The following is a 72,089-nucleotide window of genomic DNA, read 5'->3' on the forward strand; positions in this document are numbered from 1 at the left end:
AACAGTTCGTGGAGCGAAAGTCATAACGACATGATAAGAATAACAAAAATAAAAACAAAAACAACAAACCCAAGAATAAATATTGAGTTTTTACCAAAAATTGGGCAAAGCACTATTTAAAACATGTAACGGAAACGGATACCTCGATATCGGAAATTCCGGCCTCTATCTCGCCACTTGCCGTTAAACCCATGTAACTTAAAGTATCGCCCTCTCTCGTCGATGTCGCTCATTTGGTGCATCTCATGCCAGGCGTGCCGTCGTGAGGTTCTTATCTCACGACGAGGTTAACAGCTGGAGTGAAGCTGACACGCTTACCTGCATCCCATTCGATGAATGGGATGTACATACCAGGTAATGGTCAAATTCACGACGTAGAATGCAACAACATAATAACAACAACCGTTCTTTGTCTTATATAACTACTGTAACTTCTGCTTTGATATTGACAAGTTGAATCAACTTAGGTAAAAGGTCATTACAACGGTCACACTATCTAAACATAAATGTATTATTAGGAATGGTTTGTCAACCAGCCTTGTTGGCTATATGTAGGCCCATAAACAGCTCTGATGACCTAGCCAAATACACCAAACATATTTAAACGTGTTTATCCAGCATATGTTTTTTGTGATGATTTCTGGTTGAATTGAATGGTAGGATCCGACATAAACAGTGTATCGTGTGAGGCAGCTACTATCTTTCACAGTCAGTCCCCAAGACATGATTAGACAGTAAGTTCGGTGTGTTATTGCCTCAGGCAGGGTGTGGAAAGGCCTGTGTGATTCCAATAGATTACCCTAGTGTTTTACCCCACCCTTTCCCCCGACCGGGTTACACACACACACACACACACACACACACACACACACACACACACACACACACACACACACACACACACACACACACACACACACACTTTAATGTGTATCTCAAAAACTGTTGTTTACTTACAGGGCTGCATTCAATGTCTTTGAGCGTGATCAGAATGACAGATGAACTTCCTGGCTTCCTGCCAGTCATACGAAGACATCAGGAACACACACTTACCATGGATTACATAGGCATGCAATGACTTTAAAGACACTCCAGATGCTAACAAACTGCCATACCTGTTGGGAGAAATACAACAATGTGCGATCGCAGCAGCAAGATTTGTCACCTGTTGTGATTAGAGAAGGACCTCAAACTCCCCATAAACAGACTCATCCCCCTGGACTCACTCTTTCAACAATAATTGCACTATTGCACCCATCCTCCATATTGTAAATACTGTGTAATTAGAGTATATCTTTAATTTATGATACTGTCATTTTTTAAAATAATATCCCACATTTTACTTTTAATAGTACTTTTATAGTATAATATCTAATATGTATATATTTTGTATGTAACGTTTTATACTTACTATACTTATGCTATATACCTGACATTTTTATTTTATTGTATTGCTTTGGCAATGCAAATGTATATTTCTCATGCCAATAAAGCTTTTTTGAATTGAAATTGAACTGAATTTAATTGAACAGATCTGCGGATATTTTTGTAAAAAATAAAATAAATTATCCAGGTTTATCAGAAAGCTTTTGGGGCTTTAGCCTCGGACCCCCAAGCCTATCGACGCCAATGTTGCATTCTATTGGTTCTCTATGTTCCCAAATAAGTGCATTATTGTGCATATTTCACAGCTGGTGTTTACAAAAGGCCTGAAGCTGTTTCCTAAAGGGATAATAATTCACCTAACACATCAAAATGTATATACACCCCTATCAGATTAAATAACTGGGAACACTATTGTTAACTTTCCTAACTTTCTCAATGTATGATCCTATAAGAACTGCTTTTACAGTATAGGCGCCACCAGTCTTTTACTATTTCTGATTATTATAATATAGTGGGCCACACTAAAAAGAAACGGGCATAATATATTATTGACTGTTTAAACCTGTGCTTCTCGTTTGTCTGCCAAATACGCATTAAACTGTCAAACCCTGAAAGTTGCAGTCAAATTAGCATTTGGCCCAGCATCTTTTGTGCCATAGGCAAGAGCAGCAGAAAGGAGCCCCTCCTTAGGCATACATATACCCCCTTACACACACACACACACACACACACATTACCAGAGTAAGTGCAGATGTTGTTCATTAATACAAGGTACTAATCAATCAGAGCACAGCAAATGGCAACAGTATCATGCATCCTCGAATGATTGAATAGGTATTGAGTTAGCAATTAGTGAAAATGTAATACTCACCATCAGTTGACTCAGCTACCTGCATCTCTCCAAAGTCTCCTCTTTGTACGCATCTAGACTACGTGTGAACTGAATTTAAACTAAAATGTTCTCATTACTTTTCTTTGATACAAGTATTTTAGCGGAGTAAGTGTTTATTCATATGCCAACTGTATTCAGTCTATTCTAAAGACCTGATTGTCTTGTATAATACATATTTTATGCAAAGCAGGCTCTGGTCTTTTATGGTTATCACTAAATCAATAGAAGTTTCTTCTTCTTTAGCCGGAACATCACTTGCTTCCCCATTCTTCTGAATAGACGACTTGTATCCTCCTTCTCGTCTGTGTTGGTGTCAGTGGTGGCACTTTGTTTCCCCACTGATTTAATTTAATCTTGAAGAGAGTCATCATCTCATTCATTGTGTTGGTATCATGCAAGGCTTCTCTGCTGTTTGGTCCTTTTTTTGTATGTTCTAGACCTCTTGTGCCTGTCTTGTGTCTTAGCATTATTCCCCTTTATTGATATAATTCCCCAAATCGTGGCCATGCCAGAAGCTTGGACTAGGTTAACCGTCCCTGTCTAACCTGCCCAATGCATAGGTTTTAAATACCTATAGTATTATAATGGTGTTACTCGTATTTATATATTGGTCTATTCATTATATTTATAAAGGATAATTTTCCTAGTGTTCTTATTATACATTCATGGGGGTGGCTTGCTGCATAATTATTTCTGAATGTTTCTTGTCAAAAGCAAAATAAAAAATATAATTTTATGTTTTGTTTTGCTTGGCTATGGATGGTTGGCACCCTAGGCGATATCCTAAACAGCGTATGCCCGGGCCGGCCCTGTGTCACAACACCCACAATCACAGATGGAAAACTGACACCTACTTAATTTTTACATTAATGTTGATTTGCCAATTCAAGTTCTCTGTCTATTCAGACTTGTTTGTACAGGGCCCCCGGGGTCAGGGGTCAAGCCCTGGCTTAAAACAGTTTGAGAAAGGCTGTTTAGAACTCTTCTTTCCTTAAATCTCTTTATATATATGTCTATCCTCCTACCTTGCATATCTTTTGGCAGCATAGAAGTTGATTATTAACAAATGTGTTACTTAGGCCGGTTCCCATTTTGGTGCTAATCAACATCACATGTTCATACTGTGACTATTCGCAGATAGAGAAATGCCTGCTGCTCTTTACTGTGTGATATGCCTCCCGAAACAGCTCTGAAATTCTTGTTTATTGGAGCATTGAGTGGGAAGGTTGGCCCTCTTTTAAAGGGGCTGGGTGCCATATATTCTTTAGTTTTTTTGCTCCACCAACCTAATGACTTTTCTTTGATAACCTTAATAATGTAAGGTTATGTTGAGCTCAAAGGTAATTCCTTTCCATGTCATTGAACATAATTTACACTCGTTTTGGTCAATTTTGGCAGACGATACTGCAACAAGAGATATTGATATTTGATGTAGGGTTTTCTTATAGGATTAGTCAGGAGTTAAATAACGAGAGCCCTGACAATGATATGATTTGGCAGCAGTATTAGGCAAACATATATCAGGTGTGTCTGCCTACACAAACAAACACATGTAAGTACACACATTTAAACTGTTTAAACAAACTCAAAATTACTACTAAGATATATTTGTACCTGGACCTTATGTTAGACCTCCAAAGTAAATGAAAGCTACACAAATAACAACTTCTGCATGAAGTGTTTTAATGTATATCCAACTTATATGGGTGGTTGCAAAAATTGCACACAGCTTCAAGTTCAAGCTATAAAAGTAATAACCGGTGAGGCCATTATGCATCCACGTGGCAATCTGGCCCAGACGAAAGGCTCTACTGGCATGAGAAAGAAACATCTGCTGTACTGTTATCCTCCCATTTACACAAGCAGACAAGGAGAGAAGATCACGTAGAGTGTTTCTATGTGAGTGAGAAGCAGCAGGGTGGGGCTTCAAAAAGGTAGGTTAAAATCCTTATTAGTTTCTCTCCCTCGCTCTCCAAATATATACAAATGCAGCATTCCCAGTGGAGATTATTATGGTACAACAACAGGGACATGTTCATTAAAGCATCAACAACACCCCCGTCCCCCCTCCCCTCATCTGCTATTTAAAGACCTTGAAAAACAGCAGCTTTCCCAGTTAATGATTCACCACTATGTGGGGAAAGTGTGCACTTACGCTGTTGACTCTTATCACTACAGCTGCCCGCAAAGCTGAGGGTACGTTATCTCTATAGCTGACCTTAATGGGGATGAGGCATGTCATTTTCCTCTTTGTCTGCTGGAGAAAAGATGGCAATTGTGCAGAAATGCTATTCTATTAATTGAGAGCAGATTGCACATTTCCGCTCAGCATGCTTGTGGCTTAAACAGGCTTAAGACAGGGTCTAGTATGGAGGTTGCTTGCCTTGTCAAAAGGTATTTATTAGTTATTTAATAAATGCTAAGCATATATTTCGGTTTCCCTTGTAAAGTATAAAACACAGCTATTGTATTGTGCTCCGGTTTAGATTCTGACACCACCTGTTTTAATACATTTACATGTAATACATTTTAGTAAAAGTTAACTTGCTAATATGAAACCTTTAGGGTTTTGCATTGGAAACGATGTCTCTTTAGTGGTGTCTCCAACATGAACTCCAAGCCGTGGTAACCAGCAGGCTGCCCCTTGTTTGACCCTTCCCTTCAGCATCTGCGTTCTTCTCTCTTCCTCTCATCTAGAGCCTCGCATTGTCTCCCTAGGGAGATGAGCCTCTGCACGGGCACGTCCGCCGACAGCGCCGAGTCCCACCAGCTGTACTCTGGGGACAGGACGCAGGTGGGCCTGTGGTTGATCAGGTAGCGGTTGAGGTAGCTCTCCTCCATGCCCCTGGCCATGAACCCCTTCTCCTGGTCCTCCAGGATGAGCAGAGAGCAGGCCCGGGCCAGGCGGAACACCTCGGCCACCCGCCCCCCGTACAGCTCCGAGGTGTAGTAGAAGTCTCCCTCGTCTTCGTCCACACACGCGGCTGAGCTCTCCTCTATCTCGTAGGGGAAGGCATGCCGGGGCATCCCGTACAGCTCGGGGTGCAGGGTGGCCACCAGCTCCGACAGGATCTCCTCTCTCACTGGTGCCGTGAACTCCTGGTCAACGTCGGCGCAGAAAACATACTCCACCTCGTCACCGACTTCGTCTTTGATGGCGGCGGCGAGCAGGTCCATGCGACGACTGGCCAATCTGTCCCAGCCGGGCATCTCAGCCACAGGGATCAATTTCAGGCTCCTGTCCGGTGCCAGCTTGATGGGGGGCTCCAGGGAGCGGGGGTTATCGCAAAGCACGTAGTATGTGACCCCCCGGCCTGGGAGGAAGTTGACCTCGGCCGACAGGAGGAAGCGGCGAAGGTGCAGGCCGTAACCGCCCACAGCTAACACGAGGAGGCCCGCGCGGACCTCCCTCTGGGAGAATTTTGCCCGGTGTGTTGCTGACTCGCTGCTTTCCCCCCATACCAAAGGGGCTCCCCAGGGGGTCTCCAGGAGAGGCTGTTGTCCTAATAAGGCGCCCGTGTCTGGAGTGTCTGTTTCCCCCTCGACGGCCTGCAGGCCTAGGATAGGTGGGGGGCCGACATTGACGCGGACCGTGGCCTTTGACCTTTGGAAAAGATCTAAAAGGGGTCCAGATATATTTGTATTAGAACACTTTCTCAAATATTCAACATATAATCACAACAAGATTATTAACGCGCAGACAATTTATTCAGCTGGTTTTAATAACATTTTTTAGAGAGCATATGTCAGCGGCCTGTTGTTGTCATGTGTTTGATTCATGTTTTTTTATGGATGATCTGAACATGATGTTCAGGTCACCAGGAGGTGAACATAACATTGTCTTCTGTACTTAGAGTTGTGTCAGAATTTGTATACTCTAAGCTGTGCTACATGCAGGTAAAAGTCCTACCCTGCACCAAATAGTGGTGAAGCACACTCACATATCAGAAGAGACAATAGAAGGCTGTACAGGACCATCCGTGCTTTGCTCACCCTTACTGGCCCTATGGGACACACACACACACACACACACACACACACACACACACACACACACACAGAGAAAAAAATTCACATTCCCGCACACACACGCACAAACACAAGCACACATGCCAGTTGATTGCTGTTGATGACACAAATAAGTAAAATACAAATTGAAAATGGTGGTATTGTTGTCAACAGTGTAAAGGAGGTGTGTGTAGTGTAGTTAGGTTAATCTATGTAGCCCTTTATCACAATTGTACCATGAGAACTTCACGGCATGCATCACCTGTTATTAGCTGTTAAAAAAAACCTTTAATTTGTAAACCAATTAGAGGTACCTCACTTAAGTGCTCCGTGGGTAGACATACGCTAATTATTAACGAGACACATGAATAATTTATTTCGAAAGGTCAAAATAAGGTATAGGCCTACGACACACACGCACACGCGCACACACGCACACACGCACACACACACACACACACACACACACACACACACACACACACACACACACACACACACACACACACACACACACGTAATAAAGTACACAGCTTGATAACGGCCCAATCAAATTATGCCTATGTGTCAAGTTTTCCACACGCCATATTCGACTGAAAGACAACCCACATTTCCTCTCTCTTCTCCACTGAAAGCATCGTTAAGGCCAAAGTAAACCATTGAATGAACACCGATCATTCCAGACGATATATCAATAGAGTAGGCTACAAACCAGTAGAGAGAAAGAGGGAAGAGGCGGAGCGACCGTACTGACCTGAGCGACATTTGCTAAACATGAAGAGTGCCATCCTCTGACTTGTAGGCCTGGTCGATTTCTGAAGTCACACTTCTGCAACTCTCCGTTTGTTCTCCCCGTCTATATTATGTCTTTACTTTGAACGTTACCATGAGTAACTCCGCACCGTCTTCCGCTTGAAGACGCGTCCTTTCTGCTGAAGCATCGCCTCTAGACCATTGCACCAGATGTAGGGAATATGTACAAATGGGATCAGTTAGGCAAGCTGAGGAAAAAACAAAAACTAACGGAAAATGTCCTGTTGGGCTGCTTCTGTAGCGCTATCGATAGTAGAACTATGTATCTCAGTCCATGTGTCTAACAAGGCGAAGACGACATCAAAGTCAGAAGAAAGGTGAAATGTCTTGCAGAAAAGACATGAATTTAACAGGCAGACCATTCACAGACCACACCACTTTGGTACTTTAATGGGGTATACACATTCTAGGGAGAAAGACACGATTGGCATGCTTTTTCCTCTATGGTGCATTTACCATGTTTTCCACTAGGGGAGTGTAGTTCACTTGAAAAGTAGGAATGTTGGATCCTACTTCTATAGCTGGTTGATTATTTTAAAATGTTGAATAAAATTCAAAAATTTGCCAAGAGATATAATTTCAAAACAGCAACCAAAAACTCAAACCCACTCAAGAGGTCACTTTGCAGTTTATTACAATAAATTATTTTTTGTACATCCATACATACATTGCAACGTTTGTCTTGAGTAAACAAATTTGGACAGAAGCATTGATTAAAACTCATAAACAGCACCGGCTACTCTATAGGATGGTTAAATTACAAGGCAAAATGTAAACTATTTTTTCCAAACATCTTCATGGTCACCTTGTTGGCGCAGGGAAAGAGAAACAGGGCAAGTCACCAGGCAGGCAAGTCCCAAACCATTACCAAAACTGTTGTTAAATAGAAATCTGAACGTAAATCAGCAGTAGGATTGGTACTCTGCACACAGGCTTCATCAATTCAGAAGAAAACACTTTGATTGTACTATGGATGAATGAATTGCTATACAACCATGAAAAGATATAGGTGAGGTCATCACAGCATCATTAAGGCGATATGAGAAGATCAAAGTGCTTGAAGGTGTCAATGCAGAGCCCCATACTACCGCGTTGCTGGTCACTTCCACAAAGACTGAACTCTGATCGGTTTTTACTTCATAATACCAAATAAATAAATACCAGACAGTTGACTTGAGCATGTTAATGCTAAGGTGTTGAATTTGTGGCATTGTTTAGCTTGTATGTGAGCAAATACCATATTTTGCATGGTCACCAAAATTGACCGAAGCCTTTTGACAAACCAATGTTTGGCAGTGTTTATTGGTATCAATGAGTGCTAGTCATAATCTCGATACAAATTAACTTGAGAACACTACACTAATATAACATAAAATAAACTGAGCAAGGGTTCATATGGTTGTATATATATATTTTACTCTCATAAATTATGAGGAATCTCTAGAAAAATATTTATTTGAATGCAGCATTGTACTCATACAAAATAAATAAGATTGCACAAGAAGTAGGAGAGTCCTTCCAGTAGTGGTGGACTGAGAAACCTTCCGACTGGTTCTTTCCAACTCATTAGCAGAACACCCAATGACCGATGTTTTTTAAAACGTAATCGAGTGTCATAGTATGTTGGTGCAACGGACGTGTCATATCTGCATGCTCTTATAGTTTCTAAACATTCATAAATATATATTATTCAATACTCCGGAGAAGACAGAACACGTTAAAATCCCTTTATTTGCCTCCCCTGAGAATATGGAGTAAATTAAAAAACGTGTTGTTGGCAATTTACAATTTTGTTTGGAAATGACTCTTAATCTATCATGACCTACAAAGTGAGGTGTGAGCATTATACCAGATAGTTAGGCTTTGTTTGGCAGTATGACATCACCCATGAATTAAACCTCATGATGCCTTGTGTTTCAAGGGAGATGTTTTATCATTTAAAGTGTCCTCCGAAACGAATTACAATCATGGTCTTATGGTAAAAACTAAATGATCCTATGATTGACAAGAAACCTAGATCCTAAAGATGACTTGCTTTCCCCCTCGGCTGTGAAGAGAAGAGAGACCGGACCTCTGAACCACATCACCCTCCTCTATCAGAAGACAAAGGAGGTTCGTTTTTAGCTATCTGTTATCGAAAAGTATATTTGGAGCTATATAAGTTGTAATTGTTGAGGTATACTTAGAGAACATAATATATATATATATATATGATTCAAATCACATGAGGAGAACTGAAAGTGTATGAAACCTTGCTTGGCATGCCTGAATTTGCGGTAATAGTATATCAGAAATACAGCTTTGAGGAAATTATATGAACTGAAAGAATGCCCCCTTTACTTCCCTTAAGCTCCTCTTACTACCCTAGTACTGTCCTCGCTCTCTCTCCTCCCCACTTGTTCTCTCCTACCTTTTTCTTCACGTACATTCATCACTCACTTCCTCTCTGTCTCATCCTCTCCTCTCTCTGTCTCCCCTGTCCTCCCTGTCTCTCCTCTCCTCTCCACCCCCTTCTCTCCCCTACCTTGCCCAGTTCTTCACTGGCTGTCATCGGAGATCATGTCCAGCATGGCCTGCAGCAAGCGGTCATCCCTATGCCGGTACGGCTTGGAGCTGTAGAACCTGTCGCTGTAGTCACTGTAGAGGCTGTCCTCTCGGCCCTGGTACTTGTTGATCCTGTCCAGGGCCTGGTACAGCTGCTGTGGTGGGAGACGGGTGGCTGGTGCTGCTGGTAGGACATTGTCCGGATGCTGTGGCTGCGGCTGCTGCTTCCTGGCTGGGGAGCGGGGCTGGGAGGCTGGGCTCTGCCTGTTGAAGGCCGTCTGCAGGAGACGCAGCAGGGCCAGGGTGGGGGAGTAAGGGGAGGACGCAGTGTCTCTGGAGGACTCGTTTTGGACCAGCTCGGCTACTGCAGAGGCGGGAGCATCTGGGGCCTTCTGTGGAGGGTGAGCCTGAGTGGGCTCCTGAATGACAGACATAATGCGGACAGGATGAGTTTATGATGGACAATGACAATGATGAGTATATTGGTCTCTAATTAAGAACACTGATTCCTCAACTTTTCATTTGCGGATCTCCGTCAAGGGAATATTGTCATTCTTGATTACATATTTATATCAAATAGTCTGTTGTAAAAAAGTATATAATCAGCATTGATGAGGGGTTGATCAGAAGCTCCCAAGCTGGTTTGTAACAAAAAAATGTTGAGAATCTGTCAAAGAATTATTTGCCATTATTTGTTCTGGGAAAGCTTTAGGAGACTTTATTTATTATAATCTTTAATCCGTTACATTTTATTTGGGTGTATCACAAATGAGATTGAGGGAATATGTAGCAGGGTAAAGCAATCATGACTTCCCCGCTATTACCACGTATTGTAGTACTGTGTACATGTATTCTCCTTCTGCTCCTACCACACCCTACCCTAACCCTCACCTCCATCATGGTGTCCATGTGCTCCACCCCGCGGCGGTCGTTCTGCACGGCGTTGTAGGGCACGTACACCCTGGGCGTCTTCATGTGCTCTGGCTTCTCCGACGTCCCGTGGAAGATCAGCTTCCAACTCAGGATCCGACCCTCGTTCTCCATACGGCCGGACTGTAAGAAAAGGCAGACGTCTTGCGGTTATATAGCAGCAGCAATCAAAGAAACCCATGCAACGCTATGCCGAGAAGCCGATTCGACAGGCAAGCCGATTGGCCCCTTCAATAATAGTCATTAGGTTAGCCTTCTTCAAAACACAACCCATGGCACCTATTGCATTCCCAACCATCCCCGGAAGGAGGGATCCCTCTTCTGGGTTCCTTCTCAGTTCCTTGGATTTTGGGGGACTTTTTCCATAAACTCTTTAGGGATTAGGTTTAAGGGGTGTTTTGTCATGTGGCCTTTGACGCATTCTCAGACTGTAAATGGGATCAAGGGTCTTTACGCAGAAAATGTACTTGACTTGACTATAGCCACTGATGGATGGCTGTGGTGAGCAGGGGCGTTACTCACAGTGTCTGTGATCTTCAGGGTCCAGGTCCCTGCGGGGTCCTCTCCCCAGGTGTGGACGGACATGAAGTCCCAGTTCCGGAAGCCGTTGGAGGATGTGTCTCTTTCTCTCTCAGCTAGCAGCACGGTGGTGGTGCCTGGGGGGGAAAAACATTTGTGAAAACGCATGAGAAACACCCACACAAACACAGACGCACAAACACACACACAAACACAGACTCACACACACACACACACACACACACACACACACACACACACACACACACACACACACACACAGACTCACACACACACACACACACACACACACACACACACACACACACACACACACACACACACAAACACACACACACACACACACAAACACACACACACACACACACACAATCATAACTTGTTCACTGGAAAGGCAATGATTCAATGTGGCAGTTATGCAGAAGGCATGAACATGCATGCATGCATGAATGTATGATTGAATATGTGGCAGACTGAACCGAGAGCATCACAATCCGCCAACAAAATCTTGAGACATACCATACATAAATGAATAGCTTAATATGTAACCTTAGTATAATCACATCTCTTAAATGTATCAGAGTTTTACTGATAACTGATTGAACACATGTGCCGTTTCCCTTGTTCACATTGTATTGCAGTTCTAGCACTCTATAAATAAAGTGAGATGGATGGATGGATTGAAGCGCACGTGTGTGTCCTCCTCTGACCTGACGGAGAGGTGAGCGTGATGTGCAGGTCCCCCCTCCTGGTGTACTCGATGCTGGCCTCCACCTGCACGTGTTCCAGGGAGTGGACCGCGTTAGGCTGCCCGCCGCACGCCTTGGTGGGGATCTCTATTGTGATCTCCCCCGCCGCTTTCAGAGCCCTGTGGGGGATATCAAAATAGCAAAGGCACGATGAGTGCCATGACAACCGTCCCACGTCATTGTCATCGTGCCGTGACGCGCGCTTCTCATTCCCCCTCCCAGAGCAGACTCTGCAGATCGTCGCCGCTCTGACCTTGTGCAGTAAAATAAACCGTTTTTGATAGCTCTTTTAAACAAATAAATGAGCAGGATTTTATCCTCTCATATATGTACTTGCACTACGCACTTTTATGATGTTCTGGTTCTTTTTTTTACCAAGACACAATACGACTCTACTGAATCGGAATGTACTTAAATGTAGCCAGTACATTAGCAATAGAGCTCATATTTATTTCCAACAACTCTTGGGAATGTACTTTTTCGTGAGCATTTTGTTTCAGAAAACTCGATTCAACCATATCTTCATTTACATTTCTCCAGCATAGCAAGCAGTAGCACATGTGGACTTTCTGTTCTGTGCAGCCATTCACTTAATAATATAAGGTCATAAATGAATCCCTCTCTCCTCAGCTTGTATAAGGGGTTAAGAAGTGGGTAATATTACTAAACAAATGTAAAAATGTAAATCCTCAGGATTAAATTTAAATAGAGCAATACTGGTAGCAAAGTGAACTGACAGTAGACGGTATCACTTTGACAGAATCTCATAATCCAAATTACACCAAAAAAATAACATAATAGTGTCACTTCAGTGTGGCTGTTCCCTAAATCGTATTGCTGAATGCAGGAACGGTACTTTCAAAGGCAAAGAAGCGAAGCCTTTTCCCTGCATGTGTTTATTAATCCCTAAAGGATCGCAATGCAACATCTGGTGAAAAAAGGGAACAGAGGGATAAACTGGCTATCCTTCTACATCGTTTGATCGTAATTGGCTGCAGTTAACGTTTAACGATCTTACGGGTCATCCTTAAGGTGAAAGAACACATTGGTTGTTTGGTTATTTTCTCAGAGTTCATTCATCAGCTGCCAAGGGCTTATTAATTTTCTCTTGCCATAGATGCACATGAAAACAGATGTGCCATCGGTAACAACAATATGCTTTGATTTGTTGCATTGCAGTATATAAATAGCCCTCTCTATTAGTATATATGAGTATATATGAGTATTCTTAATTTGTTGATCACTGATCGGGCTGCAACTAATGATTACTTTCATGATCTATTAATCGTTAATGGTAAAAGTACATTTTTGCGATAATTCAATTAATAATTAAGTCTAGAACATAATAATAGAAAATGCCAGAGTCCAACATGTTGACTTAAATTTGCTTGCTTTATCGGACAAGCAGCCAAGAATTACTAAACTTAATAACCTAACTTGATAAATGAACTTGATCGTTTGCGACTCATCGATGCAGCCCTCATGGCTGACGAGGTGGACCCCAGCGCGGGGAGGCCTGACATGTACCTGGGCTGGAAGGAGTCGTCTCTGACGATGCACTGCTTCTTCTCAGGGACGTGTTTCCAGGAGGCCGGGTGGGCCAGGTCCACCAGGGCCTTGGCGTTAAGGAGGCCGAAGCCAAAGCGGCTGTTAACCATTAGCCCCGCGCCGTTCCTCTTCCAGCCCGGGTTGTTGGCCAGGGGGTCAAACTCTGAGGTCCACACCACGATGTGCTGCAGGTCCCTCCAGGTCAGCTCCGGGCTGGATAGGAGAGAGACAGGTCATGTCACATTTTAGGGACATAGGGTGAAACAGAACAAACGCTCAAGCGGATATTTTGTGTCTTTTCAGCCAACTACCCTTTTCACCAGCACCAAACATTTTGGGGAGGGAAAAAACGTTCACATTCGATTTAGCCTGCTTAATTTGATGAAGGTGGTATTCCAATTGAATTCATTTAATTAAGGTGGAATTAGTGTTCATTGATGAACCAACATTTTTTCATAAAAATATATATTTTTACATTTCATACCCTCTGCAATCCTTCAAAGTATCCCTAGGGGTACACATAGCAACATTTGAGGAAAACTGATCGGTCTAACAATGAATCACTGTAGATGCTTAGAGTTTAGTTTGATGTTTCTGTGTTACATACTTTTGTTCCAGTGCTAGGGCAAATATCCCAGCAGCCAGTGGGGCAGACGCAGAGGTTCCAGTATGAGTCTCAGTGCACTCATTATGCAAATCAGCACTCGTCTGTCAGCAAACAGAAATAGTAACGCAAAGTTAATAAAACAGCAGTTGACAGCAGTTGAAAATATATCAACACATAATTTAGCCGGTGGAAAAACACCACAATTTGCTGTCAAACACGTTTTATATCAACAGAACAACATACTGCAAGGTAACGTTGTCATCATAGGAAAGATAAAAAGTTAAATAAATAAATAAATGTAATATCCCCCTGATACAACTTCCTAAAATCCACACAAAGACACAAGCAACCAGCGTCATCAATGAAGGGGAGCTTGAGGCATTCTACCCCAAAAATTGCCGTCAAAACTCTGAATTTGTAAAGCAGGTCGGAACTTTCCTTATCATTGGAGTCCTTGAATATTGGTTTGTTATGCCACACATAATAAATAAAGGTATTTCCTTACATGTGCTATAATTGCCCCGGAAATTATAAGACAATGTCCCCAAAACGTATGAAGTCGATGCTAGTGGCACACACATTCAGCATGACCCACAACAAGGCGTGATGGACTCACGATGCGTTGGTCGGTGTAGTCCCCGCTGCTGTAGGCTGTGGCCAGGGTGGAGGAGCACTTCTCAGCGTACCAGGGGGACAGGCCTTGCTGGGAGGCGCTGCTGATAGAGATGGTGTAGATGCTATCGGTGTAGCCGTCACAGTCACAGTTATCTCCTTGCCGACCGCCGTTGCCCGACGCCCACACGAAGATGGAGCCCTTCCCCCCGCGGCCCTGAGTAGCAGAGAGGTGGGCGGGAGGAGGGGGGAAGGAGGAAGGGGGAGGGAGGAAGGGTGAGGGAGGAGGAGGGAGGAGGGAGAGTTAGGGAGAGTTAGAGAAGTGTTTTGGTAGAAACTATTTCTTATCGTAATAAGAAAGATTTAATATGATTTTGTTATCACTAGTCACTATCACTAGTCACTAGTCACTAGTCACTAACACTAGTCAATTAGTCAATGTCACAAGTAATAGTTAACTTAAAATCCTGATAGCAGATGAACTATATAAGGTACAATATGCATCATCATGTAATCATTATGGAAACTTCTGGACAGTGTGAACACATTTGCACTGAGCCAGCAGGTGCCCCTCTGTGTGTGTGTTAAACTAAGCCCTGTATGCTGTACTAGACTATATATACCTTCAAACTCTGATTGAATGTGAATCAAGGCTGCAGTGGTAATGTTCGTGTTGGCTACCTTCAGTATGCCGTACTCAAAGGCCTTCTGTGCCAAGCGGCCTGGCCCCTCCACGGTCTTGCCGTCGTCGTTGGGCCCCCAGCTGGCGCTGTAGATGTCCACGTGGTCCGGGTTGAACCCGATAGAGCTGGCCTCGATGGCGTCCGTCACGATCCCGTCCAGCATGCGGATCCCTGGGTGGGTGAGACAGACACACTCTTAGAGTCCCAATTGTTTTCCACTCATTTAATCTCTACTGAACACAATGAGTATAATATAAAAATAGGTGTTGTCCAAAAGTGGAACAAATTGTATTTAGCCTTCATTGCCCATTTGTTATTAGAGGGGCAGGCATTTATAATCAGTCTATTTTGGGAGCATAATTAAGCTGGTGATTACGGGGCACTGAGAGCCAGATGGCCACTTTGACCCTTCAAATGTCATGTTCCTCGTGTGGAAAACATTGTTTTTCATTGCTCAGATTGTGGTTGATGCAATCAGGGGTCCCTCAGGGTCACTGCCACAATACTTTTGAGCAGTACTCAAAAGGTGTGTGTCTGCCTTCACAGAAACCAAAAACAACAACACTATAAAGAAAGATCTTTCAAAATAAAAGTTACCCTTACCTCCGACTTTGGAGTTGTACGCCACTCCAACACCACATTTATTGTTGTCTGCCTGCATGGCAATCTCCCCAGCGCATCGCGTGCCGTGCCTGGGAACATGATAAATAATTGGCATCGCGTTTGGTTCAACGTGTGCTTCAACTGTATGCTATTGGCCCATGGCGGCCATATTTAATAATAGTTTATCATTGTGTACAGCTAGAGTGAACTGTTGACGTTGGAGTGCAAGCTCCACCAAATAGATTTTGTGTTCATGTTTGAACCCTCCTGTTTCCATTGTATTGTTTTTCCTGTCTTGCTTATTCAAACCTTCACTCTGTTTACTTTACATGTGTCATCGTTGTTTGTGCTGAATGTAAATAAAGGTTGATTGGTCACGTAATTACGCAGCTGAGAAAACTAGCACGCAAGTCTCCATTGCATCTGGCATATTATGAGTCATTAAATAATATTGTGGGGGGTCGATTTGACCAAATCTATTTTCTATTATTTTATTTATTACTTTATTATTTTTCCTTGTTGTTGTCCGATGTATCTTTACATTTTCTTGATTCCACTGTCTTTCGATTGCCATTTAAAAGCATACCTTGAAACTAGAAAGTATTACAATCAACAGATGATGTGATTTACTTTTTACAACAGAAGGACTTTTAACACTTTCACTGTCCTTAAAAAGAGTCAAGAATAAAGAGTCTCTGTGGATCTCTGGTCCTCTATAGGTGACCCTAACGCCTCATACCCACTGTACACGTCCGTCGACGAAAGAGAGTGGGCGTGTCTGACGCACGGGGTAAAACACGCTCTGCGTATAACGTGCGTATAACGCGATCTGATTGGCCAACGGATCCGTCGCTGCCTGAAAAGTTAAACTTTTCTCAACTTTTGGACGCAAGAGACGGAGCCGATTTGACGGACGGACCCACAATGCATTTCGGGAGCGTCCCATGTAAAGTCAATGAGATCCGTCGACGGACGTGTACAGTGGACGTAACACTTCCATATTCTCCATATGGTTGGTTCTCATAGCAAGGATCTCCATCGACGCAGACTCACTTGTTCTCGTTGGTGGAGTCGTACCGCGGGAACGGGTCTGGGTCGTTGTCGTTGAAGTCGTAGCTGGCTGCTGCGTCCTATTGGTCACATATAACATATGGTGCTATTGGTCAACACATAACATATGGTCCTATTGGTCACCACATATGCAAGGTTGGGAGGGGTTGTGTTCCTGGACCGGGCCAAGCTGCTGCCAGTGCCTTTACACCGGGTGAGAGAGATGATAAGACGGCATACAGAAGGAGAGCTCTGTCTCATCGGCTGTTATCAGTGTGGTGAGAATACAGGGCGTTTTCCTCCTGAAGCTAGTCTGGTAGAATTCCTAGAATGTATACATAATTCAGATGTTTTTCTTCTCTCCAAAAAAATTGTCGCCTGGGGAACCAGACGAATCTCTGAGATCATATTTTATTTTACGTTTATTATTTCGACTCATGTTCAGACAGATATCAAGCAGACCTGGCCTGGATCAGCCCCAGCCGTTTATCGGATAGCCACTGATAGGAGACAGGCTAAATATGATGACTTAACAGAGGAGCACCATTGAGGCCTTTTCAAAACAACCAAGATGGCTGCCGCTGATGAGACATATGTTTCATTGCTCTGATTGTTTGTAGGTCTCCGCTTATTGATAACACCCCTTAAAAAACGATAATGACAATATGCATTTGCATATTGGTCTGGCAGTGTCGGGCTGGATAAACTGTACGTATGAGATCAAAGTCCTGTAACGTCATATGTTATACTGCATACAGGATACTGTATTTATGTATTTGTCTCTAATTTGTTGTTGTTTTTTTATATCGGCACTCTTCCGTCCCCTTTGTCTGCCATCACACCTGAATTTCCCTTTGGGGATTATAATTTATTTTAATAACCCCAAATCTACCGGGAATATCACAAATGAGGTGTGTCGGACGTCATCATTTTACATCACTTCCGCTACATCATGCAAATGTGTTCTAAAAATAGATGTGGTTGTTTAGGATTAGCATTCTGCACGGCTGAGAAGTATTTAATTAATTAGTGTTAATTGGAGCGTTTCTTTATTCATGCCGCCCTGTTGTTATCAATCCTTTCCTTCTCTCTCTCTCTCTCTCTCTCTCTCTCTCTTTCTATCTATATATCTATATAGATGGCCATCTCTCTCTCTCTCTCTCTCTCTCTCTCTCTCTCTCTCTCTCTCTCTCTCTCTCTCTCTCTCTCACACTCTCTCCTCTCGCTCTCTCTGTCAATATCCGGCTTGTTTAAGGTGCCATCACCGCCGTTGGGTTGGCGTTGCTATGACATCGGTAAGAGGTGGGGGGGGTTTGGGATGGTGGGGGATGGGGCAGGGTGTGTGTTGGAGAGTGGGTTAGGCAAGACGTGGGAGCCATCTCCATGGAAACGGTGGTGGTCTTACGTAGTTGGGGTGGATGTCCGTGTGGTTCCACTCCAGGCCGTCATCCAGGACGGTGATGACCACGCCCTTCCCCGTGATTCCCTGCCTCCACACGGGGATGACGTGCAGGTCCAGCTTGGGCAGCGAGGAGGACCTCCGCGTGTCTTGCTGTGATGGGGGGAGGGGAGAGGAGACAAGACGGTGCTTTGTTAATGTTGTGACTGGGTGAGTAACAAAGTAATCACACTGTAAAGCTTACAGTGGACATGTGTTTCTTCTGTACTTTTCAGTTTTTTTGCCACACACACACACACACACACACACACACACACACACACACACACACACAAACACACATACACACACACGTGTGTGCGCACACACACACCTTTGTTGTTCAAACCTGCCAGTACTAAACATCTGAACAGGCTCTGTGAGTATCGACCATCACACTTAAGCACGCTGAAAAGCAACAAAGAATCTTTTTATCTCCAGCAGGCAGCAGCAGGCTCTCACCAGCCTGACCAGCCTCCGCTCTCTCAATGACCTTTGGCTGGAGCAGATTAATTAGGAGTTTTTTTCTTTTATCAGCTCTTTGAGGACTCTCCCTGTTTGGAACACTTGTAAGCAAGGGGTCATAAGAGTAACATGTCACCGTCTGCATTGTCTTGAAAACACCCCCTCGGCCTAATGACTCTCTTCTGGGCAGGATGACGCAGAGCCTGTTGATGTGTCATCACCCCAGCTCAGATATACCCTTCTCCCAAGCCCTCCTCATTCTCCCCCATTAATAATCTCTCTCTCTCTCTCTCTCTCTCTCTCTCTCTCTCTCTCTCTCTCTCTCTCTCTGATACGTAAAATCAGATACGACCTAGGATACAAAATAATATTACCAAAAATGTTGCAGAATGTAATAGAATCATCTACAAATACAATATGGTACAAATGTAAACGTGTATACACCTCTTTTAGCTCTCTCTCTCTCTGGTCTGTCCAATGCATCGATGACCCGCTCGTTGTATGTAATGAGTGGTGGGTGCGTTCTAATTGCCTCAGCGGTGGGGGGGAAGAGGAGAGGGCGTAGCACTTGTGCTTCTTCCGCTCAGCTCTGGAGGAGACTGCTCTGGAAGCAGAACCTCCGCTGGCTGTCCGGCTCTCTGCGCATGATGCACAGGCACTGCGGAACGCCACCTCCAGCCATGACTCATCGCTCTGATGTATCATCCACCATCTCTTCGTCTCCCTCGCTGGCTCGCCCCTCCCTCCCTCCCTCTCTCTCTATCTCTCTCTCTCTTACTCTGCCTCTCGTCCTCTCTCTCCTGCTCTCTATCTGTCTCTCTCTCTCTGCCTTCCTCCCTATCTCCATTTCTGTTTATCGCTCTTTGTTTGTCAAAAGGGAAAAATATAATGTGGGATAATAGAATACAGATGCTGAAGGACTTTGATTGTGAGACCACTCTCCTATAATCATAATAGCAATAAACTGGAAAGGATTTCATTGTGTGTGTGTGTGTGTGTGTGTGTGTGTGTGTGTGTGTGTGTGTGTGTGTGTGTGTGTGCGTCTGTGTGTACATAGTTACATCATGACTCGCTAGGACACTGGATGACTTGATACTTGTTGATTTTGATAATGACTCTAAGGTTTACAATAGGTGGCTTCTAGTGGCCAACGTTACCCAGTTGTATAAGCTCTGGCATAGATGCACGCAAACACAAGCATGCACACACACACACACACACACACACACACACACACACACACACACACACACACATTGTTCAAACAGGGGCAAACGGCAGGGGTGGATGTCAGGCTAGTTGTGTGAGTCACTACCTCTGATGACATTATCAGGCAGCCAGGCACTTCTGAGTTCAATAGCACCCACCCCCCTCAGCTCCTCCCTTCACTGACTCTCCTCTGTTCCATGGAAGTCTCATCGGCTTTTCAATGCCTGCCTGCTTCCTCTGTCGTGTCATTCTAACTACTTGGAGTAATACTACCCCCACAAACATACACACACACACACACACGTCCCTTTTCCATTACCTTCCCCCTCACCATTCTATACGTATTTTATTGTGTTTCTTGTCCAAAGCAAAGCATTGATTTTTCACAGCACCTCCAAAGTTAATAACTCTTAATTCTCTGTGTTTAGAGCAACAGTGGTGGGGTTTTGATGTTCAATTGATGCATGTATATATATGTAAGGGATAATGTATAGAACGCCGGTCATTATCGGGAAAATAAGCCCCGACTGGGCAAAGCAGGACACTTCACACGGTGTGTCTTTTTACAATTTAATTATTACCAGCATTTGTAGTATTGATCAGCAGAGAAATAGTCCACCATAGACGTTGATGTTGCTTAGCAACCGAATACACTGGGGTTGATAAATTACCAGACTACTACTACTGCGGAGTGATATGAAAGACATGAAAAAAAAATCCACTTTCCTTGACAGCGGTCATTATATGCTTAGCAACGGTCATTATCGAAAAATAATTCCACCACTGGAAGTCGGGCAGGCTCATGCAAGTGAACGGAGCATTCCACAGCATTGAGAAGAGCCATGTAATAAGTATATATATAAGTATATATTTAATTATTGTATTGTTTAATACTAAAGACTTAGATTGTGTTTTTTCTGACTGGTGTTGCTTCCAGTAGTAGTAGTGTTGTTAGCAGTATTATTAGTTGTGGTAGTAGATGTAGGCCAGTGGTGGTACTTTATAAATCAGATTGAGGATAATGTATTCCTCAGATGAGTCATAGCCAGAATATGCTGTGATGGCCCACTCAGTTTGTTCTGATATATTTAGAACAAAAGGCAGCATCTGCAGTAGTAAACAACTACGACAATAAAATCATTATTATTCCTATTAATTATTTATATATTAACACACACCCATATCGAACGTCACAAACAAACCCACTGAGTGTGATGACGCTCCATCAAATACAAATGCTAAAATGTTTTTACATAGAAATTAATATGGAAACATAAACCAATCCTAATACTATTTCAATTTATAAACTTCAGCCATCAGGTTGGTGATAGGATGGAGGCAGGATCAGTTCCAGGAGTTTCACCAGCTAGTGCTGATTTCAATTACCCTTCTATTAGTAGTTTGTCAATGGCCCTCAGCCCGGATTAACACACAATAGGCACATAATACATTTATAAGTGACAGGTCTGATTAGGACGCACAGTGGAACCAATCCACTGTTGTATTGACTGTGCCCAGCTCCACCTAGCCTAGCCTTGCATCGCCTCACCAGGCTATTCAGGATAAACTGGGTTTTACAACATACTAATGTGTAGCATTGTTCCAGCCTGGCTCAACCCTCTCCATCTCCACTCAGACTCAACCAATTATGTTTTGGACTATTGGATAAAAAAATAAATGGGATCATATATGTGTTTCACAATGCAGACTGTCTGTCTATAAATAGCAGACAAACACACACACACACACACACACACACACACACACACACACACACACACACACACACACACACACACACACACACACACACACACACACACACTCACACGTGTGCAAACACACATATGCACACACACACACACACACACACACACACACACACACACACACTGACACACATTGACACACACAACACAAGCACAAGCACTGTGCTTGATAAATCAGCACAGCTAAATCAAATCATGTTAATGACCCTGTTATCAGTTTTAGTATGTTATACTTTATGTGTGTGTGTGTGTGGGGGGGGGGGGGTGTAAAAAGCAAGTCCAATTAAAGCAGGATTCAATCAAGTATGTATTGAGTCTTGGTTTCATCGTGAGTCATATGCAGTGCACTTCCATGCTGTATATGCAGTGCCCCCCCCCCCCCCTCTCTCTCTCTCTCTCTCTCTCTCTCCCTCTTATCTTATCCAATGGTTATCATGGTGTAGTCCCATCTGACACCAGCAGTGAAACAACCCAGGGGCGTGCGCACTCAGTGCATGTGACAAGCATAGATGCGTGGCCCCCCCGCCAGACCCTGGCAGTCACTTAACATCAAACCCACTGATGTGATCCAGCCGTTCGTCTGGAAACTTATGGGCTGCATTGATGTATTTACCCACTACCTGCTTCATTAAACATTTCAACTAGCGCACCGGCTTCTGGTTCAGACCTTGTCCTACAGGTGTGTATGAAATAGGCAGAGAGAACAGGAGGTAGAGGTGGACGTACCAGGTACCACTGCTGGTTCCACATGGGGTCGTCAAACAGCTTGTCCACGGGGCAGTCCTTGCAGCCCCCGATGGAGGCCCGCTTGTTCCGCCTCTTCTCATACTGCTGTTCAGCCCAGGACACCTAGCGACACACGGCAGGGAGAGGTTACCGCCATGTCGGGGGTCACTTAAGATAAAGTAGGCTGCTGTAACTTCTTTGATTTCACATCTTAAAAACCCACTTTTATAAACTTTTTTTTTTTCACGTGAAATATATATATACTTTTTTGTTTGTTTGTTTAAACACTTAACAATCAGGGTTCAATAATAAACCATTAATAACAATTGTTAATGCAGTAAAAAAGCATTAACTAACAACTAACTAGAATTGTATTAACTGTTAACATATGGTTTAGTAATCATTTACTAATGGTGTTAATGCTAACTAAGGTATTCATTTATACATTATTTAAATAGGTTATTATACTAAAGTATACTAAAGTTATTATTATTATCATTATATTATTAATAATATGATAATAGGGAGTAGGAAGGAGAGCACTCACGCGGTCATCCTCAGAGAGCCTCTTGGTGATGTGGTTGGCACTCCTCCTCATCCTGCTAGGATGGCTTCGGTGTTTGAACAGGAAATGGTTTTCCAGGGCCCCAATCTGAAACCACAGGAAGGAATGGTGAGCGATTATGTTTGTATGGTTTGACGGTGTAAATATTTCGATTACAAAAGTGGATCCTTGTGTGTTTTTGTTCAAATGAATGGATCTAGAATTTAATCATTCAAATGAAGGCGACGGTCCTGGAATCCTTGTTAGATTCAGGAAACATTAACGTGAATGTATTAACATGTGTGTTACCATGGTTCTGGATAGATCTGGGTCTGGGCACCGAAACATATATTCCCTTGTGAACATTACTACTCATAGTTTAGAAAACGGGGCCAATTCACACGGTGCATTTCATAAGCTTCATTGTCTCTCGGCTTAAAGAGCAATTTTGCCTTGAAAATTGTCGCCATGTTTTGTTTTGAAGGAGGAGAGTCCATGACCTTGTTTTCCCTATTGGCTCTTAGAACCCTAGTGATCTGGTGAAAATGAAAAATCTGAAATCTGATATTTCGTCTTGCTCTGTTAGATTTTACAAATCAATGGTGATGTAAGTGCAGTCTGCAGAAGATGGTGTGCCAGATGTCTGGTATCCATACCTGGAAGCAGCTCAGTTAATCATTGACCGTGGTTTTCAGTGCCACAGGTGCATCTGAATTAATCAAGTGGTCTTTTAGCCCGAAGGAAAACCTAGTATGTTTGCATTGGTCTAATACAAACAGTGCTGGGAATTCATTGGGTGAAAAGGACAGGAAATAATAAAATACAAATGCAAAATGTTTGATTATGGGTAAATACGGTGTGTGTGTGTGTGTGTGTGTGTGTGTGTGTGTGTGTGTGTGTGTGTGTGTGTGTGTGTGTGTGTGTGTGTGTGTGTGTGTGTGTGTGTGTGTGTGTGTGTGTGTGTGTGTGCGTACATACTGAGTTATAGATTGATTCAACTAGTTTAGTGTGACTCATAAGCCTACGTCGAGGAAGCCATGCTGAAGGCCAGTCGTGTCGAGTCAATTGGCGTAATTAATGAATCAAAGGAACCTTTAAAGTTATGTAGTGAAACAAGTCTAAATTATGAAATGAAATTGTCAAAATCCTAAATAAACAAGAACACAAATACAGATGGAAGCAGACATGAAATGCATTTTTTTTTCGTTGGACCTTTTGTGAAATGGTTTAATGTATTTTACTGTAATAACAACAACTCAATTGCATGCCAATTTCCATCATCAGACTCTCGATCGTCTCGGCGTCAAGACGACGACATTCGATAAATTACATGTACCTATTCATAAAGAAACACGTGAGACGTTGTCTGTTTTGATCATTGATCCAGACGGTTGGCGGAATTCTAGCCTACCTGTCGGACTAATTCGTAGTCCAGTTCTTTGGCGATCGTGTCGGCGGCACGAAGTCCACCGGGGACCTCCACAGCCCACTCGTTGAGGTACTGTCTGTCTCCGTAGGATAGACCCGCGGACCGGGGGACGATCGTAGCGCACAGCATCGCGAACACACAGCAGCACATCACCGTTGGACGACATCTCATTTCCATCTCCCAAGAAAATATCAGATTAAAGGAAAATGGATCGAATAGCCCAGATGCTCACCAAAAAACAAACAAACACCTAGGCTATGGCACCAAACACTGAACGGAATGTATGATCAAATCCCCTCCTCTGTTTGTTTTTTTGCCAAAGAAAAAAATAACAGTCTACACACAATTATTCCTCAAGACACAACCTGATGTGATGGAGGGAACGTGACACTGCTCGGCGGAGGCTGCTCGCTCCAATAAGGGAAGAGGTGCTTCGGGGAGGGGTCGTATTGGGGGCGGGGGGGCGGGGGGGGGGGGAGCAAAGTGTACACGTCAAAGTCCTTCTGACGTCAGCTTGGCGGAGCCTACACCTGTGTGTGTGTGTGTGTGTGTGTGTGTGTGTGTGTGTGTGTGTGTGTGTGTGTGTGTGTGTGTGTGTGTGTGTGTGTGTGTGTGTGTGTGTGTGTGTGTGCGTGTGTGTGTGTGTGTGTGGTGCTCCAGGGACTTGGAGCGACTAATGATGGGGGAATGAATTTCCGACGGGGGGGGGGGGGGGGGTTAGATGCGATGTATATCGTTGTTTATCCTCATCAAATCATCATCATCATCAACGTAGGCTATATCTTGCATGTAGGATATTCCCGGTTTTGTATGTATTGTCAAATCGACCTCCCTAAAACTATTGAAGCATCACCGGACTGAGAGATGCTTAAGTAGGAAAGCGCGACGACTTAACGGTGTTTGTTCGCCTCTTGAAGCGCGCTCTACTGATGAGGTGCTCGCGCGTCATTCACCTTGAGCTGCACGTGTCAGCTCCGACGCACATCGATCCTTGTGTGGCAGAGAGGAAGGTTACACACACTATGCACACATAACCAAATCAATCCTTCTAGATTCATAGACGTAGGCGACTATGGTGATACGTTTATTTTTTTGTGTTTCAATAATGATTGAGGAAACCTATTTTATGTTAAACCTATCTTACTTACTCACCACGTATTTTCCCCATCCCAATACAATAATTCGATTTCAGGTCGTTTATGCATGCCATAAAATCAGACTACAAATAGTTGTTGATTGGCTGTTTTGAAACGTAACAAGAAACACTTGTGACCATAGAGTTTATATTGGACCCAGCAAGAGTGTCATTTAGTCTTTTATGTCCCTTAAATTGATCCACACAATATTGTTCACCGCTGATTCCAGTAACAGAAGTGCTCCTGGGGAAACTGATCTCACCAGTGTCGAAATGAGTCATGCACTACATCCTTCAGTACGATGCAGGCTATGGGCCTATCCTCATTTAATACATTGAAATGAATAAATATAAAATCATATACATTATAAACAAATACAAATGACCATAAATGAATACAGATCAATATAAACGAATATACCTATACATTCATATACATATATAAATAATAACTAATAATAAGAATGATAATACAAATGATAATGATAGTAATAATGACAAAAATTCAAAAGTGGTTGCTTTGTGAAAAGTCCACTGAAAAACAGATCAGTCTGACGTCTATTGACATGTAATGTTATCATTCCCTTCACTGTATTGATGGAACAATCGGGCACTTTGCTATTAGACAATGGGTCAGTGCACTCTCATTCCATCTGCATGCAGAGTACACAACACGATGTCTGGGAACTATGAGGGCTGCTGGCAGGGGCTGCATGTTGTATAGTCATACACAATGAAGGATGTGGATGCACCTAAACACACACACACACACACACACACACACACACACACACACACACACACACACACACACATATATACACAAACACGCACAAGGCAATAATCTTCACAATCTTCGCAATAAGCCCATCTCTGGAGATGTCTCCAAGAGATTGGCTGGTTAAGATTATTGCCTTCCTCTTCATTACAGGGTTGTCTTTGAGCCAGCCTCTACCAGATAGGTTGGAGAAACAATCCATCTCTTTTGCTCTGCTCATACAGGGATGAACCAACTCAGCCATATATCCTCCTGAGTGAGAGGACTTCCGCGCCAGCAGCCTCATCTGGTTAATAAGCAGAAAGAAAACCATTAGCCTGCTGCTATTGTAATTGGAACCGCACAACATGTAGGGGGGGAGTCTAGAACGCTGGGTGGGTTCACTAAGCTAGTTAGCAAGGGTTATGTAGCATGTCCCTGCCCTGTACTGTCTCAAGGTGTAAAACCCTCAGGCTAAGGCAGCCTCAGGTCTGCAGATATCTCACTATTTGATCAACTTCCCTAGAGCTGAGTGGTAAACCAAACTCCCACTTACATTAATAAATCAGAAGAGCTCAAAATAGGATTCATGATTATCTTTTTATTAGATCTCAGATATCAGATCTCTTGGTACCGGATGTAATCGTTGAAAATAATATAGATATCCAGAGGACCTGGCAAAATGTGAAACCTGGCAAAAAAAACACATCTACCATCAAACAAAGCTACTCCATCCATATGTTGGCTCACATTTATCTCGCAAATCTAAAAGAGGAGGTCCTGCAGCTGATCTTGTTATATATTCAGACAAAGTTGTGCTCCTTTCAAAATGCATGTGTCTCTTTCTGTTTCAAAGTTTTATTTGTCTATTACAGACATGTTTAGTGTCAAACAGCATGTCCAGCACTTACAATGGTGGAAACCCGCTGGACCTTGTCTTGACCCATGGTGTTGAAACTTCAGACCTGGTTGTCTCACTGTAAAAACAATAACTTGAAATTGCTGGTCGTTGCACTGTAAACTGTTGCACTGTAAACTGTTTATTTGAGCTGTTTCAACTAACTTCCAAACGTTTCTGGTTAAAAGTTGATCTTACTCCATAAACTGAGTTGGCAAAATAAACAAATAAGAATTGAATCCTATGGTTCCAACTTCCCATGCGTTAGCGCCCAGAGGTCGTGGAATAGGTGGTTGATTTCATGCATGTTATTTCACTCCTCCCCTGTCTCTCTTAAAGTGCTTGGGCCCGGTTTTGCTGTGGGACAGGAGGTCGGGAGACTGGTGGGCGAGAGGAGTGGTAGTGTGTATGAGAGTGTTGGTTGGAGATAGCTGGTGGTGGTTGAGTTTTTGGTTGTTTCTACTTGTTTTGGATTGATTGTTATTGATTGATTTATTTTGACTGTTTTGATTGTTTCTTTGGTACAGAATCCCATTTAGGTGGGCTTCTGTTTTAAGGGGGGGATGTGACGACCCAGGTGGGTCTTTGACCCCGCCCCTGCTGTGTGTTTGCCTGTGTTGCTCTCCCTACTAATTAGGAGATTGTGGGCAGGTGTGGGTTGGACCGGGACCGCAGTATATAGAGCCTGCCCAGACAGCAGACCTGGCTTCTCCCTCCTCCAGGCATTTGATTTCCTTTGTTCCTTTGTTTGTAACACATGGACTGATCTTCTCATGACCTTTTTGGTTACTTTTATTTACGGTATATACTGACTTGCACAACACTTCTTATTATATTTATTTCAAAATAAATTCTTTATTGTTGTTGAAACAGTGTGGTCTCCCCAGTTTATGTTGCATGCATAGAGCCAGCATGTCACATATGGGATCCTATGAATCCTATGGCATCGTAAGTTTTAAAGCTGTTTATTACCCTCATGGTGAAAAATAAACATGCAAAATGGTTTCAAATGAAAAAGCTGGTTTATTGTCCATTTGTGTAATTGTTAATAGGATTTCCTTTGTGAGAAAAACTCAAAATGGATGTTTTTACACATGAATGATTCAATATAATATTGACTTAGAATTCTTAGTGTGTACAACTAGATTTGTGAAGCTTTCATTGTTATGAAAGACAAGTTATTTGGACCAAAAAAACTTAGTTGTCTCAACTTTGAAATTAGCTGGTACCACTATAAAAATTAAGTTGGCACAACTGTGTGATATTTTCTTCCAAATGTAGAAGTTTGAGTTGACATGAAAACCCAAAAATCCTGTGCAGACAGTTGCCTTTAAATTTCAAGTTGAATTCACTTTTTATTTTTTACAGTGCATACACCTCAGCTTTATCTGACCACTTCTTGCTCACTGTCCAGGTGGTGGTATCCCTTCTGGTTCAGTGAAGACACTCACACCCTGTAGCTGCAGAAAACTAGAACTCGAATGGCGTTCAAGTATTTCATCTTGCATAGCACGACAGCCTGCACATCTGCAAAACCATATTAACTACATCTAGAAACGCCTACTAGTCCAGTGTCATAAAAAAGGTTTGACTGATAGCAATTAAAATAAAAAAGTTCCAATATAAAATAGAAGAGATGAGATGAAAGGCAGTTTTCAAAAAGACAACGTTTATTTGTCTAGAACAACTAAAGAAGGTAATTACAGATACATATATATATATATATATACATATATACATAGCTTAAACAAGGCAGTGGGACAAACAAACATGGATTTTAAACGTTACAACAGAAAGGAAACTTCCCTGCTCACGTTCACACACACACACACACACACACACACACACATGCGCAGACACACTAGTCCAGTCCATTTTAAGCCAAAATGGGGGTCAACCTAGAACCAATTGCAACAGAAGGAAACTCAACTGATTTTTTATCCTCAATATGTCCTAAGTAAGGAAAAAAAAAGCCTGAAGAATCGCATTAGGGGAAAGTTTCGAAAAAGACCCAAATATAGCCTATTCATATGCCTATTCATTCTATTTCTCACGTGAATAGGGTATTACAGTTTTTTTGAAATTGTTTGTTAACATGGGCAAACGGTGCATAATCAAATTGTGCTAATTTGCATAATATAACAATACATTTAAACATTGGGTATAGCCAGGTGAAAATGTTGTGTTGAATCTTGTTGACATCTTACAGTAAAAGACAATAGAGGCAAACAAATGTCATTCATTCATTCAAGGTCCACTCAACTGTCAATCAACTGTCACTAAGCTGTCAGGTAAGAAATGTTGTTTGATCCAGAATTGGCCCATGTTAACCAACAATTTCAAAAAACTTGTAATACATTTTTTGTTTGTCTTGATATAAGTAATCAACTCAGTACTTTTCATGGTGATATCTAAATGTTACTATTTGTACCCTATTCACGTGAGAAAAATAATGAATAAGCGTATGAATAGGCTATATTTGGGTCTTTTTCGAAACGTTCCACTAATGCGATTCTTCAGGATTTTTTTTTCCTTACTCAGGACATATTGAGGATACCAAATCAGTTGAGTTTGCTTCTGTTGCAATTAGTTTGACCTTTTTTCTTAAAATGACTGGACTACACACAATCTGGTCAGTTTGAGAAGATGGGAGTCATTGAGTACCCATTGAGGGTGAGGGACAGCCCTGCTCATCAGGGACACTGATGGTTCTGCTGCTCTTACTCACAAGTTACAAAGAACCAAACGCCTATAAAGAGGACAATCAACCAGACATGGAGAGAAAATCGAGCATCTATAGACAAGAATCAGATATTAGAACAATTGCCTAACATCAGATTATTCTATCCCCCTCCTATGTTATGCCCCCTCGACGGATGGAAATATGAATACATTAACACGGACACTGAGCCAACGTATTGTCAACATTGTATCATTTCAGGTTCACTCTCCATTGTACTGCATATTTGCACATGACATACGTGCCAGTGGTCTGGGGCTGGATCATACGCCCTATGCAGTGTTTCACAGCTTTCCCATCTCGAGAGCCACGCAGGCAGCTCACCGTCGCTAACAACACGCCGTTAGAATGTGGTTGTCCTGCCAACCACTGCCTTTGAACGAGGCAGCCGGTGAGCAGTGGTCGCATTCATGATGTGATGCAATCTCAAGCCCTGTATGCTTATTCACAAGCAGCCCTAACTGAAGGAATCCACAGGTTGATACGGTTAGATGATGGATGACGTTTGCTGCTAAATGAAAGTGTCCAGCAGAGGAACCAATATTTATTTAAGGGCTGTTCAAATACCTCATCCTCATCCTCATGCTCATCCTCATCCGCTTATCCGGGGTCAGCAGGAGGGAGCAGCAGCTCCCTCCAGCAGCAGCTCTCGCGGGAGCAGCAGCTCAAGCAGGGGGCCCCAGACTTCCCTTATTCGGGCCACATTGACCAGCCCTGACGAGGGGATCCCGAGGCATTCTCAGGCCAGTGTTGAGATATAATCTCTCCACCTAGTCCTGGGTCTTCCCCAAGGTCTCCTCCCCTCCCAAGGGAGGCGCCCAGTGGGCATCCTTACCAGATGCCCAAACCACCTCAACTGACTCCTTTCTAAGCACAGGAGCAGCGACTCTAATCCTAATCCTTCTCACCCTATCCCTAAGGGAGACGCCAGCCAACCCTCCTGAGAAAAAACATCTTGGCCGTTTGTACCCGCAATCTCATCCTTTCGGTCATCACCCATCCCTCATGACCATAGATGAGGATAAAAACAAAGATCGACCGGTAGATCGAGAGCTTTGTCTTGGCTCAGCTCTCTTTTCATCACAACGGTGTGGTAAAGCGAATGCAATACCGCCCCTGCTGCTCTGATTCGCCAGCCAATCTCACGCTCTATCGTACCCTCACTCACTAATTTCCTACCCGGAGTAGGCAATCCAACGGTTTCCTGAGTCATGGAGTCATGGCCTAAGATTGAGCGGTGCTGATCCACATCCAAGCCGCTTGGCTGCTAGCCGATCCAGTGAGTGCTGGAGATGCCTGGCCGATGGGCCCCCCTTCAATCTCCCAATTGAAGGGGGGCCCAGAGCTAGGCTCCAAACGAGCCTATCTCTGGGCCCCCCTTCAATCTCCCGATTGAACGAGCCACATCTCTAAACGAGCCACATCGCTTGCCCTGATTGGCTGAAAGAATGCAGGAGGTGTACATTCTCGGCCGTGGTATTTTGTACAGCGGTGACAATTCCACTAGGAGACCGGAGGGGTATTCCATCAAAGTCGCTAACGAAAGCGGTGCTTAGTTGATTAAGCACAGTTAGAACTAGCGCAAACTTCCACGTGAGGCTAAAGCCGTTCCATCAACGCAACTCAGCTGCGCCTTGTTCAGGTTAGATCAGGCCAGGCTGACGTTATCGTCAATTACGCGCGTTCATGAGATATATAACCAGCCCACCCCAGCCCTGGGGTGGGTTCGGGAACACCGAGAAGTTGAATATTGCGGTGACGAGTCCATGGGTTGAATTTGTTATTACCCAGTGTGCTTTGTGGAATGGTCTCAATGTTTTATTGTTTTATTTCATGTGAATAGCCTTTTTTCAGGAAGCAGATGTTCGTCACACAATGTCATTGATGTGAAATATTAATAACTGACCATTCGTCACTCAATATTTGTGACATATTGAGTTGATGATTTACGTAAGTTACGTAAGTTATGTAAGTTGCAAGTTACAACTTGTAAGTTACAAGTTCTTATTTGTGTTACTTGTGGAGACTTATGCTGTTTCACCACGAGTCCATGGGTTGAATTTGTTATTACTCAGTGTGCTTTGTGGAATGGTCTCAATGTTTTATTGTTTTATTTCATGTGAATAGCCTAGGCCTAGTTTACTAGTAGGCCTACTAGTTTACTAGTAGGCCTTTTTTTCAGAAAGCAGATGTTCGTCACACAATGTCATTGATGTGAAATATTAATGGAGGCTATCGGGTGACAGCGGCAGAGGGCTAACCTGCTGTGGGACTCCCAGCATCCTGCTCTTAAAGGTGACATATTATACCACCAGGTGGGAGTGGGATTAGCCCTTACAAGCTGTTTTTTAAAAATCACCCTCTTCGGACGTCACAAGTGGGCGTGTGCACCTAGATGTACGATGGATAGATGAGCAACGTTCGCTACAGTCCACTGGCTGGTAGACTGATCTATCCAGCGCACATCTAGGTGGACATGCCCACTTGTTCAAACGGTTTGCAACGGCTAATCGCACTCACACCTGGTGGTATAACATAACTCTCCCCTGCTCTCTGTCTCTCTCCCCTGCTCACTACGGACAAGGAAAGGTCCTCCGCAGTACTGAGGAAGAGGACCAGGGCAGGACGCCCGCCTACTGCTACAACTGCTCCAGAAAGGGGCATTTTGGCCACGTGAGTCGCCGCTTCAGTCCGCACCGCAGCATCCCCTCCTCTCGCCCCTCCCTCTATCTCTTTACCCTGCTCTCCCTTTCTTCATTTTCTCCAAAGCAAATAATGAATCAAATTTATAATCTAAAGATGAATATTATCAAAAAATATAGCGAGCGTGTGCCCTTTTTGCAAGATCAGTAATAGGTGTGTGTGTGTTGTGTGTGTCTCAGGCATGTACACAGCGTCGAATGTATAATGGGACCTACCCCAGCATGCCCTTCATCAACCACTACGACACTCCTGTCGACTTCAACCAGAGGGAGCACAGGGTGAAGTGGAAGGTCAAAGGTAAGCTCTGTCTCTCTCTTCTCCGCTGACACACAGCACCCTGACCCCACTAGTTTTAGAATGCCACTGAATAACGTTGTGATTTTATTTACTTTTCCCCCCCGTCCAGAACTTGAGGAAGCCGGTCTGGTCGGCACCACACCCAAACCCCCCCGCCGTCCCGGGACCACCGAAGAAGAGGCAGAGGACCAGCCACTACAAGAAGAACCACCACCGGCATCAGGAGAACGCCAACACCCGCCTCTCCTCTGCCAGGGTCCCCACGCCCGGCTCCAGCTCCACCCCCACCCGCTTCGGCGAGGCCGGCCCGGACCAGACCACGCCCTGCCGGCCGGCCGTCGTCTTCAAGACTTTGGGCTGTGTTCCGATATCACATACTATCCGCACTCACTATGCTTAGTTTGAGTAGGTAGGGCGTTCCAATTCAGATTGGGCAAAAAGAAGTGTACCTAAAGGACCCGGATGGTGTACTCAAAACGGTCAAACCGCGAAGTGTGGATCGATGCACACTTTTTGTACTCAACCCATCTTAGCTACGTAGCGGAAAAGGCGGCGCCGGGCTGAGACAACATCTGCACATTTTCCACATAGCCGGAGTTATTTTGTAGCTTTTATAGCTTTTATAGCTACTATGCGTAAAGAGTTCACTGTTCAAAGCGGGATGTTTATTGCGGGGTAGGAGCCACGGCGGCAGTCGCGATCGTAAATTCCGGGTAGTGCACCATGGAGTATTCGATTTGGAACGACACTGACATCTGAAAATCAGCGCACTTAGTCAGTGCGGATAGTGTACTACATACAAGCAGGGCTCTCAAGTTTTGAACTGAGTTCAGAGTGAGATTTTGCCGGCTGGTTACCCTACGTACGGGAAACCCATTTGATTCCTACCTGTTCCACTGTTAAATAGTGACGCAAATTGGTGGGCGCTATCCTGGTAATTTCTAAGGCGGCGGCGCAGACATGTACCCCGCCGACGAGAACCTCTTCACCATCAAACAGAGGAAAGGGAAACGCAAGCAGTAGAGCGACAAGGTTACCGCTACCAGCTGTTGGTTGGTGTTGGTTGCTTAAAGGCTGTTATAAAACGGGTGGCTTAAATCAAGCAATCTGATTGGTTCCCAACTGTTGTATATTGAGCGTATACACACAGCTATGACACCCGTTCAGTTTACAGAGTCCAGTATCACTCCGCGCCTAACTTGAACTGTTGTTTATTTATATATAAAAGCAATAGCATAGTTCACTGAAGCCTAAAAACATGTTGATTGCTGGAGAGGGTGGAAATGTTGTACAGCAATAGGCACACGGTGAGTGAACTGCTCGATAGTAGGCTAAATTGCCGGCGAACCAAGCTACCATCTCTAGCCTGCTCTCTGAAAGACGCTACAGTGTGTTGCATAGCAACCGCCGTACACTTGCAGGCAGTCAGGAGGGACTATTTTTTTGTATTCGTAAAAAAAAAAATGCTTTTCCGACTTTCTCACTTTTTCAAAATTGAGGGTGTCTATGACTTTCATTTCGCCATACTTACGTAACTGTTTTATAAAAGCAATAGATCACTTCAGTCAGTGGTATACGGTCATTATACCACAGTTAAGGGGAGTTGTCCATCCCGACGCGCAGCAGAGGACCGTATACCACTGCCTGTCGTGATCTATTGCTTAATCATAATGTTGGCCATAACTGTAAATGCACACCAGTCAACCACCAGCAAGTCCCAGAGACAGTCTCTTACCATTAAAGACGTTTAAAGTCAAATATAGGCTAGCCTCATCTGATGAAATGAGTGAAATGAGTGAAATGAGTCATCCGACTCATTTCACGGATTCTGTGAGACCAGGTTGCCTTAATTACATCGGTCGCATTTGTGAAAACTAAATGTCAAGGGAAAGAGGCGGTGGTTGATTGGCGGTCATTGCGTGTAATGGTTTATTTGTTTCCCTGTATAATTTCCTTAATTTAGAAGACAGTTTTAAAAAAATAATAATAATAAAAAAAATAATATAAAAAAATATATATATATATATTTAAAAAATTATAATTTTTTAAAGCTTGAGCTGCTGCCCCCGCGACCCGACCCCGGATAAGCGGACGACGATGAGGATGAGGATAATTTTTTTATAAAAAAAAATATTATTAAAAAAAATTAGAAATTAAAAAAAGAATAATAAATAAATAAATTTTGGACATGCTCGCAGGTTTTTTTTAAAACCTGCACGCGCAGGGTTTTTTTTGACAAAAAAATAATTTGAAAAACCTGCGTGCGCAGGTTTTTTTTGGACAAAAAAATAAATAAAAAACCTGCGCGCAGGTCCAAAAAAAAACCTGCGCGTGCAGGTTAATACTCCTTTTAAATTCATATTTTCCTCTTTATTGCAATAAAAAAATTTGTGTCCTTGAGCAGCAGCAGTTCCACCGCACCAGTTTGACCAGTCAGTCACGTGACGACCTGACGGAGCAGCCCAGAATGCGTCCACATCAGGCCTCCTCTGATTGGTCGTCCACCTGCCCATCATCCCAGAGACCGGGGGCTCTGCGAGCCAGGGGGCCCGAAGGCGTCCCTCAGCAGCTGGTCCAGGTTGTGTGTGCACTGGTCCCGGCTGGGGCCCGCCCGCCCGGTGGGAGGGGCTGGAGGTGGGGATGGGGCGGGGCGTAGGGAAGGGGAGTGTGCAGCTGGCTCAGCGTCAGCCAGAAGGCGGCCGGGTCCACCTGGATCAGGTGACGGAACACGCTGGAGGAGGAAGGGGAGGAGTCAGCAGCACGCCGAGACACCTTTTACCTTTGAGTCGGGGTCTCAGTAGGATTTCATGGATCCATGTTTCATCCATCAAGCTCATTTAGCTTGAATCCAACATTTATTGACCCTCACCCTGTGTGTGTGTGTGTGTGTGTGTGTGTGTGTGTGTGTGTGTGTGTGGACTGTAGCGCCGCTTCTACCTTAGACACGCCTCCTGAAGGCTGATTGGTTGTCGACAGCTCAGGTAGGGAAGGCAGGCATCACAGACAGCATCCAGGTCAGCCTCACCTGAACCACAGAGGAATGAAGACACGTGTATTAATACATATGTGTATGGGGGCGGGGCTAGTCTAGTGGGTAGGGCGTCCAAAGGGTCCAGGTTCGATCCCAGGATGATGGCCGCTAAATGTAGGAGGAGGACCCAGAGAGGGAAATGACTAAGAATTAATAATTACATTTAAGAATCTCGTCTGTGAAAGAACACAAAACTCAGCTTGCAGAGTTTCTTTAGAAATGACAAAGTCTTGTTTGACCACTTGGGGGCAGACTTGTACAGCTTGTAAAGTCAGGCTGTTGGAGCAGAACCACAAGCCTAATAGCAGAAAACAAGTCTGCTGTTCTGTTATCTGCTCACCAGATGCCAGAACAGCTTTGAACAGACTCCAATGGACCAAGTTGAGAAATATGAAGTAGTTGAAGCGCCAGATATTAAACCCTACTTTGAAATCATCTTACATTTTATATTAACTTCAAACATTTATTTTAGCATTGGCCTATGACAAGGATATATATTTCAACCATGTATTTGTGTACATTTGGATCGCTTTGAAGTAAGTAGAATAATCTGAACATTGAGGATATGATGCAGCAGACGTACCACTGAAACCCAGTCTCTATAAGCACACGTAGAACCTAATGTGGTTAAAATACCTGTTGTTAATCAAAGTTGCTCTTAAGATTTTGGCATGCTGGCAAACAGAACGCACAGAAAGACCAACAACTCGTAGGGGACGGATAAGATAAACTCTCTGAAAACACTTAAGACCAGAACATGGCTGAGGTGATTTACACAACGCCCAACATGATGACCAAGGTCAGGTATACACAAGGAGAGAGAGAGGGGAGAGGATAGGGGACATTTACGATAGTCTGGAGAGCCTCAGAGATCAACAGCAGGACTCTGTGGGGACAGAGGAGTCCTCCAAGTCTCTGGGAACAGGAAAAAGTCAGCGGCCAGACGCTATGAGTCCTCCTAGGTGTCCGATCAGGACTGTGGTGGTGCTTCTGGCCCTGCAGTCTGTGGTCCTGCTGGCTGGACTGCTTGGGTTGGCAGTGAAATACAAGACCGTCATGGAGAGCGGCAACTCTCTCCAAAGGCTGAAGAATTTAACAGAACAGAGAGACGCACTGCTTTGTACACAGTGCTGTCCAAATGGTTGGGATAAGTTTGGTTGTAAATGTTACTTGTTTTCCAAGGTGTATCTATCCTGGAATAAGAGCAGGGAGTTTTGTGTTTCCCACGGAGCAGATCTGGTGGTGGTGGACAGTAAAGAGGAGATGGACTTCATTAACAGGTACAGCGAGTACATCTGGCTCGGAGCGACAGATGAGGCCGGTGAAGGGATGTGGAGATGGGTTGATGGGATCGTCCTGTCACTGGATAAACCCTCCTGGAGCAGAGGAGGACCTGATGGTGGTGAGGACAGGAACTTTAGTGAGGGTCCGGGAGCAGAACCAATTTAAATGGAGCTGTGAAGCCACAAGCAGGGGTCTTTGTGAACATAATTTAATGAAATGATTGATGAAAACATTTCTTTGTGACTATTTTTTTACATCTTAGGCTCTAAACGAGCCTATCTCTGGGCCCCCTTCAATCTCCCGATTGAAGGGGGGCCCAGAGCCTAGCTCACAGGCCAGTAATGAGATCCTCAGACCACCAAACTTCAACCCCTCCCCACCACGACTTCGCCTCGATATCCTGGCCAGGAGGCGGAGGCCAACACCCACCGGGAACGAAACAGACCTGCAGCCGAGAACGCAGACACAGCTCTCGCTTTGGGAGTACAGAGATTGGATGGCCCTGAGGAGTGACCCCCTCACCCCATATTCCTGCAGCACCTCCCACAGATTCTCCCAGGAGACCCGGTCATATGCCTTCTCCAGATCCACAAAACACATGTAGACTGGATGGGCATACTCCCAGGCTCCCTCCAGGATCCTTGCAAGATTGAAAAGCTGGTCCGTAGTTCCACGTCCGGGGCGGAAACCGCATTGTTCCTCTTCAATCTGAGGTTCGGACTACCTCCTCAGTTGAGGTCAACAGAGTCCCATCCTTACTGTACACAGCTTGGATGGTTCCCCGTTTCCCCCTCCTGAGGTGCCGAATGGTCTTCCAGAAACATTTGGGTGCTGACCGAAAATGCTTCTCTATGGCCTCTCCGAATTTCTCCCACACCCGCTGCTTAGCACCTGACACGGCAGTGGCTGCAGCCCTTTGAGCCTGTCAGTACCCTGCAACTGCCTCAGGAGTCCTCCAGGATAACATATTAGGGTTACTTGCCTTTGAGGAACCTAAGACCTTGAGGCCCATTCCCTGATCCAACTCACCACCAGATGGTGGTCGGTTGACAGCTCTGCCCCTCTCTTCACCCAAGTGTCCAAAACATGTGGCCTCAGATCGGATGACACAATCACGAAATTGATCATTGATCTTCGGCCTAGGGTACTCTGATACCAGGTACACTTATGAGCACCCTTATGTTCAAACATGGTGTTCGTTATGGACAATCCATGACTAGCATAGAATTCCAATAACAAACAACCGTTCGGGTTTAGATCAGGGAGGCTGTTCCTCCCCACCACGCCTCTCCAGGTGTCTCCATCGTTGCCCACGTCCCCTACTGAAGCCCCATATGTAAACGCAACGCATTAGTGGTGGGGTCAACGCATTAGTGGTGGTAGAGAAACCACGCACTGGAAAGCTAAGGGTTTGCCTCGACCCTAGAGACTTAAACAAAGCCATTAAAAGGCCACACTATCCGCTACCAACACTGGAGGATATCACACATAAGCTGTCAGGCGCTAAGTACTTCAGTGTCTTGGATGCGCGTCCAGGGTACTGGGCAATCAAGCTCACCACAGAATCGTCCAAGCTTACTACTTTTAACACGCAAGGAAATCACTTGCCTCTACTGACAACAGCCTGAGTGAAGGAATGGACGTACAGGTACACACCGTGTTCAGCAGCATGCCAGTGAGTGATGATCGATTGTCTGAGATCCGAAAAGAAACAGAAAAGGATGAACAACTCACAGTGCTAAAGAAAATTATTCAAGACGGGTGGCCTGGTGACCGAAAGAACTGCCCTCTCAGCGTGAGAGAGTTTTGGAATCATCATGACAAGCTGTCCGAAATGAATGGAATCTTCTTCAAGGGGGAGAAGATCATCATTCCTACTAAGCTGCGAGGCAGGATGCTAGAGAAAATCCATGCAGGTCACATGGGCATAGAAAAATGCAAACAAAGAGCCTGTGACATCATTTTTTGGCCTGGAATGTCCAACAGCATAGAGACAATGGTGACAAATTGCAGCACATGCCAAGAACACCAACCAGCAAACTCGAGAGAGCCCATGATTCCTCATCGCATCCCTAACAAACCATGGCAGGTTGTGGCAACAGACATCTTGTCACGACTCAAAACGGGAATCAATTGCAGAAAGGATTTATTCACAAACAGTCCAGCGGGCAAGTCAGATCCAGGTACAAGCAGAGTTCATCAACGGGCAGGCAGGCAGACGGAAGCAGACGTACAGGTACAGGCCAGAAATCCAAAACCAATGGGCAGAAGACTTAGTCCAAAACAATATATAATAGTAAACGGTAGATCTCTTTTAAAGAGTTTACGTGGCAGTCAGGAACACACAGGACATAACGTGACGATCTGACAAACTGAACAGAAAGGGCAGTGCTTAAATACTCTCCCAATCAAAACCAAAATGAGAAACAGGTGAACAGAAAATGGAGGGAAACCAACAAAGGCAGGAAGTTGCCCAAATAAGGACATGGGTGTTCAGTCCAGCAGGTAGGGGGAGACAAAAACAAGAGTCCACACGAGAATCCTGACAGTACCCCCTCCTCTACCAACGCCTCCTGGCGTTGACCGTGGAAGGAGCAGGGTGCTGACGGTGAAAGTCTTTGATGAGCGAGGGGTCAACAATGTTCCGGGCAGGGACCCAGCTCCTCTCCTCGGGGCCGTAGCCCTCCCAGTCCACCAGATACTGGTGGCCCCGCCCCCGACGGCGGACGTCGAGCAGGCGGCGAACTGTGTAAACCTCAGACCCATCAACGAGTCTGGGGGGTGGTGGGGGTTTGGGGTCGGGGTTGGGACCCAGACGCCTACACCGGAAGGGCTTGACACGGGACACATGGAAGGTGGGGTGGATGCGGCGGAGGGCAGGAGGGAGATTCAGGCGAATCGCAGAGGGATTGACCACCTTGGAGATGGTGTAGGGGCCGATGAAGCGTGGGTTCAATTTTGGGGAAGTCACCTTCAGAGGAAGGTCACGCGTGGAAAGCCACACCTGCTGCCCCTGGGTGTAGTGGGGAGCCCTGATGCGGCGACGGTCTGCCTGACTCTTCGTTCTGGTCTGTGAGCGAAGAATGGCGGCCCGGGTCCGCCTCCACGTTCTGCGACAGCGTCGGATGAATGTCTGTGCTGAGGGAACCCCCACCTCCTCCTCCTGGGCCGGGAACAATGGAGGCTGGTAGCCGAGGCAGCACTGGAACGGTGACAGACCAGTTGAAGCAGATGGCAAGGAGTTCATGGAGTACTCCACCCATGGCAGCTGAAGGCTCCAGGCTGTAGGGTCCTGTGATGTCAGGCACCGCAACGCTGTCTCCATCTGCTGGTTGGCTCGCTCCGACTGGCCATTTGACTGGGGATGAAAACCTGAGGACAGACTGACCTTGGCACCGAGGAGGTTGCAAAAAGCACGCCAAAAATTAGAGGTGAACTGGGGACCTCTGTCAGAGACCACATCCACTGGGAGCCCGTGTAGCCTGAAGACATGCTGCACGAGTAAGTCCGCTGTCTCTTTGGCAGAGGGTAACTTGGGTAAGGGGACCAAGTGCACGGATTTGGAAAAGCGGTCAACAATAGTGAGGATTGTTGTGTTACCGTGAGAAGGTGGCAACCCAGTGACAAAGTCCAGGGCAATGTGGGACCAGGGTCTCCTGGGTACTGGTAGGGGTTGCAGTAAGCCGGCAGGTGGTTGGTTTGATGGTTTATTCTGGGCACATACAGAACAGGCCTCCACAAACTCACGCACACTCCCCTCCATAGCAGGCCACCAGAAGCGTTGCTTGACTAACGCCGCGGTACGTCTGACACCCGGGTGACAGGCCAGCTTGGATGAGTGACCCCATTGCAGGACCTGGGGACGGACGGATTGTGGTACAAAAAGACGGTTAGGAGGGCAAGCACTGGGGCCGGGCTCACCAGACAGGGCTGTGCGGACCATGGACTCAATATCCCATCTAGCAGCTCCTATGAGGCACTGTGGAGACAGGACGGTGCTAGGCGCAGGAGCAGGATCCGAATCTGGGAACTGACGAGACAGGGCATCCGGTTTACCATTCTTGGACCCTGGTCGGTAGGACAGACAAAAGTTAAAACGGGAGAAAAACAGAGACCAACGAGATTGCCTGGGATTTAAGCGTTTAGCTGAACGGAGATACTCCAGATTCTTATGATCTGTCCAAACTACAAATGGCTCCTTAGCTCCCTCCAGCCAATGACGCCACTCCTCTAGGGCCAACTTTACTGCCAGTAGCTCTCTGTCCCCAATGTCATAATTGCGCTCAGTGGGAGTGAGTTTGTGGGAGTAGAAGGCACAGGGGTGGACCTTCTGATCTGCCCCAGACTTCTGAGACAGAATAGCACCCACCCCGACATCTGAGGCATCCACCTCAACAATAAACTGATGGTCAGGGTCGGGTTGGCTCAAGATCGGAGCCGATGTGAAACGACTCTTCAGGTTGCTGAACGCTGCTTCGGCAGCTGGTGTCCAAGAGAATTTCATCCTGGAGGAGGTTAGAGCGGTTAGGGGAGCAGCCACTGAACCGTAGTTGCGGATGAACCGCCGGTAGAAGTTGGCAAACCCCAGGAATCTTTGTAGCTCCCGCCTAGACGTTGGACGCTCCCAGTCGGTGACTGCTTTCACTTTCGGACCATCCATCTGGATCCCTCCTGCTGTGATGACATACCCCAGGAAGGAAACAGTCTCTTTGTGAAATTCGCATTTCTCCGCTTTAACGAACAGTTGGTTCTCCAAAAGGCGCTGCAGGACACTACGGACATGCTGGGAGTGCTGGGAAACCGACGGAGAAAAAATTAAAATGTCATCTAGGTAAACAAAAACAAACTTGTTAAGCATATCCCTCAGGACATCATTAATCAGACCCTGGAACACAGCTGGGCAGTTGGTGAGACCAAAAGGCATTACTAAATACTCATAGTGACCTGAAGGAGTATTAAATGCAGTCTTCCATTCATCCCCCTCCCTTACTCTGACCAGATGGTAAGCACTGCGGAGATCCAACTTGCTGAAAATCTTGGCCCCCTGCAACAGCTCAAAAGCTGAGGACATCAAAGGCAGAGGGTAGCGGTTCTTCACTGTGATGTTGTTTAGGCCCCTATAGTCTATACAAGGACGCAGAGCGCCGTCCTTCTTCCCTACGAAGAAAAACCCGGCACCAGCAGGCGAGGAAGAGGGGCGGATGATCCCGGCAGCAAGTGATTCACCAATGTATTTGTTCATAGCTACAGTTTCGGGAGGAGACAAGGAATAGAGACGACCCCTAGGAGGTGACGTACTAGGTAGAAGATCGATGGCCAGGTCATAGGGTCGGTGTGGTGGCAGGGAGGTTGCACGGGCTTTACTGAACACGGCCTTGAGATCCAGGTAGTCAGGTGGTACCTCAGACAGATCCATGGAATCATCTGTGGCTGGTGAAACTGCAGACAGGGGGGTATGAGCATTCTTAAGACAGTTATTCAGGCAAAACGGGCTCCAGCCTAGGATGGTGTTATTAGCCCAATCAATATGTGGATTGTGCTTTACCAGCCAGGGCCGGCCGAGGACGATGGGAGCAGTCGGTGAGTCTAACATATGGAACACTAGGTTCTCCTGATGATTGCCAGAAATGAGTAGACTCACCGGGGGCGTGACATGGGTTATCTGGGAGAACCTTACTCCGGTTAGCGCTCTTGCCTCCAGGGATGTCTGCAGCTTGGCTGGGGCGAGGTGTAGCTCAGAAGCCAGAGAGGTGTCCATGAAATTGCCATCAGCTCCCGAGTCAATAAGTGCAGACACGAGGTGGGAATGGGCTCCTGTAATGAGCGTGGCAGGGACAAGGGTACGGACGGTAGAAGAGGGATGAAGAGGAGTGACGCTCACCTGTAATCCCCCCTCTACGGGTGAGCGTTGTCTTTTGCTGGACATTGGGCGGAGTAGTGACCAGGTTTGCCACAATACATGCAAGAATTCTTCTCTGTCTCTCAGTTGGGGACAGATGGGTACGGTCCACTTGCATGGGCTCCGGAACACTGGGGTCAGCTGGCATTGGCAGGGACGGAAGAGGAACCTCCGAGGAGGGTGACCTCCGAGGAGGGCGGAACTCCTGCTCCCTGGCGCGCTGCTTCAGGCGTCTGTCCACTCGGATGGCAAGCTCCACAAGGTCATCGAAGGTGGAAGGTAGTTCACAGGTGGCGATCTCATCCTTGATGGCCTCAGAGAGTCCATTGAGGAAGGCATCATACTGGGCATCTGGATTCCAGCCACTGGTGGTGGCGAGGGTACGGAAGTCTATAGCATAGTCTGAAGCAGTCCTCTTGCCTTGACGGATCTGCAACATCACTCTGGCGGCCTCTCTCCCATGCACCGAGCGATCGAAAACCTTCTTCATCTCTCCTATGAATGCCTGATAGCTGAGACAGACTGGGGAGTTGGAGTCCCAAACCGCAGTTCCCCACTCTCTTGCACGGCCCGTCAAGAGGGTTATGACATATGCAACCCGGGACTGGTCCGATGGAAAGGTGGCGGGCTGCAGCTGGAACACCAGCGAACATTGTGAAAGGAAAGATCTGCAGGTTCCTGGTTCCCCGGCATAAAGTGCAGGAGCTGGTAGTCGGGGCTCTCGGACCGGGTTACCAGATGAGCCGGGTGGGTCGGGCGGTGTTGGCAGTTGAGGCTGGGGTGGTGGCACCAGGGCCAGTTGGACCTGCTGCAGCTGGGTAGCCAAGGCTGTGATGTTGGTTGCAATGGTGTCCAGAGACCTTTCAACTGTCTCAAACTGGACTTGATGTCGACCGAGAAGCTCTCCTTGCCTCTCCAGCACAGCCTTCAACTGATTCAGATCTGCTGATTCCATCTTGGTCAGATCATACTGTCACGACTCAAAACGGGAATCAATTGCAGAAAGGATTTATTCACAAACAGTCCAGCGGGCAAGTCAGATCCAGGTACAAGCAGAGTTCATCAACGGGCAGGCAGGCAGACGGAAGCAGACGTACAGGTACAGGCCAGAAATCCAAAACCAATGGGCAGAAGACTTAGTCCAAAACAATATATAATAGTAAACGGTAGATCTCTTTTAAAGAGTTTACGTGGCAGTCAGGAACACACAGGACATAACGTGACGATCTGACGAACTGAACAGAAAGGGCAGTGCTTAAATACTCTCCCAATCAAAACCAAAATGAGAAACAGGTGAACAGAAAATGGAGGGAAACCAACAAAGGCAGGAAGTTGCCCAAATAAGGACATGGGTGTTCAGTCCAGCAGGTAGGGGGAGACAAAAACAAGAGTCCACACGAGAATCCTGACACATCTTCTCATGGCAAGGTGAGAATTACCTCATTACTGTGGATTACTATAGTAGATTTTTTGAGCTAGACAGACTTACAAGCACCACCTCGGCATCAGTTGCACACAAGTTAAAAGCTGCCTTTGCCAGGCATGGCATCCCGGAGACCGTCGTCTCAGACAATGGCCCCCAATATGCAGCAAAAGAGTTTGAGTCATTTGCTCGGTCTTGGGAATTTGAACACGTCACGTCCAGTCCGCATTACCCCCAGGCTAATGGTCTTGCGGAGAGGACCGTGAAGACAGCAAAAGCACTCATGGAGAAGCCTAAATCAGATGGACAAGACGCCTACCTCGGTCTCCTGGAATATCGCAACACGCCGGTGGACAATTTCAAGTCTCCTTAACAGCTGCTGATGAGTCGCAGACTCAGATCGGTCTTGCAAAGTACCAACAGGCAGCTGCAGCCAGAGGTCGTCAGCTACAAGGATGGATATGCAAAACGACAGCAGAGGCAACAACATCAAAAGAGGTACTATGATAGACTGTCCAGACCGCTACTGCCTCTGCACATCGGACAGTCCATCAGGCTCCAGGAACAGGGCCGCTGGAGGCCAGCAGTTGTTGTCCAGCCAGCCAACACACAGCGGTCATACATCCTTCGCACCCAGGAGGGTCAGGTGTATCGCCGCAACCGCAGGCATCTTCGGACCACCAAGGAGAACTGGTCTGTAAGCAGAGCTAGCTCAGGTGATACTGAGCTCCAAGAACAAAACATTACACCAACACCATACTTACCTAGAGAACACACACAAGAGGAAACACCACACCCACTTACAGAACGCACACATGAAGAAACGCCACACTTACCTGGCTCACACACTCCAGAAATCTCAAACACAGAGTCATACCGCACAAAGTCAGGACGAGAGGTCAAAACAAGATCTGTCCTGAATCTTTGAATTGTAAAGGGTGTAGGCGGATCGCTGCCCTATCTAAAAAAAAAAAAAGATGTAATGTTCATGGTAATGTTGAAATATGGACAAACATTTGTCATACTGTTGTGTTTAAGTCACATGAATAGAAATTATATGAGTTGGTTATGCTGAAATAGTGATTGATTGTTCAAACATAGTGTTTTAAGTCACATGAATAGAAATAATATGAGTTGGTTATGCTGAAATAGTGATTGATTGTTCAAACATAGTGTTTTAAGTCACATGAATAGAAATTATTCTGCACGTGTAAGTCATTTAAAGTAATGTTTTTCAAACCGTATGCATTACATGATACAGTGACCCAAAACTGTTAGTCAACTGTTTAGTTGTAGTTCCTAGGACTGAGCCTAATCCATTACATTATTCTTCCTTCAAAAAGAGGGGGATGTAACATTTGATTATAATGTCAGGCATGCCAGAGGCACCCCAGAATGTTGGTAAGGGTCCTAGGTTGTGACCACGCACCTGACGCTCAGCGCATCTTCGTATACGGCAGTAAAATGTATGCAGTCTATGTGACAGTTCAATAAACATATCTCTTGATAAGCAGTTATCTCTGTGAATTCAGTCTACAAAGTGTGGAACACGACACCATACAGGACTCCATTCAGGGTCTCCAAGAAGGGCGAGTACTCTGAACTGCTGTTGTGGCGCTCAGCCGGGGATTTGAGTATGACTGACGCTTCCCAAATGTCATCCAGTGTCATCTAGACTGACATTTCTCAGGATATGATAGAGTTGGACATTATGTTTATTATATCTGTGGTTGTTGTGGTTCTCGGGGCTCGTCCTGTTATCAGGCAGTGTAAAGGGTAACCAGACAGACATCTTTGTGATAGTGTGTTTTCACCAGGACATGCAATTATTTTATTTCATTTTTCTTACATCCACAATTTGATTGCCTAGAACAATTGGTTGTACCATTTGGCTAAATTATTCAGCTCTGCACCAGGAAGGGAAAACAAGATTTGGTGACTTTATGAATTTAAAGCTCTCAATTGTCCTCTTGAATCTTTGATCTATTCTGGGCTTACAAACAAGGATAGTAGATGGCAGCGATTGCTATAGGGATTACACTAAGCAGCGATGAAAAGGAGTTCATTAATAGCTCAAACTTTTCCAAGAAAATGGCATAGATTCAAGTTAATAATATGTGGTGTATCTCATTAATTGGTAACTACATACTGTCACTACCAGCCCAACCAACTAGAGCGCAAAATACAGACTAATTAGGACTAAAGAAATGACTCATATTGCATTTGAGTTATGCATGCTACCAAAACATTCAAGGGACTTACTGTAAATCAGTGTGTAGTAACAGTAATTTAGTCAAAGGGTTCACATTTCTCACAATTATCTATTGTTTAATGTTATGCAATCATCCTTTACTGTCTAAACAAAGTTGTCATTCATGATGTTTCTTTCTTGGCATCATTGACTAAAATAGTTGTTGGTCTTAGAAAAAGAACAATGAAAACATTTATATATAATTGTAGTGGCAACTCATTGGATACTCGCTGGCCGTTGGTCTCTGGTTAAGTAAGTCATAGACAGTATCAAATTATTATTAGTGTATCTTTTTTTAAAGAGGTTAATACGGCAGTACCGCTTTGCTCCACCAAAGGGGAGCATTCTACCATTGATCGAGGTGGAAATTGCCAGTTTCAGCTGGTGATTCAACAACTTCTGGGTAGTGGGATGGGCCCTTGGAATAGAACCAAAACACACATCCAGTGTAGCACGTATTGGACCCCACACCGCAGACTTCCAAAATGTAATCATACCTTCTACCCCTTATGTCGGGTCGGCCTGGAAAATAAAAACACATCTAGCTTACATAATCTACTTCATCTACATCGAGTCAGATAGAATGTCTGGCAAGTGTATTCGTTGATCTCACTTGCCAATGCGACGTTCACTTCACAAGCAGTTTTAAGAGCGGCCTACCCCTTGCGCCATCTCATGTTGCGTTGTATATACACGCATCATTTAAATATTGTGTCTGCGGAAACATATAGCCTATTACCTTCAACCATCTAGAAACTACTTTGCTCCAGCGGGAGGGGCATTTTTGCGCTAAAGAGAAAATCGGGCGTAGGCATTGGCAAGTACACTCTACCCCAAGCAGAACGAGGGTAGTCGACCTGGGAATCAGGACAGTCGTACCCACGCGCAGAGATGCCCCACAAAAAAAGAAGTCATGGAAATCACAAAAAGAACAAGGAGGTAACTTTGTTAATCGGTCGATTTGTATTCAACTGTGTGAGAAGTGTTCTTTCGTGTCGTGAAGTTATTGTGTTTCCTGCTAACGTCATGCGCGCATGTTTATAGGCTATTGCACGAATCTAATCGATATTGTATTTCGATCGACCCATTTACTGCATAGTTTACACGTCGTTCCAACGCGTTATTTAAATCAAGCATAATTTGCAAATAACTACGAAATCAACCAAAGAAATATGTAATTTTGTAAACAACATTTTAATTTGCAATTGTATTTATATTTTTAAATAGTAGGTATTGCTTTCCTCCACCAAGGGGCAGCATTCTACCATTGATCTAGTGGGAATTTACCACACAGTATGCGCTGGTGATTCAACAACTCCTGGGAAGTGGGCGGGGCACTGGGGAATTGTAATCAAAACACACACACGTCCAGTGTTGCACGTAACTACATATAAGGACCCCACATTGCCGACTTCAACTGTTCAACAATGTAATCCTCGACCCTCTACCCTATACGTGTAGGCTTGGAAAATACCTACCAACAAATCTAGCAATCTACATGGAGTCAGACAGGAGTGTCTGACAAGTTAGTTTATTCGTTGATCTCACTTACAAAAGCAATGTTCACTTCACAAGCATGCGTCGTTTTATAGAAGTGGAACCGTTTTAAGAGCACCCTATCCCTTGCGTCATCTCATGTTTTCACACCTAGTTATGTTGGATAAAATCCACGCATAGTTTAAATATTGTGTCTGCGGAAACCTATTACCTTCAACCATCTAGAAACTACCCTGCTCCAGCGGGAGGGGCATTTTTGCGCTAAAGAGAAAATCGGGCGTAGGCATTGGCAAGTAAACTTTATCCCGAGCAGAACGAAGGTAGTCGACCTGGGAATTAGGACAGTCGTACCCACGCGCAGAGATGCCCCACAAAAAAAGAAGTCATGGACATCACAAAAAAAGCACGGAGGTAACTTTATTCATCCGTCGATTTGTATTTAACTGTGTGAGAGGTGTTCTGTCGTATCTTGAGGTTGCCTGCTAACGTCATGCACGCATGTTAATATTGCACGAATCTAATCGATACGTCTTTTTTGATTTACTGCAAAGCCTACACCTTGTTCAAATGCCTTATTCAAATCAAGCATCCCTATACAAAATGAACCAAAGACATGTGTAAGTTGGTAGACAACATTTTCAAGATGCCAGTTTTCTTTAAAAAAAAAAAAAACACATTGTGTGTGTGTGTGTGTGGGGGGGGGGGGGGGGACAAAAACTAGGGAGTGTTTCCTTCAGAAATTTCGCAATGCTGCAACTGTTGCACCCATTTCTCAAATGTGCCAGGGTTGGTCAAACTACAATATAGGCCCTGTCCGTCTTGCCTGAGGCGGAAGAGGCTAAACTGAAATAACAACTTCAACAAAGCGATTGCTGCCTGTGGTTGTTATCTCAGAGGGCTCAACATTATCTGTGTAGAGTATCTATCTGCTGTAGAGGAACTACTTTAGCTGGCCTGGGAGTGGCACTGAGTGAACAGAACCGGAGAGGTGGGAATGTGAGTTCAGGACTCCATACGCTGTTTTATTGATTCGCCTGGAGGTCTGTGCCTGTTCTGTTTCACAATGGCCTACGCTGCGTATTGGATGAGCACTGTGAGTACATGGCTATTTGCCATATTTTTTTCTTCTTATAATTAGTCCCTCTGGCGATACATGTCAGGATTGGAATAAGTTAGCTAAGAAGCTATTAATCGAAAGTAATTAATGAATGTATAGCTTCCATCTCATTTTTAAAAATGACTAAGTTTACGTGTATACAAATCATTATAGTGTACACTTTGTTGCCAATTGGTTTTAAACTAAAATAGGAATAAAGTAGTAGACTGTTGACTACAGTTAGGGTTAGGGTTAGGGTTTAACAAAAAAAAACTTTTTTTTTGTTAAATGTGTGCATTATGTAAATGATAACCTACACATTTTATATTTGTTTTATGTTATAAACTGCAAAAAAAACAACAACTGTGATTTTGTTGTTGTTTTGTGTGGCGGTGTAGCATAGAGGAGATGGCCATGCATCAATTGGAGTACATCAGAATAGCAGACTAAACTACTACTCCAGTCTGTCTTCTAATGCTAAGGTACTCACTCTACCCCTACTAAATGTATATCAACTTTGAACATCGCAAAGAGAAAATTACCTATAGAGTTGGCCTAACTTTTTAAAGTGGATATTTCATACCAAAATGGATGGCATGATTGGATTTGTATTTGGCGCCCTCTAGTGGAGAAAACGACAAGTGAATCAGCGAGTCATTAATGAAACAGATGTTGTATAAAGCTATTCGGTTTAACAACTATTGTCTATAGATCCCTGTAGGTAGATCTAGAGTTGAAAGTGCAATTTGGAGTTAAAACAAATGTGTTGCACGTACAGTACATGTGAAGAATGTTGGGTAACACCCAGTACCACAGAAAGTACTTATTTTAAGTATTTTCTGATCATAAAGAGTACATCTGTAAGTTATACAATACATAAATATGCTAGTGTATGGGTTTTTTACCATACATTTTAAGGGGATTACTAATGGTATTGTGTGATTATATATAATGCTGTGATTGAACAGCTTCCAACCCATATAATCAAAATAGTTGTATTGCTCAAAATTTTAGTTCAACCTGAAGCTTATCGTAGAATGTTATGTGGTTCACCTATAGGCTCATTAGGGTTGTAGCTTGACAGAATTAGCGTGGACCTAAAAATAGAGCCGCCCAGCACCGGTTCAGCCAGGGGTCCAGTTACACCTGCAGTCATATACTGTTAACCATGGCTAATGCGTACAACATGTGTGCACACATGTGTCGCTTTTTATTGTCTTTACTGTCATCACATCTTCCTCGTACTTCTTTTAAACGTATTGGTCCCGATGAGTTATAAGATGGCGTAGCCTATAAAAAAACGTATAATATATTCCAAAATGGTAAAAACATCTTTAACAATATTCAACTTTTTTTTTATGTACATATACTATACACTCAAAAGATGAATCTGGACCATACAGAAAATACTCAAAAATGAGTTTCCAGACAGCTCTGTTTAATCATACTTCCATGATGTGTCGAACTGTGTTTTCATTCGTCCCCAGACTAGAGATGCAATTTATACTAAATACCATTCAAATATCTTGTGTGGCCTAATTTAGCGAACATAATGAAGCAGCAGTAGCAATTATCATACACATGATGTGATTTCTCTGTCTCTTAACAATCCTCTGGAGCTGTCAACTTTAATTAAGCCAATCAAACTCATCCCCAATTAGTACCTCAGATGAAAAGCTCAGCTGCATGTGTTTTACCAGGGTGCAACAGCCCGTTCTACAGGCTACGGGGCTGTCCTACACCGTAAAGGTGTGCCTCTTACAGGGGTGGGTCCCATTGTAAGTAAGAAATTCTTAAGCTCTTGGAATGTGTGAAAGGCATGAACATTTTATTTTGTTATTTTTGCCTTTCTTTTTACTTTCAGCGGGGGAAAGACATATTGTAAATCAGATAGTTTTTCGAATAAAGCCAAGCCTAATGTTATGTCAACTTATACAAACATCACAAAATAAACTAGTAAGGCTGATCCTTAAGCTACAACCTCTCACTCATCTCATTCCAGCTCATTTTAGTAGCCTTAAGTGGCTGAAAGTAGAGGATAGAGTAAATGATCTACAACTATGGTGCATAGAATTATTAAAAACGAGGTACCTAAATATTTATGTAATTATTTTTCAAGGATAATAAACACACATAGCTACTCCACAAGGAGAAGTGCCACTGATCTGGTGTTGTTCAGATTTAGAAGTTGCTTGAGAAAGGGCTCTTTTTTTATGTTCAGCCACAGTTTTATGGAATGGGTTACCTGCTAGTATGAAGACAATTGTTTCTCGTCAGTTTTAAAACAGCCTTAAAGAAATGGTTGAACAGCAGATAGACATAGGTTTATTTATTATGCTGTCTCTTTTGTAGATTGTTAGAAAATGTCATGTAAATACCCAGAAATTTTATGTTCGAAGGTCAATACCAGCTACTATTAGGAACTGTAGTGTATAAACCTCTTCCTTACCACACATCCTCCTTCCTCTTCCTACCAAACCATTTGCATCAATATGTCCATTTGTACGTCCAGTGTTCCTGTGATGTCACTGCCCCAGAGTCTATTAGATGTGTGTACGTTTGAATCCTGTCAGTGCTTCCTCTGCGTGGCAACTGCAATGTCACATCGCAGCTGACACACGACCTCTATCACAACCTCTATCATGCACTACTTTGTAGAAGTTGACTAGATGAGTTACTGCTGAGGTTAAATATAGCGCCGGGAGTATATCACGCTGAGGGGGACAGCGAAGTGGACCCTTAGGGGTGGAGCCGAAGCCACTTCAGTCACCTCCACTTACCTTAGGGTCTCAGGTCTTGGACCTGTTAAGTGTTACAATACTGACAGCAAGGTGGGCATCCAATTATTGCGCACACCTTTTTCCTGCGCTTGGTGGTTTAAGAAAGGGTGTAGACTAAAACAAAGAAAGAGTTAACACCTGGGCGACATGCGCACTGTTGAGGGTGACTCAATGACGCTAGTTTGCTGACTTACATCACCACACCCAAGAGCTACCCTGAGAGACAAAGGGAGCAGTGAACATTCTTGAAGGCCTTGCCAATAGCCATAAACGCAATGCACTCTGAACCTTCGTTACATTATGTTCAGTCACGACAAAGAAGGTTCTAGGAGGCACGGAACAGCTTCTCACACACAAATCCGGACTACTTCATAAAGCCATGTTGTTGTCTTGGTTGAGACGTGTTTGGCTATGCTTTTAAATTGAGCTTTCTGACTTAAAGCTCCAAAACACAATTCCTATTTTCGGTGGTGGCATGCATACTAGTCAACAATGTGTTTTGTTTCTGCAGGGGCAATGGCTGTTGGGACACATCCTATTCCTTGTTTTTCACACTCTCATTGTGATGAATTATTGAATCATTTTCGTCTCATCACCCTCACACAAAGACCAAGTCCTAAGCCGGTTTGCTTGGTTCCAACTTTGAAGGGAGAGAAAGTTGAGTTTGCACATTATTTCAATAGTTGGGCGAAAGTGTTTGTCCTTTCCGAGTTATTTCCCCAATAGATGACGTTCTGTTGAAATACCATGGGAGAAAGAAAGTTTTAAAGTCATCCCACTTTGATAGTGATAGAGATCACTCCCTAGTCTACTCCCTGATTATACAACTGTAATAGGAAACTACTGCATATCTATCTGCATGGCCCTTCCCTTGTGTCAACAAAGATTGCAAAACTTATATCTGACTGCTGTGACTTCCCCTGGGGGTACTGGAGAGTGCATGTGAGCCAAAATGTGGACTGGGGGTGGTCTGATTTTGTTTTTAACATTTTGTTCTGAAGAATGACACTAGTCAGATTCACTGTGCGTATGCATTATATATAGGTTTGCATTCATATGCAATTTTATACACATAGGTTTGTGTGTGTATGTGTATTTGTGTGTGTATGTGTGTGGTGCCAGGAGCCGACCTATCCTTTAACGATGAGAAATGACCCAGATGTGGCCCCTAGTCTACGTGGGTGTCGGTGTGATGGGTAGTTGACCCGTTCCCTTTATAGCCCAGAGACTTTACAGCCCAACCCTTGTGACCAATCATCTGTAAGCCCCGCTGTATCTGCTCCCTGACCACACCCACCCTGGGAGTTTCCCCGCCCAGCCTACCCTGTGTGTGTGTGTGTGTGTGTGGGGGGAGCATGCTGCAGCGGACACAGTAGAGGCAGAGGCTCACTCTCGCTGGTGGAACACTAACAGCTGACATGGGCCAGTTACTGAGCTGGATCCGGGGTCCCAACCGGGACAACCCGGACCTCCTGGACGTGGCCGTGGAGCAGCAGGTGTGTGTGTGTCTGTGCGTGTACGTGTCCGTCTGATTCCGTGCCTATGTCTGTCTGTCCCTGTCTCAGTCTTGTGTTCTTCTCAGAACATCATGTTCAAGTTTTGCTGGGCTGGAGTGTCTTGATGAGAAAGCTGTCTGTGGCGTTACATAAAGAAAGGCTTTGTTTTTCATTTCTTATTTGCAACTGTTAACATCATGGAGTACCTGCAAGTTGGAATGTGTTTTGTTAGTTTAGCAAGGACTTATACGGGAAGGTACGTCAGAGGGTAGACTTTTTTTGGCAGTGTTTCAAGTCGGACCACCACCTCCCTCTTGCTCTCTCTCTCTCTCTCTCTCCCTCTCCATGTCCCTGTCTGTCTCTCTGGCTCTCTTTCTCTTTCTCTCCCTTGCTCTCTCTCTCTAGCTCTCTGCTGGGCTGGGAGGAGACGAGGAATGTGAGGAGTTCTCGTTCAGACTCCGGGAGGGTAGGAGTCAGTCAGAGTGTGTCTGCTCAACGTGAGCCTTTACAACCAAGGCAACCAGACGGACAAGGGCCCTGTTGTTTAGGGGCCATATCACTCCTCACACCAGTTTTGTCTTTTAACAGCAAGCAAGCCGTTGACATTGTGTTTCCATGACGACAAGCATGTTTTGATTATTTGTGTATTACTGTGCACCGTGTGCACAGAGTTGTCATGTCGCATTGAGACAAGAGGTTTATTGTGAAAAGGCTGCGTGGGGAGTTCACACTGTTAAACAGATATTGACTTGGGTTTTTGGATTTGTTTTCTACTGCAAATCTGAGTATTCAAACTTAAGTTGAATCTTTCCAAAGTTTTTGTCAAGGCAAACGTTACTTCCACCATCAGCGGAGACAGGTGGGTAAATGAGTACCTTATACAGCCTGGGAGAAGGAGTGTAGGGCAGATCCCTCATGGTTAGGTTGGTTTTGTGCTGTTTGAACCCTGGACTCCATGCCTGTTTTGTACCATCAGTGAACATTCTAGTCTCCCAAACGACAACATTCCTCTACTGTTCGATGTTTAGCTTACAGGAAATGACCACTAAGGAAACATGTCTGGATTGCACAAACCTCGTACAATAATGTCCAACGATGACAGGCCAGACAATAGTGCCACAGTTATCAGCTTTCCCTGTCAAATTTGTCTCAACTCTTCTAGGCTGTAAACAGAAGAACACATATGCACATATAAGCATGGCTCACTTGGAATGGCTCCAGTAAAGGTTGCTTATGAAATTATATCGACAGGGCTTGTCTTTATGGTCAGATCATGGGTCAAAGGTGAGCCTTGCCAGAATATATATCAAGAAAAACCGAAACGGATCATAAAACAGATCATAAAATAATGCATCAGAGTTAGAGACAACACAATCATGCATACAGAAACCTCCGACGTAAGCATACAACTAAGAATCTGTTCAGAATTCACGTGAGTGGTCCAAATGTTAGTTATATAATATGTTTAAGGGCTCTCCAAACAGGTTCTAGAATATATAATATATACTGTCTATGAACAATATATATTTTGGACAATAATTATAATTCTCCACTGTGTGATTGGCAGAACTTGCCAAACATCGCATGCCTTCAATAACTAAACCCTTCCCGGCAAACGGCAAACCTAATCACCACCGAACCGCCCCAGGCCACTAAGGCCTGTGTCAGTGCCCTACGTGCATGCGTGCGTGCGTGCATGCGTGCGTGCGTGCGTGTGCGCGTGTGTGCGACGGTTGTGTGGGTGCATCTACATCTGTGCGTTTTCATAGCCGTCCGAAAAAAAGAGTGTGAATAAACATGCTGAACACGTGTACTTGTGCTTTCTGTTTCCAAACATCAATTCCGTTGTTGTGTTGTGCGCTGCTGCTGTGTCTCCATAGTGTGTAAGATCTGTTTTTCCATTTGACGGCTTTGGCAGGGACGGGTGTCTCTCAGTTCAGTGTAAACTTGGTGTGATCTTATTCTCTCATCTGATCTCACAGGTTTTTCCTGTTGTAACAATACAATAGTGTAGAGAATCCAGGGTGCATGTTGAGGAGCCACTAGGGCTGTGGTCAAACAGCACAATTATCTTGACCACAATCGTTCCCAAGTCTGCTGTGCTTCAGGAAAAGCTGATGACTCCAAATGACTCCAGATGACTCATAAACCATAGTTAATGCACAAAGTCAGAGCAGTATGGAAAGGGATATGAGCATGAAGGTATCCTAACGCTGCAATCTCTTACATTCCGCTGTCATCCAGCATAGGGGTGCAACAGGTGAGGAGTCAGTGATGGAATGCAGCTGTTGCAAGCTTGGGAGTAGCTAGAAGCTGTTATTGGTCCGGTCATTCCTGAGGTGATTTTGTTTTGTTGTTTTTTTTGTTTGTTTTGTGTAGATGACCCAAAACAGGTTGTTTATCTGATACTGTGTCTCCTACTCTGAATTTTTTATTTCTATTTTAATCTTCCTTTGAGATATATAGTATAAGCATGACATAGCGTCTCATGAGGTGCAGAATGGTTCCGTGTTGACCTGTGATCTGTTGTAGCACAGGGAATAACTTTGAACATATCATAGACTATACGGTGCTAACTTTAGCATGGGAGAGGGAACTGGATGAGTACTACAGAAACCCTAGACCTGCATTACTGCAGATTTAACCCTGGGGTGTTGACGCTAACACTACAACATCTACAGCGGGTTATTGCGTCATGAATGATTGACATCTAACGGGAGGGTTAAAATACTCACAAATCAATCATTTATGACACAATAACCCGGTGTTGATGCGAACACTACAACATCTACACCGGGTTATTGCGTCATGAATGATATGACATCTAACGGGAGAGTTGAAACAATACACACAAATCAATCCTTGTTGTTTTCAACATATTTGAATTTGTTTTTATTGGAGTTGAGGGAGTGTTCACATGACATAAATAGTTGGAAAGTCTGTATGATGTGAAGCGTGACATGACTTGATGGCGAGCGGTTTGCACCTGTTATGCAGGTTGCTTCTGCAAAGTGTGGTTCTGCAAGCTATGTTAAGTTTAACTTAAGTATTTTCCACTTGAATTCCCAGAGTTGTATTCTAATTTTAAATATAAATAAATAAATCATATTTGAAACGAAAATACTTTGAAAAGACAGAGTAGAGCATGGTATAAAGAGCACTTTATACCATGGGAGTTTGAGAAATAACAGTTTACAGGTTGTAAAAGCTTTTATTTGAGCTGAGCTGAGTCGTATATCTGGCAGACTAATATTTTTGAGTTGAAATTTTGAGATTATCATTTCATATGGTTTAAGGTATGCTTATAGTATATGTAAAACAAATGCTGAATAATACATACGTGTTATTTTCTGTGATTGCAAGGCTATATCACAAACACATACAATTAATTGTTTATTGATATGTACGTTTCTGAATGGACACTCCCTTGGACTGGTTTATTGTGGTACTAAGGCCAACAGAGAAACATGTTGCCATGGTAACAGACTCATCAGAAACTATAGACGCAATTTTACACATACACGCACACACACACACGAGGACACATAACATACCCTGCGATTGGTACCTTGAATACATTTATATTGATCAACAAGCCAGTAAATTACATTATACTTTGTGTATAGCGCATATGCACATCATTTACCAAACCCTCGTGGAAAATGTGTGTCTCTTAATATCCATAGAAAAAATTACATAATCCACCATGGGCTTGCTACCCTCTCATACATCTGTATGGTCAACTATCCAGCTCAACTCATTGTGATTCGTAAATCTCTGCTATGGGAACTGGAAGTTTCACTGACATACTAAAGTGGTATATGGGTGTGACTACACAGACTTTCCATGATGTATTGCTTTTCCTCCTATCTATTCTGTCGCAGACTTTTGTCACACCACACCCTGACCTGAAGATTACAAACTATTACTGTTTGATGACAAACTTACCCACCCATAATCAAATACTAGCATTCAACCATCTCTAACCTAATACCCAATTTCAACCACTTCTAGTGGATTGAACTTTATTCCGACACATCTCTCATCATAATACCTCATCTTAACTACTTTAAACGTATATATAAACCCTAACCATCCTTAATCACAAACATACATTTATCTATCTATCACCTTACAAGTTTGACATTTTTACCTCAACAATTTATTTAATCTACACTTAATCTTGCCTGACCTGTCTTGCATGAACTGTCTTCAAACATATATGCATTTCACCATGTCAGACACAAGGGGGTGTCCCATTCTCAATATTATTTGTATTGTCTACAAGTTAATGACAACGGCTATATTCTAGGACACCACTTTTAAAAGTAGGGGACTTAAAACAAATTTATGGAATCATGGTCTTCATGTGCTTCCATAGGAAATATGGCTTCCTGACATGTTTTATTATTGTTTTCTTTATTTTTTTCAAGTTCTTTGGCAGTAGTCCAGTTCTGTTTCCTGTCTTTCTTGGCGTTGATCTCGGTACTGTAATGACATTGAAGACTTTTATAGTGAAGAACAGCACTTCTAAAGTGTAATGTTTTAAGCCTGGCATCACTTCACTCTAAGTGTTCCTTGCTAACAACTTGGATGTAGACTTATACTCTCTCTTTCTCTCTCTCGCTCTCTTTTCTTGCTCTCCTTTTACCCGCTCTGTCTCTCTCTCCTCTCCCTCTCTCCACCTCTCTCTCTCGTGTCAGTGTGGCTTTGCAGTCTAGATTCCTAAGCAGTGAGACTACCAGACACGCCCTGTCTTTGCCAAACAAGCTTGCTAGTTTGGATACGTAATTGCCCTGTCATCATTTATACCTGATTCCCCAACTCTTGTTCCTACTTTTGCTATACAACTAGCATTTTCTACACACACACACACACACACATATATATCCCCTTCCTGCATTTTCTGGGTGTATGTTATCAAAGCAGGACACTCCCACTTCCCCTCAACACACACAATGACAAGTTTCCACCAGAAGTTTTCTTCAACACATGGAAACTAACACAGCATATATATTTTCCTGGCCTGCTATGAGGAGCAGGCGGGCTCTGTGTGGTCTTGCTTGTCCAATCATAAAGAGACTTGTCTCCTGGTATGAGAGGGGGGGAGGGGCGTAAGCAGCACAGGCTCGTTGGGTTGGTTCCAGTGGGTGGGGCAATAGATTTTTTACTTCTGGGGCGTGTGTCGATGTGTGTGTTTATGTGTGTATACCAACTAGAGTTAGGACTGGGGAATCAAAGACTTTCGGATATATAGAGACCTTTACATAAAGGACACACACTCAAACCTATGGTATGTACCCACACAGTTTCCCCCCAACGTTTCATGTTAAGGTAGAACAGCTACGTGTAATGTTTTCTTTCCATTTGTATGTATCATTGGCTTCCTGATTGATTGCTTTGGCACTTTATGACGACTTAGACAAGATCATAGCAACTAATTATCTCATAAACATCTTGAGTATCGTGTGTGTGTGTGTGTGTGTGTGTGGATCAACAGTGAGTGAAAATGTGGTTATTTTAAGCAACGTAGCTAGACACTTTCAAGGAAAGTGAAGAAACTTTTTCAGAGAACTCATTAACTGTGTCCTCACACAACATGCCAGTGGCAGATGGTTTCCTCGGCTCTTCTTGTGCCATGCATCAGATATTCTATGTCATGTTGTTGGTCTAGACTCTAGATGACTTCGTCGAATAACGGGTCATGTGGCCATGTTATCTTGAGCAGAGGGTCTGTTGTTGGTCTCCATGGAGCCATGCCCCCTCATACAGCTCTGAGCAGTAACCACTTTCGCTGTTTCTTAGTAAAAGACAGTCCTCTCCTGGAGTTATGTTTCCTGAAAAAGTATTTAATTTGTTTTTATTCTGCAAATCTGTTGCAGGCAGTAATACATATACACACACTTACAATGTGCATTTGACTTGCCATGGAAACATGAAGGGCCATGAAATAACATAGATATTTACTAGAACAAGTGATACTGTGGTTGGAGGACACCTTTTGATGGGCACTATTGATAACTACACTAATCCTGGTCAGGCCCCATATCAACATTTCCATTAAATAGTCCCTCAGTTCTTGAGTCCCTGAATTCCCCCAGATACCTGGCTTATGCTTCCAATTGAGATGTGGCACAGTCTACCTTTCCTCTCATTTGTTACTGTGCAGAGGTGAGGTCATCCACATTTTCATATCCACCACCGAGCATCTAGTTGTTAAGAAGCTATTTAAAGTCCTGGCTGAAGCTAGTGAGAGAACCCTGCTCCCCGGCTCTCTTCACATGCTTCTGTTTGTGGGGAAGCGGGTGGGGCTTGGTATTAGTCATCAGTTTTTAAAACCAGGCCCTGAGAGGCGAAGCAGTTGCTTTTATCTCCATTGTTGGGGTGAAATGCTCTGGGAGTAAGGTGTGACGTTTGTATGGAAAAAGAGACACTTGTGTTATGAATGGGGTTGTTGTTGTTGTTTCAGGGTTTGGACCATTAATTGTGTAGCTTTGTGTATTGCTTGCAGACAGACAGACAGACAGACAGACACTTAGTTTTAAGGTACCATATTGTATGTCTGCGAAGCCTTTGTCCTTGGGCTAGATCAGTTGGGTCCAAATGCCTGACCTTTTCTCTGGTTTGATAAAACGATGGAGTATGCGTCTATTTTAGTCACCCGTACTTCGGTTGCGAAAAAGTCCAAGCTATTATTAAGGTCATCTTGTTGACATGGCCGTACGGGCATCCACTGTTGACAGTCAGGTTGCCGTCGTTTTATCCAAGTCATAAAACACTTTAGCCCTCAGCTTTATGGTGTGTACGTGAGTGTGTGTGAGAGTGTGTTTGTTTTGTCACATACAGAACACGTATAAACAAAGGGCCGATTCAACTACATCTAACTCCAGCACAGGGCACCGACAGGCTGACCTTTGACCCCTGTGTCCTCCCCTCTCTCACTCTTCTGCGAGATTGACACTGGGATGTTTTGAACTGTTATGATTCCCCCTTCGCAGCTTATTGTTCTGGGCTTTACAAAGCTCTGCATGACTACGGGGAACTTTGTAGGTATGAGTAAATATTGAGGGGATCCAGGGACAGACGAGGTGGTCTTGTCTGGACCCGTGGTGTCGCTGGAAGACAGACGCTGTGGATGGTTTATATAGAGGCCTCACTGCAGTATGTACAGTATGTGTTTGTGTGCTTTTACCATTTAGTTTTTTTTTACCTGTGTTTAATCTTTGAACATTTATTTTTGCCTATTTATCGACGTATCCTCTTTTGTCGATTGAGATTTAACTTTTCTATCTGATCACAAATTATGAATATTCATGATCGTTTTTCAAACCAGACACCTGGGACTGACCGGCTCCTTCCCCTGCCGAGAGCTCATTTCAAGCAGGTACAGGTGTGACTGCATTGTGATGTTGTGCTCTAATAGTCTAGGTCTAGCAAGACACAAGCATCTAATTATCGAACAAAGGATAAACAGTGAGAGAACAGTCAATTTTTCCTCGCCAGGAATTGCCCATGAGACGAAGATGAGGCAAAAAACCTTTGAATGAGTATATTCAACTCTGAAAAGCCGTGGCCTACAGTGGCTCCACCATAAACTTACCAAGCGCAGGTCAGACACAATGTCACCTATCTGAGCTAGTTAGCCAGCTCATTTGACAGTTTATGGCCATCCCTGGAATGTCCCTTTCTGAGAGCATGTCATTATAGTCGGGCCAAAGGCGGCCGAGAAAGAGATCAACAGCACCTTCTATTTTCATCATCACTGACTTTCGACGGAGAGGAGCCTTATCAGTTAACACCGTAAAGAGTACCGTGAATATGCCTCTCAAGATGGTTTTCTCTGATGATACACAGATACAGTCACCCGTCCTACTGTGTTGCTTTGTGTGTTTGGACTCGTCCTTGTCATAAAGAGCACGTCAATGTGGTGTTTCCTTTGTGTGTCTTTCTTGCTTGTTTGGGTGGTTCCCTGTAAGCACCAGCCCAACCTGTCCATGTTGACGCTGAGACAGTAAGGCAGAGCGGGGTTGTCTCAGGTACGATTAAAATAACGTCATGCTTGAAATGATGTGTTTTTGTATCGTACGATGGATTTACTGGCGGTGAATCTCACGAAACGTGCCAAAATAATGCATGCCTTTACCCACTTCAGGCGTCAGTTTGCTATTGTGCTGTGTGGGTGTGGGTGTGCCTGGGGTGTGCTGGAGATATTGGCTGAAATATGGGTTAGAACAAAGTTCTTTGAAATGATCAATTGATGCCTGGGATTGACTGTATGAGTAGAAACTCATACAGACTGAAACATTCCACTGGGTTCCAAAGCCCTAAGCCATCACATGATCAGATGAAACCCTGCTATCTTCCTCTTTGTTTCAACTCACACATACTGTTTTATAGAGAGAGAGAGAGAGAGAGAGAGAGAGAGAGAGAGAGAGAGAGAGAGAGAGAGAGAGAGAGAGAGAGAGAGAGAGAGAGAGAGAGAGAGAGAGAGAGAGAGAGAGAGAGAGAGAGAGAGAGAGAGAGAGAGAGAGAGAGAGAGAGAGAGAGAGAGAGAGAGAGAGAGAGAGAGAGAGAGGCTATCTACCAATCACTACTTGCTCCTCACAAGGAGTGTTTTTTGTGAGTCACGTGGGTGTCCTATTGACTGTTTATTTTGGAAAGGGAAAGTATGCTAGCTTTACGCTTTGTCACGTTTTAAAAAGTGGCATTCATACACCTTTATCAGCTTACTCAGGAATATGAAACGTGTGTGCGTTGACGTTTGTGGTTTTGGTTCACCCTTACTTCTTCTCCAAGTTTCTGTTCGAATGCTTCTCGTTGCCTAGCATCCAGCAATATTTACCTCTGCAAACAGAGTGATAATAACAGTGAATCTTACCAGGGGTGACACCCTAACCCTAACTAACCCTCTGGGTGCACAGTGTATTTTATACATTTAAAGCCTATAATGCCACAGAGGACTCCAGGGAACTCCACAATACGTTCTATGTATGTATTGAACCAGTAGGATTTCAGAAGGCAGGAGGTAGGACAGCAGACACGGCACTAGTTCTGCTGCGGGAGGCGGGAGGATGTTGTGACTCATGTGTTGTTCAGGGACTCCGTCACTTCAGTTGGGGGCCAATGCTGAGGTTGCAACACCACCAGAATACAGGCTGATATAGTCGCTGGTCAGTGATGGGGGAAAAGGTGTCTTGGTATTCAAGACCTTTTTGAATCCACTCCTTTGCCTTGCGTCCTCCTCTCCACCCTGTTGATCTCACTGGTAGGTAATGTGTTGCTCAGCCACAGCCAATGGAACAGGTTAGGCCTGACAGCTAGCCTGCTTTAGACACTTATGTAGCAGGGCCGATCAGGATGACTCTGTTGAAGAGAATGGTCATGCCTTAAGGACGAGTCGAAAATGATTATCAGTCATGTTTTGAATGATAAATAAAGTAAATACAACCAAAATGTGTTTGACATCTGACAATAACAAGCATCATTATCAGTTGGGTAGGCTGAGAAATGAAATGCAAGATGAAACAAATGGAAAATGTAAAGAAAGTGGGAAAGGAAAATGTAAAGACAGTGACTGAAGACCGGGCCGAAAGCCTTCTCCGAAGAGAAGAGTCACGCAGATGTCCAGAGGGAAGGGCAGGATGGTGTCCACAGACCTCTCTGTTTCTGTGACCACGTGGATGAATGCACTGGAACCGGAAATGTTGAAAGTTAAAGCAGGAATGGATTTGTGACCTGCATTACAAAACAATGTGAACTTATGAACCGTCCTAATCAGCGTGGTCAGGGGTAAACCCACTAAAGGATAAACCGCCGAATCACTATTCCATCCAACACCCACATCCTCATGAGACTTAAATATACTTCACATTGCTGTGTGATGCACTTTTATAGGAGGAAACTGATAATTAAAAATACATTCAACGATTCTGTTATACAAGATATGAGATCATGGTGACAGTAATCCCCAGAATGGGCAGGGAGGGGTGGGTCAGCCCTTTAATTCACATTATCCGAAAGGCTTGGGTTTGGTTCTATTGATCATATTGTAAATGCTGAAACACACATGCACACACACTGATGCGCTGATGCACACACACTGTATGGATTCCAATTTGTATTTTATTATATAAAACCGATTCCACAAGAAAATCAATCTAAACTATTTGACAAACAGAATGTTATGTTGAGCTGTAATGTGATAAAGAAATAAAGAATAAATAAAATAAAGAATATGGAAAATATACCCTTACCCTGTCATTTACAGTAGAATATATGGCATGAAGTAGCTGATGGGTGTTAGTTTGCCCTGTGGTTTCATTAGCCCCTTGCACGATAGCAAAGCTAACCGTATCCGGTCAAACTTGTTTGTTTGTTGCCTACAAAGCAAACACTATCTCCCAGTGTCTAGAGCAGAGTGATGCATACCTGTAGAACGCAACAGGAGGCTGGATAAACTCAGGATATCACTGTCTATTTGAAGTCCCTATGGAAGCACGTACACTTCAACTCACTAAATGCCAACATCGGGTAGATGAGGCATGTTTGGGCTGTTCTATCAACAATCTATTGTTGTGCGTGTGTGTGTGTGTGTCCGACCGACGTGATTGTTGTGACTCCTCTATTCACAGCATATCTTCTCTTTGCTTCCAGCCAGGATGTCTCTGCATGGATTGTAGTATTCCTCAAAGTTGCTGTTGTTGCCGTGCTGTGTTTTGTAGTAATTACTGTAATAGCCATCTTATGTGTTAGTAAAATACAATCCATTTACCCTTTCGCTATCCCTCTTTCTCTCTCTCTCTGTCTCTCTTGTCTCTGTGTGTCTCTGTCTATAGTCGCAGCCCAGCCCGACCACTCCCACTCCTGCGGCTCAGGTCACCACTGTGAAGCCTTCACAGTTTGAGGTATGAGGACAATATGTGTGTCAGTCCGTTATTTTCATCTGTCTATCTTCCTCTATATCCGTCTGTCTTTCTGTCTCTCTGTTACTCTGTCTTAACAAAAGCTTTTCATTTCCTGTGTGATGATGGGTCCATTCCTTTCTGGCACTTGGTTCAACATGCCTGGTCCTCAGGCAGTTCGACCTTTTGCATTATCAGGGCCTTGAACAGCAATTGTTGGCCTTTCCGGAGTAGTTTGATTATTTGTTCAAAGCCGGACTGTATGGAGAAATGTTATTGTCCACGGGCTAGATGGGCGTTGCGTGCGGTCACTTTACAGAAAAGGAACCTTTCCCTTTCCTTCCATTCTTCCACCTCCGGGGGAACCCCCTCATCTCCCAGGAGGTATTTAGCAGGTATCACAAAGTCAAGTAGTTGGTATTTACAAGTAGTAAAGCTACTTTACCTACTTTAACCTTTTTGCTACCTGATACTGTACATTACAGCAGATTCCCCCAGCTTCTGGCATGGCTAGTCAAACTGCTGCTGTTGCCGCAGCAACGGGCGGTGCCAGCGGCAGCGGTGTCTCAACAGGAGGAGGTTCCTCTGTCCTAACCGCAGCAAAAGGGCAGGCCAAAGCCACGCCTGAGGTAGACATGTTAGAGCCAGAGAGCAGGCGGGCAGCCTTCCTGTTTGAAGAGGGCTTGCTGTCATGACATGCGTTAGGACCGCCTTCTCCTCATGCCCTGCTGCGTGGGTGTCACTCTGCGTTCATTTCTAACCTCGCACCCACCCTTCTTTCTTTTGTCCTTGCTTGCCACACCTGCTCACCGTGTCATTTGCTGAAAACCAAACCTTTACATCCTTCTGTCATGGATGTTGTTTTTTTTGCTTTTGGGCTCTGATATCGATGAACTTTGACCTGTCTCTGCTCTCCGCTTACAGTTAATTAGGTCAGAAATGCACAAGGTCACTCATTGGCACATGCTTCTGCGTTGGGATTGACACAACTAACAACTTGAGCAGACTTGTTTTTGTACATGCTGAATAACCCACTTGTCGGTTCATAGACTAACCGCAGAGTTGCTGGCGCTACTGCTATTGACATGTCCTCTCCCGGGGCGACCATTGTTGACATGTCAGCCCCGGCAAGGGGAAGCACTAATACCGCGGCAAAGGTAAACGTCCTAACACACCTTCGCTTGCTTTACTGTACCCCTGTAGGGTCAGTCATTTTGGTTGGGCAGTTGTTGGAGCCTAGGATTGGTCATAAACTGACAAAGAAGAAAAAGCACAGTTGATATTAAGTTTAACTTAATATGTTTGTATGATGTTTAACAGCTTATCAATTGCTTCATGGCGGCTAAAAAAAGCGATCTGTTGGTTGGTGGTGGATTGCCGTTGTGTGTATCGCTATATACGGTTGCTATGGTGAGGTGATGGTTAATGTTTTCGGTTGTACGTTTGTAGAATCCACCGGTCTCACAAGTGAAAGCCGGAGCTGCTGCTACACCTTCTCCACCCTCTGGCACTGCAAGAGCCACGATGGCTGCAGGGACAGCAGCATCTGCAGCCCAGGCTAAGCCCACTGCTAAAGAGCCTGCCAAGGTACACTTCTCTCCGCTGTCCAGCACTGGCCTTCGCTGTGAGGACTGGCCTTCGCTGTGAGGACTGTCCTTCACTGTGAGGACTGCTTAGCCTCTGACCCCTTACTCCTTTCTCCATGACCCTGGTCACTGGTCCTTTCAACACTCCTATCGATCTTTGTCACGTCATCTCTGGGCTTTTTCTTCTCCTCTTGGCTTCTTCTACTTCTTCCAGTTTTGCCGCTGCCACTCTGCAAAGTGTACCTCAGCGTGCATATAAGCACACTTGTTGAGCTCAGAAAAATCTTCCATCTTCTTCGCTTTATCCTGACAGAGATGGCCACCGATGTCCTAGGTGCAGGAACGGCAACTGATGTCTTACGAGATGCCTGTTTGCTTTTGAGCTTTCTATTTTCTACCGCGGAACTAAAGGGGAGTTTGGTATCGGGTGGAAAGGAGCTGTTCCCTTGTTCCTTCTTCGGCACTCTTCTGGTCTTGTTCTGAGGGAAAGCCTGTTGCACCTGTCCCTGCTCTCTGCCAGTCCAGATACACCAGGACCATTCTAGTGGGTTGGCTCGGATACAAGAATAGAAAGGCCCAGTGTTTCAGTGTATGCCTTGTATGTGGCTCCAGTGCTCTCATCTCTCTCTCTCTGTGCTACATCTGGCTGGGGGTTCAAACTGATCCCCTTCATTAAGTGGGTGATGACACAGGCTTGTAAAAGCCGAACCCACGCTGTGCTATTTCTGTGTTCCGTCACTCCCAACTTCACATCTGTTTCAATCTTATTTCGAGCACGCTAGCGACACACACAAGTGTTCCTTCTACGCTTTTTGGGGTATTTTCTTAAAAGCCTCCCGAGCTTTATGTGCGATCTAAAAGGGACAACACACTTGTTACGTTGTAGAGCGCTGCACCCACCGCCAAGCCACCAGTCAAAGACACACCTAAAGCTGATCCTGCCAAAGTGGCCAAGCCAGCTGGGGCTGTAACCCCAGCTGCTGCTGCCGCTGCAGTGGGAGTGTCTAAGAAGGGGAAGCCGGAAGTGGCAAAGCCTGCACAGACCAAGGTAGACGATTCCTTTAGACATCCGTGGTGCTGGTGGTGGGGGATCTTCTTCTTTCTTGCCGCCCATTTGTGTGTGTGTGTGTGTGTGTGTGTGTGTGTGTGTGTGTGTGTGTGTGTGTGTGTGTGTGTGTGTGTGTGTGTGTGTGTGTGTGTGTGTGTGTGTGTGTGTGTGTGTGTGTGTTCATTTGGCTTGTATGTAAAGAGTACACCTGCGATAAAGAGGAACAGGGTTAGGGTCCCTTTTAGAGGGACTTCATTGTTCCATTTTTGTTCAAGCACAGCGAGGAGAAATACATCCTTTCTCTCTATCGTCATCCAAAAGTCTCATCGCTTCAATGATTTATTCATAAAACACACACACACACACACACACACACACACACACACACACACACACACACACACACACACACACACACCCCTTTGTCATGCTCTGACCCCCTAAGACCCATACTGTGTTCCATCAGAAAACACAATGTGTGTGTGTTTGTTTGGCACAAACACATGCAGAGCAACAATTAAAGTTGACCTAATGCAAAGGCGCTGTCCTGCAGGTGCAAGTGGAGGTCACGCCCCCACCAGCCAAGGCTGCCAAAGAGGTAAAGTAGGCCGTTCACTGCTTTTCACGAGCATGGTGTTGTGTTGTGTTGTGTTGTGTTATTGCTTCAGCGTCACATTTAATGCATGTGCAGGCGCCTGCTCTGGACCCCTTTGATGCCCTAGCCAGCAGTCTGCCCACTGTCGGACCCGTAGCACCAGAGCCTGTTTACACTGGCCCTGAGGTCCACGAGGTACCCTGTGTGTGTGTGTGTGTGTGTGTGTGTTGTACGTGTGTCTCTTTTTTGTTGTACACACGTGTTAGTCTGCAAGAATGTAGGTCTGAATGTTGGTAAGCGTGTCTGTGTTTCGTTAGGTGTTTTTGGCATTTCTTTGTGTGTGTGTGTGTGTGTGTGTGTGTGTGTGTGTGTGTGTGTGTGTGTGTGTGTGTAAAGCCCACTAAAAACACTGCATTGTGTGCTTGTTTGAGGAAGCCCTTGTGTGGATTTGGCCCGTTCAACCTGTGTTCTGCATGTCTCACAGCATGGGGTCACGGCCAAGAAGGGGGTTCTGTGTGGAGAGAGAGAAGACACACTGCCTCCCAATTACAGATATGAAAACATGGTCAGTTAAATAAAAGTTATTATGTTGAGTGTAACGTGGAAGAATGACACTGCTGCTGTACAGCTGAGATGGAAGATAGAAGAAGGAGCTATAAAGCTGCTATGAATTGTACATAAATGAATACCTCATTCAGTAGAGGTACTTGTATGGAATATGAAATGTATTATTATACTATGATAAAATAATCATTTCAATATCATATTTGAAACCATTATAATTTTTATAAACAATTTTGATTGATGATTATGATTAGTATAATTGTTATCATTATGCATTACATAACACATTCCCTGCTGTTATGTATAATGTATTGATAACGTGTGTGTGTGTGTGTGTGTGTGTGTGTGTGTGTGTGTGTGTGTGTGTGTGTGTGTGTGTGTGTGTGTGTGTGTGTGTGTGTGTGTGTGTGTGTGTGTGTGTGTGTGTGTTCTGAAGCCCACTGCCCTACCAGACGTCACGCCAAAGGATGTACCGGTAAGTTGAATCACTCACACACACACACACACACACACGCACACGCACACATATTTCATTCACATGTAGACATGTGAACGCTTAGACAAACACATAATCTTGACATGTAGATTGATTTGCAAACACACACACACAAAGCACAGTGAATGCTTCTATGACCTCCTCGTTGATACTCTGGTTCCTCTAGAGTGAGGAATGTTGCATAACTGCGTAGGGTGTTGGTTCTGCAAAAACAAAAGCAGGACCCACCTTCAGTGCATGGTCCCTTTGGCTCTCTGCAGCAACAACCACCCCAAACCATCTGACACGACACATGCACGCAGTAGGCACACTCATACAAACAACATGACAGGGCCCACTGCCAAAGGCATGATGTTGATGCTGTTTGAAGCAGTTGCCCCGTACGTACATAAAACTAAGAGTAGAGTATATTCACACAATACACACCCATATTTGCATCATAGCCTACACCCTCAGATGCCTCCTTCCCTTGGTGCGACGTTGCCTTCGGTCGGTCCTTCACTCTGCCTACTTGCTTCGGTTACTTGCTTAAGCAAGTTCCAGGTTGTCGGTTTCAATTTTCAACTATACACTCGAGAGTACGACAATGCGACAAGTCGATTTCAAACGGTGCGTTTGCTGTAACGTTGCCTTTGTAGTTGTTATTTGGGTTTCATGGAATGTATAATGGGTGTGTCTGTACTTTTCCTCCAGTGTTTCTACATGCTGCTGGTTTGCATTATATTTGCTTTGTCTGGGTTAGTCGTGCCCCCTGCTGGCCAGCACCTTTCTTTTTTAGTGGAAGTTGAAATGGGTGCGGCGCTGCTTCACCGATATCTTTAATGTAGTAAAGATGAGTTCATTTTTTTCGTTTCCATACCCAGAAACCCATGAGCACTGACGAGGCCCTGGACTCCCTGAGCTTCGGCTTCGCGACAGCCCCCACCGCTCCCCCGCAGGTCCCGCAAGAGGTCCGTTTCAGCACGCTTGTTGCTGTGCTGTGGAAGCTAATTAATTAGCATTTGACTTAGCATAGAGGTTACTTCGAATGTACTTGTTGTACTCTGTAGCCATTTTTTTAAGTTACAACTTGGACATTTTCATTTTAGTTGGGGTGGCAGGATACACTCTCTATCCAGCCACAGTCATACATTCATTTACTTTCTTCACCTTATGGTTTTTCTTCTCTTTTTTTTTTTTTTTCAGAAAATGGAAAGTGTGGATGCCATCGATGCCCTGTCCGCTGGATTCTCTAATTTTGCCCCCCCTCCCACTGCTTCTGTCAAGGTACAGAACACCTTTACCTCTGGGACGGCAGTGCGGCATGGCATGTACAGGAACGCAGATTAAGACAAAAGGACCAGGTCCCACAATGTTAGAATGCAACATTTAAAACCCATTTTGGAGCTCAACCAAGAGTGTAAAGGTCATCTGATTCTTTAAAAGATGTACCTTGAAACCTTCTCAAATTGCATGCTTGATATTTAACAATCTTGACTAGCATATACCACATATACATATGCAGACTGAGAGGGACAAATGTTAGGACTCAGTATACAAAGTGAGGACTTTGCAGTCTAACAGGTCTGTTCTCTGACCCAGAGTCCCACTCCCCCTGTGGACAAGAAGGCCAAGATGGACACCATCCCTGATGACTTCTCTCTGATGGGCGGGCTTTCCTCCCCGCCTCCTCCTCAGGTATTCAGACTCTGGCGCCCGCATGCACCAAACTCACTGCTCCGTACAAACTGAATTTAGCTAACCCTATTTAGCTCTTCGTCCAGTATCTCACTTGATTAACAACTACTTTCACTCTAACCTAGAAGTCCGCTGAGCCAAAACTCGAGTCACCTGCTGCCCCAGTACTCAAGGAAAAGACATCGGCTGCCCCAGTAGTCAAGGCACAGGCCCCTGCTGTCCCAGTAGCCAAGGTACAGGCACCAGCGGTCCCAGTAGCCAAGGTACAGGCCCCAGCTGTCCCAGTAGCCAAGGTACAGGCACCAGCGGTCCCAGTAGCCAAGGTACAGGCCCCAGCTGTCCCAGTAGCCAAGGTACAGGCACCAGCGGTCCCAGTAGCCAAGGTACAGGCACCAGCGGTCCCAGTAGCCAAGGTACAGGCACCAGCGGTCCCAGTAGCCAAGGTACAGGCCCCTGCCCCCGCTGTCCTGAAGGATACCAAGGCCGACACGGTGAGTCCCTGTCCCCCTGTCCTACTGTCTTCTTACCGTCATTCAAATTTTCATTGCCGTAAGTTTATTGTGGATTCTATGTCTTTTTTTTTTTCTATGTCTCTCCTACTTTAATTTCTATTTTAAAGAACTTTATGAGCATGATCAACCATACAATTGTTATTTTGAAGAACAACGTTGTGAATACAAAACCTCCCTCCCTCCCTCTCTGCCTCCCTCCCTCCCTCCCTCCCTCCCTCCCTCCCTCTCTCCCTCTCTCCCTCCTTGCCTCCCTCCCTCCGCAGTTCGATGATTTCTCTCTGGACGCCCTTGCTGCTCTTGGAGACACCCTGGGAGCTCCAGAACCAGTGCATGAAGTTCCTGAGCTCAGACCTGAGGACATTGTTTCGGTAAGGGTCCACAAAACATGGAACTAATCAAACTGAACAGCCTTTGTTGAGTCCACACCCACACCCCCCGACTCAGGTGTGGCTCATCAGTTGTCCATTTCGTTGTCTGAAACATTGTTTTTTATTGGTAAATGTTAATAATTAATAATTGGTCACATTTCTCAATCCTTGGCAGTTTGGTTGTGTATCGATCTCACAGTTCGGCAAATACATTTCACATTACTTTATAAGGGATCCATCGAGCCATCTGTCAATTAGTGTCAACCTTCCTAACCAGTTTTAGAAGTTTAATTCTAAATTCATAACTGTGTATCCAGAAGGGGAATTTGCTGCGTTAGCATTTGCTAACCGTTAGCTGCTACCATTTACATGCAGATTTACAGAAGCCTGGCTCCTGTTTATGTGAGGGGAATACACTTTTAATTACTTTCCAAAGATTTTGCATTGTTTCCATTGACATGGATTCAAATCAGCTATGTGGTTCCTGGTTGTGGGGCGGACACACACACA

At 44.5% G+C, this 72,089-nt stretch overlaps 4 protein-coding genes across 38 annotated transcripts in view; 2 read left to right on the forward strand and 2 right to left on the reverse strand.

The window, feature by feature from the left end:
• Positions 1–4,464: 4,464 nt before the first annotated feature.
• LOC311339335 (globoside alpha-1,3-N-acetylgalactosaminyltransferase 1-like) lies at positions 4,465–7,165 on the reverse strand. Its single transcript, XM_084464717.1, has 3 exons — positions 7,041–7,165; positions 6,220–6,282; positions 4,465–5,895 (listed from the first exon to the last, which is right to left on the reverse strand). Exons 1-3 carry the CDS (start codon positions 7,072–7,074, stop codon positions 4,940–4,942), a joined length of 1,053 nt encoding a protein of 350 aa, XP_084320843.1. The 5' UTR covers positions 7,075–7,165; the 3' UTR covers positions 4,465–4,939.
• Positions 7,166–9,636: 2,471 nt separating this feature from the next.
• pcsk1 (proprotein convertase subtilisin/kexin type 1) lies at positions 9,637–24,722 on the reverse strand (the record flags this gene model as incomplete). Its single annotated transcript, XM_084463736.1, has 14 exons — positions 9,637–10,062; positions 10,535–10,696; positions 11,096–11,229; positions 11,824–11,981; positions 13,390–13,623; positions 14,018–14,118; positions 14,634–14,846; positions 15,311–15,483; positions 15,916–16,004; positions 16,969–17,045; positions 18,371–18,517; positions 22,573–22,695; positions 23,120–23,224; positions 24,528–24,722. 14 exons carry the CDS (start codon positions 24,720–24,722, stop codon positions 9,637–9,639), a joined length of 2,337 nt encoding a protein of 778 aa, XP_084319862.1.
• A 12,141-nt stretch (positions 24,723–36,863) lies between these two features.
• LOC311339448 (natural killer cells antigen CD94-like) lies at positions 36,864–37,610 on the forward strand (the record flags this gene model as incomplete). Its single annotated transcript, XM_084464843.1, is given in 3 exon segments — positions 36,864–36,932; positions 36,935–37,521; positions 37,523–37,610. Coding segments are annotated over 3 exon segments (744 nt in total).
• Positions 37,611–47,483: 9,873 nt separating this feature from the next.
• Positions 47,484–72,089, forward strand: part of cast (calpastatin) — a 31,899-nt gene continuing 7,293 nt past the window's right edge. The window contains exons 1-15 of one of the 35 annotated variants that reach the window (XM_084463616.1): positions 49,285–49,553; positions 49,955–50,038; positions 64,668–64,736; positions 65,219–65,362; positions 66,183–66,320; positions 67,206–67,367; positions 67,921–67,965; positions 68,059–68,157; positions 68,447–68,527; positions 68,963–69,001; positions 69,886–69,972; positions 70,208–70,288; positions 70,604–70,699; positions 70,825–71,190; positions 71,475–71,579. In XM_084463616.1, the coding sequence (XP_084319742.1) occupies positions 49,524–49,553; positions 49,955–50,038; positions 64,668–64,736; positions 65,219–65,362; positions 66,183–66,320; positions 67,206–67,367; positions 67,921–67,965; positions 68,059–68,157; positions 68,447–68,527; positions 68,963–69,001; positions 69,886–69,972; positions 70,208–70,288; positions 70,604–70,699; positions 70,825–71,190; positions 71,475–71,579 (1,626 nt within the window). In that variant the 5' untranslated portion in view covers positions 49,285–49,523. Of the gene's footprint in view, positions 47,903–48,744; positions 48,872–49,284; positions 49,554–49,954; positions 50,039–53,670; positions 53,833–59,046; positions 59,126–61,165; positions 61,217–64,667; positions 64,737–64,884; positions 65,118–65,218; positions 65,363–65,782; positions 65,891–66,182; positions 66,321–67,205; positions 67,368–67,920; positions 67,966–68,058; positions 68,158–68,446; positions 68,528–68,962; positions 69,002–69,885; positions 69,973–70,207; positions 70,289–70,603; positions 70,700–70,824; positions 71,191–71,474; positions 71,580–72,089 lie in introns of those variants that run through there. The other 34 variants (XM_084463605.1, XM_084463594.1, XM_084463609.1 and 31 more) reach the window with 34 other exon arrangements.

The sequence above is a fragment of the Micromesistius poutassou genome (assembly GCF_964030765.1).
Source record: "Micromesistius poutassou genome assembly, chromosome: 2".
Classification (NCBI taxonomy): domain Eukaryota; kingdom Metazoa; phylum Chordata; class Actinopteri; order Gadiformes; family Gadidae; genus Micromesistius; species Micromesistius poutassou.

Coding starts and splice junctions, on each gene's coding strand:
- LOC311339335 (XM_084464717.1), bottom strand. CDS start 7,074: ATGGCACTCTTCATGTTTAGCAAATGTCGCTCAG. Junction 6,283..7,040: donor GTTTAGCAAATGTCGCTCAG/GTCAGTACGGTC, acceptor TGTGTCCCATAG/GGCCAGTAAGGGTGAGCAAA. Junction 5,896..6,219: donor TCTATTGTCTCTTCTGATAT/GTGAGTGTGCTT, acceptor GACCCCTTTTAG/ATCTTTTCCAAAGGTCAAAG.